Here is a 72,089-nt window from a genome sequence, read left to right on the forward strand (position 1 = left end):
CCCAAATGTAAGACTCTACACTATAAAACTCTTAGAGGAAAACATAGGAAAAACACTCTTTGACATAAACCACAGCAAGATCTTTTTTGACCCACCTCCTAGAGTAATGAAAATAAAAACAAAAAAAAACCAGATGGGACCTAATGAAACTTAAAAGCTTTTGCACAGCAAAGGAAACCATAAACAAGATGAAAAGACAACCCTCAGAATGGAAGAAAATATTTGTAAATGAAGAAACAGACTTCATTTAGGATTAATCCTAAATGGATTAATCTCCAAAACATACAAACAGCTCATGAAGCTCAATATTTAAAAAACAGACAACCCAATAAAAAAATGGGTGGAAGACCTAAATAGACATTTCACCAAAGAAGACATACAGATGGCCAAGAGGCACATGAAAAGATGCTCAGCATCACTAATTATTAGAGAAATGCAAATCAAAACTACAATGAGGTATCACCTCACACTGGTCAGAATGGCCATTATCAAAAAATCTACAAACAATAAATTCTGGAGAGGGTGTGGAGAAAAGTGAACCCTCTTGCACTGTTGGTGAGAATGTAAATTGATACAGCCACTATGGAGAACAGTATGGAGGTTCCTTAAAAAACTAAAAATAGAGCTACCATATGACCCAGCAATCCCACTACTGGGCATATACCCTGAGAAAACCATAATTCAACAAGAGTCATGTACCACAAGGTTCACTGCAGCTCTACTTACAATAGCCAGGACATAGAAACAACCTAAATGTCCAATGACAGATGAATGCATAAAGATGTGGTACATATGTACAATAGAATATTACTCAGCCATAAAAAGGAAATTGGGTCGTTTGTAGAGATGTGGATGGACCTAGAGTCTGTCATACAGAGTGAAGTAAGCCAGAAAGAGAAAAACAAATATCATATATTATCGCATATATGTGGAACCTAGAAAAATGGTACAGATGAACCTGTTTGCAGGGCAGGAATAGAGACGTAGACGTAGAGAACGGACATGTGAACACAGAGGGGGAAGGGGAGGGTGGGACGAACGGGGAGATTAAGATCGACATATATACACTACCATGCGTAAAATTGATAGCTAGTGGGAACATGCTACAAAGCACAGGAAGCTCAGCTCGGTGCTCTGTGATGACCTAGATGGGTGGGATGGGGGGGTGGGAGGGAGGTCCAAGAGTGAGGGGAAATAGGTATACATATAGCTGATTCACCTCACTGTACAGCAGAAACTAACACAACATTGTAAAGCAATTATACTCCAATAAAAAAAAGAAAAAAGAAGCTATTTGGACAAATTTAAAAAAAAAGAAAAGAAATAGGCTTGGGGGGAGGGAGAGGGATGGACTGGGAGTTTGGGGTTGGTTGATACAAACTATTACATTTAGAATGGATAAAAAACAAGGTCCTGCTGTATAGCACAGGGAACGATATCCAATCTCTTGGGATTAACCATAATGGAAAAGAATATAGAAAAAGAATGTCTATATGTGTATAACTGAGTCACTTTGCTGTACAGCAGAGATTGGCACAACATTGTAAATCAACTATACTTCAATTTTTAAAAATCAGGAAAAAAAAGAAACAGTTATTAAGAAATGGGATTAATAAAGGGGACATTGATGGGGCCAAAATCAAGGGATTAAAGCAGCTCTATTGGAGACTGGCTGGACCAATGGGGCCCTCTGCTAGTCCCCCAACATTGAAATGCCCTAAACAAACCCACTCTATTCTCCCTAATTAGAGGAATTTAAAAAGCCAGAAGGCAAAGGTAACAAAGGGAAAACTGATCTTGAGTTGCTGGGGGTGATGGTTTGGCAAATTAATCAGGATGAGGATTGATGAAGAAGCCACAAGGCCCCTTGAGTTGATCCTAGGCCTGGGGATCCAAGGCCATATGCACATGTGTGAGTAAAATGGCCAGGGTAGAAAAGAAACTTTCTGGGACTCCTTGACATGGGAGACCAATGCATAGTTATTCCAAAATCTGTTGGTGAAGTCCTAACCGGGGCTACAGTTAGATTGGGAAGACATAGGGATGCAATAGTTGATAAGATTAAGATGAAAGTTTGGATGAAAATTAAAATGTGTGAATGGACTTTATGTGACGTAGTTGCATCTCCCCTACCTGAATGTATTATTGGGATGATGTCTGACTGGGGAACACTTCTCCTATCTAGTATTGTAAAACAGAAGGTGTGTAAGTTTGCCCTCTGGCCAGTATTTTTTTTTTAACATCTTTATTGGAGTATAATTGCTTTACAATGGTGTGTTAGTTTCTGCTTTATAACAAAGTGAATCAGTTATACATATACATATATCCCCATATCTCTTCCCTCTTGCGTCTCCCTCCCTCCCACCCTCCTTATCCCACCTCTCTAGGTGGTCACGAAGCACCGAGCTGATCTCCCTGTGCTATGCGGCTGCTTCCCACTAGCTATCTCTTTTACATTTGGTAGTGTATATATGTCTATGCCACTCTCTCACTTTGTCCCAGCTTATCCTTCCCCCTCCCCATATCCTCAAGTCCGTTCTCTAGTAGGTCTGTGTCTTTATTCCCGTCTTGCTCCTAGGTTCTTCATGACCATTTTTTTTCTTAGATTCCATATATATGTGTTAGCATACAGTATTTGTTTTTCTCTTTCTGACTTACTTCACTCTGTATGACAGACTCTAGGTCCATCCACCTCCCTACAAATAACTCAATTTCATTTCTTTTTATGGCTGAGTAATATTCCATTGTATATATGTGCCACATCTTCTTTATCCATTCATCTGTTGATGGACACTTAGGTTGCTTCCATGTCCTGGCTATTGTAAATAAAGCTGCAGTGAACACTGTGGTACATGACTCCTTGTGAATTATGGTTTTCTCAGGGTATATGCCTAGTAGTGGGATTGCTGGGTCATATGGTAGCTCTATTTTTAGTTTTTTAAGGAACCTCCATACTGTTCTCCATAGTGGCTGTATGAATTTACATTCCCACCAACAGTGCAAGAGGGTTCCCTTTTCTCCACACCCTCTGCAGCATTTATTGTTTGAAGATTTTTTGATGATGAGGCCAGTATTAATTGAACATGTTAAATGGGAACTTACACGCGTTGTTAATTTGAAACCGTATAGAATACCCGGTGGACAAAAAGACATAGACCAGAGCTTATGGGAAAGGTCCATAAGTGCTACTCAGTGGCGATCACTAGGATTTTGGACCAGAAGATTTCCAGGCATGGCAAGCACAGTAGACACAAGCTGAGAAACAATTACCAGCTTGTTATTAGGCATTAATTGAAACTGTCCCTATGACTGAAGGATTTAAAATAATCTTGCAGTATGAAATGCCCATAATGTCTTGGGTAATGTCAGAGAAACACTCCAAGAAGAAAGGCAGTGCCCAAAACAGTTCCATAATAAAATGAAAATGATTTCTATAGGAACATGCTACCAAAGGAATGCAAGAAATCGTATTCACAAGCAGGCAGACTCTTTTTCTTCGGGCTGACTTTGAAATCACGTGAGGAGCTGCCAAAGCCTATTACCACAAAGGTAGTGTCCTATAAACGGCTCTCTATTGAATATCAGAAAGCTACTTAGTTTACAGATGGCAGTTCCAAAGTGGACAGATAACATCCTGTTTGGAAGGCCACCACACTACAACTGACTCATATAGAAAGTCTAATTGAAGAAGTAGAGAACAAATCAATTCAGTGGTCTGAATTGCATGCTATTTTTCTGGCAATTATGGAAGAATTGAACAAAGAAAAGAGCTGCTATGTTTGAGTTTTTACCGACTAATGAGTTGTCACCAATGGCCTGGCTGTATGGTCAGGCAGAGGAGCAACAGAAATTGGACTATTAAAGGGACCCCCATATGGGGCACAGCCCTATGGAAAGCACTAGGGGAATTTAAATGGTGCTGAAAAGTAGAACATGTTGATGCCCATCAGAAGAACCCCTTTACAGGAGCCAAAGGATTTGGCAAGTGGATATCCTGATATGCTGGTTTGAGGTAGCCACCTGGGTCCATGAAATGAATGGACATGGGAAAGATACAGCAATGAAGGGATGAGCTGATCACTGACATCTTCCTCTAGCACCCACTGAGATACAAAACATGAACCAGGACTGTACTGTCAGGCAAAAGAGGCAGAGACTTCAGATGACTATGGGGCAGATTCCCTGGAGGAAGGTTCCACACATAGCTGGCAACTAGTCTATGTCAGACTTCTGCTGGTAGTTCCAGGAAGTTATAAATGGATCTTTTTTTTTCACTGAGATATAATTGACATATAACACTTACGTAAGTTTAAGGTGAACAGTGTGTTGATTTGATACATGTATATAGTGCAATATGATTACCACTGTAGCATTAGCAACCACGTCTATTGCATCACATAAATGAGTCTTATAAATGAGTCTTGACAGGAATGGACACTCTGTACTAGGTTTTACATACTCGGTGATAGATGCAAATACTCAGAATACTATAAAAGGACAGGAATAGAGGCCAGGACCAGATGGCTTCACAGGTGAATTCTATCAAACATTTAGAGAAGAGCTAACACTGATCCTTCTCAAACTCTTCAGAAAAAATTGCAGAGGAAAGAACACTCCCGAATTCATTCTACGAAGCCACCATCACCTTAATACCAAAACCAGAAAAAGATATCACAAAAAAAGAAAATTATAGACCAATATCACTGATGAACATAGATGCAAAAATCCTCAACAAAATACTAGCAAACAGAATCCAACAACATATTAAAAGGATCATACATCATGATCAAGTAGGATTTATCCCAGGGATGCAAGGATTCTTCAATATATGCAAATCAATCAATGTGATACACCATATCAACAAATTAAGGAATAAAAACCATATGATCATCTCAATAGAGGCAGAAAAAGCTTTTGACAAAATTCAACACCCATTTATAATAAAAACTCTCCAGAAAATGGGCTTAGAGGGAACCTACCTCAACATAATAAAGACCATATATGAAAAACCCACAGCAAACATCATGTTCAATGGTGAAAACTGAAAGTATTTCCAGTAAGATCAGGAACAAGACAAAGATGTCCACTCTCGCCACTCTTATTCAACATAGTTTTGGAAGTCCTAGCCATGGCAATCAAGAAGAAAAAGAAGTAAAAGGAAAACAAATTGGAAAAGAAGAAGTAAAACTGTCACTGTTTGCAGATGACATGATACTATACATAGAAAATCCTAAAGATGCCACCAGAAAACTACTAGAACTAATCAATGAATTTGGTAAGGTTGCAGGATACAAAATTAATGCACAGAAATCTCTTGCATTCCTATATACTAATGATGAAAAATCTGAAAGAGAAATTAAGGAAACACTCCCATTTACCATTGCAACAAAAAGAATAAAATACCTAGGAATAAACCTACCTAGGGAGACAAAAGACCTCTATGCAGAAAACTATAAGACACTGATGAAAGAAATTAAAGACGATAAAAACAGATGGAGTGATATATCATGTTCTTGGATTGGAAGAATCAACACTGTGAAAATGACTCTACTACCCAAAGCAATCTACAGATTCAGTTCAATCCTTATCAAGCTACCAATGGCATTTTTCACAGAACTAGAACAGAAAAATTCACAATGTGTATGGAAACACAAAAGACCCTGAATAGCCAAAGCAATCCTGAGAAAGAAAAATGGAGCTGGAGGAATCAGACTCCCAGACTTCAGACTATACTGCAAAGCTACAGTAATCAAGACAATATGGTACTGGCACAAAAACAGAAATATAGATCAATGGAACAGGATAGAAAGCCCAGAGATAAACCCACACACCTGTGGTCAACTAATCTATGACAAAGGAGGCAAGAACATACAATGGAGAAACGACAGCCTCTTCAATAAGTGGTGCTGGGAAAACTGGACAGCTACATGGAAAAGAATGAAATTAGAACACTACCTAACACCATACACAAAAATAAACTCAAAATGAATTAAAGACCTAAATGTAAGACCAGACACTATAAAACTCTTAGAGGAAAACATAGGAAAAACACTCTTTGACATGAACCTCAGCAAGGGACTTCCCTGATGGCACAGTGGTTAAGAATCTGCTTGCCAATGCAGGGGACACGGGTTCGATCCCTGGTCTGGGAAGATCCCACATGCCATGGAGCAATTAAGCCCATGTGCCACAACTACTGAGCCTTCGCTCTACAGCCCGTGAGCCACAACTACTGAGCTCACATGCCACAACTACTGAAGCCCACTCAGCTAGAGCCTGTGCTCCGCAACAAGAGAAGCCACCACAATGAGAAGCCCACGCACCACAACAAAGATCAGCCCCCGCTCGCCGCAACTAGAGAAAGCCCGCACGCAGTAACGAAGACCCAATGCAGCCAAAAATAAATAAATTAAAATAAATAAATTTTTAAAAAAAGAAAAAGTACTCTTCTTTAAAAAAAAAAAAAGCCACAGCAAGATCTTTTCTGACTTTCTGACCCACCTCCTAGAGTAATGAAAATAAAAAGAAAAATAAACAAATGGGACCTAATTAAAATTAAAAGCTTTTGCACAGCAAAGGAAACCATAAACAAGACAAAAAGACAACTCTCAGAATGGGAGAAAATATTTGCCAGTGAAACAGCGGAAAAAGGTTTAATCTCCAAAATATACAAACAGCTCATGGAGCTCAATATGAAAAAAAAACAACCCAATTAAAAAATGGGCAGAAGACCTAAATAGACATTTCACCAAAGAAGACATACAGATGGCCAAGAGGCACATGAAAAGATGCTCAATATCACTAATTATAAGAAAAATGCAAATCAAAACTACAATGAGGTATCACCTCACACCAGTCAGAATGGCCATCATCAAAAAAAATCTACGAACAATAAATGCTGCAGAGGGTGTGGAGAAAAGGGAACCCTCTTGCACTGTTGGTGGGAATGTAAATTCATACAGCCACTATGGAGAGCAGTATGGAGGTTCCTTAAAAATCTAAAAATAGAACTACCATATCACCCAGCAATCCCACTACTGGGCATATACCCTGAGAAAACCATAATTCAAAAAGAGTCATGTACCAAAATGTTTATTGCTACTCTATTTACAATAGCCAGGACATGGAAGCAACCTAAGTGTCCATCAACAGATGAATGGATAAAGAAGATGTGGCACATGCATACAATGGAATATTACTCAGCCATAAAAAGAAACGAAATTGAGTTATTTGTAGTGAGATGTATGGACCTAGAGTCTGTCATAGAGAGTGAAGTAAGTCAGAAAGAGAAAAACAAATACCGTATGCTAACACATATATATGGAATCTAAGGGAAAAAAATGGTCATGAAGAACCTACGGGCAAGACGGGAATAAAGACACAGACCTACTAGAGAATGGACTTGAGGCTATGGAGAGGGGGAAGGGTAAGCTGCGACAAAGTGAGAGAGTGGCATGGACATATATACACTACCAAACGTAAAACAGATAGCTAGTGGGAAGCAGCCGCATAGCACAGGGAGATCAGCTCGGTGCTTTGTGACCAACTAGAGGGGTGGGATAGGGAGGGTGGGAGGGAGGGAGATGCAAGAGGGAAGAGATATGGGAACATATGTATATGTATAACGGATTCACTTTGTTATAAAGCAGAAACTAACACACCATTGTAAAGCAATTATACTCCAATAAAGATGTTAAAAAAAAAAAGAGTCATGTACCACAATGTTCATTGCAGCTCTATTTACAGTAGCCAGGACATGGAAGCAACCTAAGTGTCCATTGACAGATGAATGGATAAAGAAGATGTGGCACATATATACAATGGAATATTACTCAGCTATGAAAAGAAACGAAATTGAGTTATTTGTAGTGAGGTGGATGGACCTAGAGTCTGTCATACAGAGTGAAGTAAGTCAGAAAGAGAAAAACAAATACCGTATGCTAACATATATATATATATATGGAATCTAAAAAAAAAAAAAAGGTTCTGAAGAACCTAGGGGCAGGACAGGAATAAAGACACAGATGTAGATTATGGACTTGAGGACACAGGGAGTGGAAAGGGTAAGCTCGGATGAAGTGAGAGAGTGGCATGGACATATACACACTACCAAACATAAAATAGATAGCTAGTGGGAAGCAGCTGCATAGCACAGGGAGATCAGCTCGGTGCTTTGTGACGACCTAGAGGGGTGGGATAGGGAGGGTGGGAGGGAGACACAAGAGGGAGGAGATATGGGGATGTATGTATATGTATAACTGATTCACTTTGTTATAAAGCAGAAACTAACACACCATTGTAAAGCAATTATACTCCAATAAAGGTGCATTTTTAAAAAAAAGGACTGGAATAGAAGCTACTGTAGCAATTGGGACCACTGAGTTACATTATTTCAAACCATAGAACACACTTTACAGCTCATAGCGTCCAAAAATGAGCAAAGAGATAGCGCCTTAAATGAATATATAATGTTGCATATATAGCTCAGAGTATTCATTTCATAGAGAATTGGAACAGGTAGATGCCTAAAGTGGGGGAGATAAAGGCATGAAGAACTGGCTTACACCCCTTCATGAATGTATGGTCACATTTAACATGATACAGGCCAAGGGAGAGTCCCTGCTAGATAGATTCCTCCATTTTTCTGTGAGGTCTGAGGCAGAGAGGGTAGGGAAGATGCTGTTACCACTACACAATTCTTTCCCTACAACACCTCAACTTTCTTCTTTCTGACCTGATGCAGTGGTCCTGGGACAGGGGCTACAACTGCAGGTGCCAGAAGCAGGGATGATCTCTAAATGAGAAACTGTAACTCTACCTTTAAACCTTGATGCCAGAATTCTGGGAACTCCCTGGCAGTCCAGTGGTTAGGGCTCTGTGCTTCCACTGCAGGGAGCACAGTTTCGATCCCTGGTCGGGGAACTAAGATCCCACCAGAATTCCTAAGGATCTAATGGGATGGGTTGTGCCTTCACCTGTTATATAGATAGGTCAAAGATGGCCTTTCTGTATTGGCCCTTAGGTTGTTTATTTCTTCACTGCAGGCTGAGACCCAATAGCTCAAAACCTGCTGATGCCAACTTAAATTTGTACACATCCAATTATTTTATAAATAGCCCAAACAAGTAGATTTTTCACCATTTAGAGCCTACCTGTTTTGCATACCCAACGAAACCTCACCCTACATCTGCTGGCAATAGATAAGGTAAGCCCGGGCTGTAAAAGACCCATGTTGCTGCTGCCCTTCAGAGCTCTCTGACCCAGACTCCCCACTTTGCTGCTGAATGACATCACCTAGACACAAAAGCTCCCTCTCTTAACCCCTTAGCCCCCAGCAGTTCCTTTGCCCTCCTCCTCGTACAGGCTCCTGCTGTGAGGCACTTCCGCAGCCTGCAAGCCCAGTAACACTCGTGTGTGCTCCTGCCACCTCGTGGTCATATTTTTTTCTTGATAACCCCCAAATACCTCAAACCCCGTAAGTGGAAATAAGGGGAGAACTTCGGGAGATAATTAGGAAATAGATATGGAGGCCACCCAGTCAGCAGGAAAATCAATTAGCAAAAATCCTGGATGGTCTCAAATGGGTGGGATTCAAAATTTGGAATACCACTGCTTCGGTTTGGCGTGGCACTGCTCTGTACTGTATTACACTCTATATTTTGGGGGGTATCCTCCTGTGCTTCAATAGCCTGGCCAAGTGATAGCATCAGTATTTGAGTGAACACATGCCACTGGAACTAATTTTGGGGGGGGCCAGAGGGGCCCAGCTGCATGCGGTAGGAAGTCAGCCTGCCCACCTGGGTATCCATTAGGCAGGTGGTGGACACTGTAAGACCTGTGGGCCTGAACAGAAAAGGGGGAGGGGTGCACACCTCAGGACTGAGGGGTGGATACCCCTGACCCCATAATGGGCTATAATGGGAGGAGCTCCCTGACAATGGCCAGCGATTCAGGGTTACTCTGTGACGAGAGGACATCCTTGTCGCTGGGGACCACTGTGGCAGCTAAACAAGCCTATAAGGCAGAGGCATCAGGCCAAGGTTAGTCCCCTAAGTGCAGTTGGGGGAGGCGCCTTTGCAAACAGCTAGCCTGACTCTGATGCTGTCGCACTTGGATCTGCTGTTACAGGTGGCATCATTCTAGCCCTTCCCTGGAGGGCTATCTGGACCCCAACTCTTGGGCTGAGGTGGCTAAAGCATTACTTAAAGTGACAAAGACAAGGAAGTTATCTTCCTGCCTCTCCCAGGACTCCTAAACAGGGGGCCATCCTGCTGAATGAGAGAGGCAAGCCAGAACTTCCTCTTGGTGGTTTCTCACCAGGCCACAGCCTGGTGAGGAGGTAGGAGCTTACACTCACGGGAAGACCAGATGGAGGGGAGGGCCCTGGAGAAGAGGACTGGTGCCCTCTAGAGGCCCAGGCAGCACGATGCCAGCATGGTCATGGTGAGGAGAATCTACCCCTCCACCCAGGACCACCCACAAAGTAACAGACAGAAGACACAGGAGGGGAAGGTCAAAAAAAAGGGACAGGTTCTCACTTGGGGGAAGCGACACATCCCCCTTCTCCCTGAGGCCCAGTCCTCCATAAGGACAGAGTCCAGGAACCAAATGAAAAAGGGGCTGCCTGGCTGTATAGAATGTATCAGGCAGAGAGCGAGAATTCCACCTAACAGGGTCTGGAATTAAACAATTGGCGGCCACAGAATGGGATGGAAAAATGGGCCCCTGGTAAGGGATCTTGCACAATTAGTGAGGAAGGGAGGAAGGACCCCCGGAGGCAGCTTTGGACCCTAGTTCACATATACCTTGTTGATATGGATTTTTTTTTATGGCTTGGAGGGCCACCCACCCCACATGAGGCCTCATAATCACCTGGGCAGACTGTCAACGGAAAACACCAGCTGAGGCCAAAGATCTCCTCCATCAGCTAGGGATGCTGGAGTGGGCTTATCAGGTAACAGATGGTGTGCAGCAGGATGACTGGGCAAGTGGGAGGAGGGTGAATAGAGTCCTGAGTCCACAGCGTTGCTTCTCAGAGGGGCTCCTGACAAAGGTAAGTCCTCTTTACTGGCAATGATGGTTAACACGAAAACAGTTCAAAAGTCACAGCTGCCCTTGGATTTAATAGAAACTCCTGAAAGACAAACTCAGATCCAAGTGTTTAGGCCACCTGGCCTAAATCAAAATTACTATCGAGAGTGAAGCCTCCCCCCTCCTAAGTCAAACAAACTTACAGCTTGGCCTCTGCTTAAGCGTGAACTCTGAGAAAACAAGACAGGTTATACATTAGTCAGAATTTTCCAGTGAAGCAGAACCAATAGGATGTATATATAAAAAGAGGGTTTTTTTTCATAAGGAATTGGCTCACAGGGTTATCCTGGCAAGTCCCAAGATCTACAGTCCTCAAGCTGGAGCCCTAGGAGAGACCATGGTATAGTTCCAGTCCAAAGATTTGCTGGCTTGAGGTCTAGGAGGAGACAATGTTTCAATTTGAGTCCCAAAGCAGGAAAAAAAAGTACCAGCTCAAGGGAGTCAGGCAGGAGGAAATTCCCTCTTACTTATGAGAGGGTCACCTTTTTGTTCTATTCAGACCTTCAGCTGATTGGATGAGACCCACCAACACTGGGGAGGGCGATCTGCTTTACTCAGCCCACCAATTCAAATGTTAATCTCATCCAGAACCTCACAGACATGCCCAGAATAATGTTTGACCAAATGTCTTGGCACTTGTGACCCAGTCAAGTTGACACATAAACTTAACCATCACAGGTTAAGGGACAAGAGGGTCCCAAATTGGAGGTTCTCTGATAAATCAGTGCAGCAATAGTACTACTTACTAGGGTTAGATTATGAGCTGCGGCAGGCTTCCCTTTCAGAGGCAGCCTCATCTTTAGTACTTGCCTCTGGTCTCCACCAGTGGCCAGGACAGCCGTCACAGAGGGATCCAGCAGTCACAGATATAGGGCCCCGCCTGGAAGAGAATCGCCCTTGTATCACATTAACTGTAGTTTGGGCTCCAGAACACAAACACATTGGCTGGCTCTGTTGGACACAGGTGCTCAAACCTTCCTAATCCCAGGGAGCATTCATGCTTTAAAGGGAACTCCTCCCCCTCCAAGGAGGTGACTGACTTCAGAGGACAATTAATTAAAAGGAAAATTACCCACTTATCTATTAAAATTGGCCCAGATTTGCTAAAAGATGTTTCTTTCCTGGTTGTTCCCTTGGAGACTATCCCTGTTCCCATTACTGGACCGGCTCAGTCAGCAGCTAACTTCATGGAACAAACCCAAGGCTTTTACTCTATTGGTGGGCGCCAACCAGTGGGAACCAGTTACCATTTCGTTATTGGTGTGGGCGGTAAACACGCCATAGTACAGGATATGACAAGGCACTGAGGGCCAGGCTGTCACAACCCTGAGTGAACACCTCACTGAAAGGGGATGGGCAACTGCCTCCCTCCATAAGGTACAAGGCCCCTACCAGTCTGTTAAATTGGGGGGTTACATTCAGAACTGAGGAGGGCAAATTCTTCCTAATCCAATAAAATAAAAGCTCCTAGTGCTCCAACCTCCCACATCAGCAAGGAGGCCCAACATTTGGTAGAAAAGTTTGGATTCTGGTGCCAACACGTTCCTCACATCTACTATTTGCTAGACCCTATCTACGTATTGAGTCACCTGCAAGTCTTGCATTTTGAGTGAGGACCTGAGCTACAACAGGCACTAGATAAACTAAAGGAGGCTATCACTTCAGCTCTCCCACTCGTGCCCCAAGGATAGGACTTACATTTAGAAGTTTCTGCTCCCACCCCAAAATTTGCTTCCTGGGGCCTCTGGACCAAATGGGCAGGCAAACCTCTACCTGGGCTTTTGCTGTAAGGGGCCCCTAGCCTCAGCCCAGATGTATTTGCCACCGGAGAGGCAATTTCTAGCAGCATACAGGGCACTTATGGAAACTGAGGCCCTTTCTGGGGCAGAGCCAGTTATCCCACAGACCGAGATTCCTCGTATGCCCTACGTAATGGAAGAAAAACTCCCCATAAAATCAGACTGGCCTCAGAGGCCCCGTTATTAAAATGGAAATGCTATCTACAGGGTTGAGCTAAACCCAGCCCTACTGGAGTGTCACAAACTCCATGAGGAAATAACCACATACCTGCCACTGAAGCTCATTCGCCCAAACCCCAGAAATGCCTCTACCCCTTGCTCAACGGGGACGGGAGGGAGGATGGTCAGCACCCTCAAAACAAGCAAAGCAACGGTCTTCCTTTACTAATGGAGTGAGCGCAAGGTGTAAGGGACCAGACAATAGAGAGCCACAGCCTGTCACCCCCAAATCCATACGGGGCACAGACCAAAGTGCCCAGTGGGCTGAGCCGCATATAATAGTCCTAGCAATAGAGTATGCCTTTGACAAACATTTTCCCAAGGTTCATATTTTACTGACTCCTGGTTGGTGTTCATGAGCTAACTACTTGGTCAGGACTTTGGCAAAATCAGGGCTGGAAAATACAAGCCGAGACATTTGGGCTAAAGAGGTATGGGGCCGATTGCCACACTGGCTCCCGCTCTGCCCATCTGGGTGCACCATACCTCGGCTCATACCAAACAAGACACAGAGGAAGTGCTCTACGACTCAAAGCCTGATGAACTAACTGAACCACCAAAGCAGCTAGGGCTCTGGAAGGAGGGGGAGATCTCCAGACCTTTGGGAAGAGCCACCCTCCCCTTCTATCAGGGGGCACACGAGATGTCAGGGCTTTGGGGCATCACAGGGTTATGAAAATGGATTGTTAGTAGAGGAGTGGGCTCAGCAGAGAGACAAAACATTAGTGGCTGTACCAGAAGCCAGAAATCCAGACATTGGGCCTACCTCACTGGAGGGACAATTTACAGAGGAGGAGGGCCACATCAGAGACGGCAAATTGATTTCATTGGGCCTCCCCCTGCAGCGGCAGAAACATATATGTTAACACATGGTTAATAGTGGTGGGTGCCCACACAGGCCTTCCACTGATGGCTCTTGTGGGGCCCCAACCTCTGTTAATGTTACTGAAGTGTTAACACCGCAGCCTCACAGCCCTTGGGAGTGCTGCCAGTTATACAAACAGATCAAGGCTCCCACTGCAAAGCAACGCAACAGCGGGCATTACAAAATCACATTGTGTGAGTTTTCACCTGCTCCGTTGTCCTACAGCAGCAGATGTCACAGAAAGGCATAATGGTATTTTAAAACAAGGGCTCCTGAGAGAACCTGGAGGAAGATGGTCCCTCAAGTTCAAAAGTGCAGACCTAAGACATAACTGCACTGTATTAAAATTCACAACAAATGAAATGACCACCTGTAGAGACGCTGTGACCTCTCCTGGTGGACACATCCACACTGGACACAACCCAATTACCAGTTTTCATGGACATGGGAGCCTTGCATGCTGCCCACAGCAAATGAACATCCACCTGGTACTTCCACCTTTTTCCCTTCTCCCTCATAGAAACTCCGGAGCCTAGCAGCCACTTCTCCCTTGAGCCCAACAGTGACCTGCTGTGGACCACCAACTCTGGGACCACATTCAGCATGCTTCTGCTCCTCATCCAGTGTAAGCTGAGGAGACCACTCACCACTATCTGGAGAGAGAGGCGTCCTCATCTGCTGCCCACACACTCCACTAAATCACCATAGATCAATCTTGGACCAGCTCCCGATACCCAGGAGGTGGAACTAATTACCCCTGGACTGGGTAACACCATTTGGACGATACCCAAGGGACAATCAGAACTCCTACTGCTGCCCACAGATGACCTCTGACTTTCACCCCTATTCTGTTGCTGTGCCCCTTCCATACCTGAGAAGTTCCTCCCTTCACCAGTGTCGACTACACACCCATTGATGGATCACCCTCCCCTGGCAAACTACACCCTACTGTTGACAAGGCCTGGAAATAACATGCCACATGCACAACACGGGAGACACACAACATGGGTCAGGATGGAGACCACGGGAAGCACGCTGCTGGCCATTCAGTTTGGTCAGTCCTACTAACATGACCACAGACACCACCACTGAGGCTAGCACTCCTCCTCCTTCCATCTCTACTGCTACCAGCAACACCCATTCTGGCTAAGCCAGGCTCTAAGATACGGCTTGCGACTCACAGGTGCCTTCTAATTCTGTGGGTCAACTCTAGCTTCAAATATGTGGCCAATCATGGGCTGAGCACATAACCAATTGAGTTGACTCAGGTGCTGAGTATGGGGTGGATAACATGCACATTTACTTGGCTAAAACATTATAAGCTCCTATTAACACCACCTGGAATTGCACTAAGCCGCACAACTTGCCTTCACAGGAACACAGAATATAGGCAACAATGGGAGCCTTGGTGGGCCTGTAAGGGAATCCCTGGTAAAGGGCTTTCCCTATTACAAGCTTCCCCTTGTCCAACACTGGACACTGGGTTTGACTCAAAATTGCAGTAGATTTTTACTCAGCAACAGAACCCCTCAAGGACTTACCCTCACCAACCACACTAGCCACAACTCTCCAACGCCACAATCTTTCCAAATATTCCCCTGATACTAACCACTTTAGGATCACTAATTGGTGAGGGGATGGGCAGTAGGAACAGCGTATGTGCAGGACGCCACACAACAATGAAAAGAAACACAGCCAGTCATGTCCTAGGAGTTATCCACACAAATTAAATAAATTGCCCAAGGACTGGAACTCTTGGCTGAATCTCACCACACTTTAGCAGCCATGGTGTTAGATAACAGCATAGCTCTAGATTACCTATTTCTGGGCCCTTATTAACACATCTTGTTGCATGTTGGTTGTCAAAGAAAAACAAATCAGGACTTAGTAAGGAGAAACTTTTTTTCAGAAGGATTATTGGAAGGGAGGGAAAGGGACTATTGTAATGGGGAGGGCTGGTTGCAATAGGGAGAATGCTATGACCTGAAGGTCTACAAGGGTCTCAAAATCAAGCAGAGAAAGGCTTTTCTTTCACAGGGTAAGGAGGAGGCAAGCAGAGAAAAGCAGAATCTTTCGAGGGAAGTTGGACAAGCAAGGGGAAATGGCCAGTGGGGTCTGACAGGAAAGTATCCTGCTGTTGTCAGCCAATTCTCAGGAGAAGCTGAGAAGGGAGGCAAATTTCACTTTTTTGTGTTTGCTCAGGCTTGGGGGCAAGCAGAGTCCAGGAACCTGTAGGAAGGGAGAAGCCTGACTAAAGTTTGGTCAAGACAAAGCAGAGGGTAAGCAACAGGTAATTGTGAACACTTAGTCGGTCCCCCCTTGTTGTTGAAGTCAGACAAAATCTGTCCTTGAGCACTATTAGGGATGGAATGAGTCATTGGGAAGCTGAGTTAGGTCCAAATAGTTTTCAAGGGGGTGCTGGCCTTCACGTTCCTCTTGTTCCTGAAGAACTGACTACTGTATCATCTGTTGATTGTGCTGTTAGGCTGACAGCTGTTGGAAGGCCTTAGCGATTAGGCATTTAACAAGAGAAATACTCAGGAATAAAATAAAATAATAGTTATTAAAGGTTGAATAAGCGAGTAAAACCAAGATTTGAGGGTCAGAGAGAGCAAGTCGAGAAGATTCCTAGACATTGGGCCTGAAGGGTATTCAGATAGTGGAGTGAAGATGACAATGGAAATCTGAAGAATTTTCTGGAATGTCTGGATGTTTTTGGTGATGGCATATCCATCAGAGAGCTTTCAGGGAACACATGCACAGCAATGGCTTCCGATCATTACAAAAGCGCCCCCCTTGAAGGGCCAGGATGGTGTCCAATGCCAGACAATTATGAAGATCCACTCATTGGAGTTCCTGTAGTTCTCTGGCAATGATGTTAGTGGTTTTAGATGTTAGTGGTAAGATCCACAATCATGGTTATTTTCTGTAGCAGAGCATAGAAGATGCAGGTGGTTGGGAGAACTTCTAAGTGGCCCACACTGCAGCAGCTCTAGGCATGCAGGTTGCCCATAGTTGACTTGTTGCAGCAAGTTTTTTAGATTTACTCCCAGTCTCTTAGCCTCTTGTTCTAAGGCTTCTTAAGAACCTGATGAGACAAGAAGCACAGCCTCCTTCTGGGGCTTGGATTCTGCCTAAGCTTGTAGTTGTAACATGTTTTGTAGACCTCTTGCCTCATCTAGTGTCTGGAAAACTTAAATCAGAGGTAATAGAGTAGTTAAGGTGAGAAAAAAAGGCAATCTGGTTAAGCATAGATGGCCCTTTGTGAAGAGTATTGAGGTTGAAGGAGATTCCTTTTGAAGTCTAGGGGGGAAAAGCTAAAGGGACCCTGAGTGATAGCACAAAGGATGCCCTTAAATATGAGATGGCATAGGAATTTAAGGGAAGCTGGAGGCTTCCGAAGAAGAGGGAGAACATAACCAGCATTCTAAAGTAAGGTTGTGAGACTGTACTATGAGTTGAGTGAAGGAACGCTATAGATTCTGGGGTCCTTGCAGGGATGGCAGAATTGTTAAAGGGGAGAACAGCTTGGGTGAAGGGGAAGAGGAGATAATACAAATGAAGGCTCATTACGGAAAGCTGCAGTTGTAATGGGGGGAGTTATGTGGATAGCAAAGATGATGCTGGAGGGGATAGAGAAAAAGGATGATACTGCAAGAAGAACAGTAAAAACGGTGAGATTAGGAAGTATGTAAAAGAAGCCTACAGGGTCTTGTTTGGCATCTTGGGTAGAAGCTGATCACCTCATGATGTCATCTACTTGGTCCGAAGTTCTTAGGAAAGCAGTCTACCTTGTGGCAACATCTGCTTCTGGGGGCTCTCGAGAGACCCTCAGTTTATTTTTTTTCAAGTTTAAAACATGTATTTAAAATTCAATTTATAAAATGCTTAATCTGCTGACTCAGGAGCCCACAGTGCGGGGTTGGGTAGGGTGGGCAGCTGCCCATTAGACCAGCAGAGCAGGACTGCAGGGGTGCGGCCCTCCCTCCCATGCCCTTCTGTTCAGATACCCAAGGGGCCCATGTGCACCCCTGGGATCACATGGCCGAACACAGGACCCCAGAGGTTTCCAGAGTCTTTGCCTACCAGGGAGGCTGGGGCCGGCCCTGCCGGCCCATCTCTGAGCAGAGCATCCCCAGATGGGGCAGAGCTGCATATGGCTGGGCTAGACAGGGAGGCCTGGGGCAGTGGGCTCTGGAAGGGGCTGCTGGTAGCAGATAGGGTGTTGCCTCCTGCCTGCAGGTGGGGAGCACCCTGACTGAGTGGGTGGCGAAGGGTTGGTCACCAGGCCCAGACCCCCAGCTCCTTTGGTTATAGGCTGACATCACAGTAGTGGCTCATGGGAAGCGGTTAGCTGGAAGGTCTGAGGCCTGGCTCACAGAGTCAGGGAGGAGCTGGAGGAAGCGGACAGTACCGTGAAGGCAGATAAGGGGGCAGCAGCCTCAGGTTTCTGCCCCCCACTCCCCTGGGGTTTTCCAAGCTAAAGCCTGCAGCTTACTTTTTAAAAAAAAATTTTTTTAAAGAAAAGAAAAGCAATTTATAAAAGAAAAAAATTAAAAATCTCCTTATTGTTAAATATTTTAATATGTATTGCTATATGTATTGAATACAATGTGAAAATAAAAAAAAAGAAAAAGCACTTAAGGAAAGTTACAGACAACTGCCTAAAAACAACAACAAAACCGAAAACACCCACAAACACACACACAAAATCCAAACTGTTTTCCCATCTCCCCTCCCACCTCCCCCCAACACCATAGTTTCCTGTTTTCATTTCTTTCTTTTTAAAATTTTGCCTGCCACCTCTCCATCTGAGAAGCCAGGATATGACTGCTGGGGGGTGGTGACAGGCACACAGCAGGCAGAGCCCCATCTTTGGCCAGAGGGAGGTGAGAGCATCAGTCCCTACTACATCCTTGATCCACAGACACCCATCAGCCAGCCTCCCCTTGGCTCCCACTAGAGAAGGGGAGCAAGAACAGGTGGTCCCGACGGCTGAGCAATCAGCACTTCTGGCCTTCCCACCTGGCCCACCTCTGTACCTTCTCCAACTGAAAAGGATAGTTTCATCTTGGGCCAGAAACCACTATTACATGAGGGATGGACACTATCCATTTAGAATGCAGAAACTTGGTCTTGGCAGTAGAACTGTAAAGACAGCAGCAACCTTCTCCCGTCCTCACTCCTGGAGGTCATTTCCCCTCAGAGCAGCCTGTGGACACCATTCAACATCCTGCGGGTTCTTACTGACTGAAGCTTTGTTCCAGCTCTGCTCATGGACAATTTCCTGCCTTCATGTAGTTTTAAGCCTGTGGACTAATTGCTGACTCAACTGACAGCTGAACTTTCCTCCTAAGGGGAAGATGTAGTGGGCCAAGACTTGCACAAATGTCACACCAAACCACTCCTGAGCGAGGAGGCCGTCTGGCTGGCTGAGGGATATAAGATGCAATGCGATGGAAGAGATCAGAAAGCCCGAGAGGGGCCAGATTGTACACACACAGCTGCTCTAGGCAGGGCCCCCTAAGTCTCTTCCACCTCAAAGAACCAAAGCAAATCTCCAGGCTCCAAGGACAGAGGGGAAACTGCCTTCATTCCAGGCCCTTGCTCTGGAAGAAGGGGTGGAGGATAGCCTAGGCCTATGGGGAACCAGTCTGTCATTACCAATCTTTGCAATGCACAGCTTGTCTCTTCCCAGGTGTATTGAGAACGGTCTGCTCCCAAGGTAGTGATTTCACAAGAGAAATGTGCTGGATAGAGTTACGGAGCTGATGCCATCAACAGAGATGGCACTCCACAGACCCTTGAGAGTTCTAAGCCTTGCTGGAGCAGGAAGATCTACCTACCTTCTGACCACACTCGGCAGAAGGCTCGGAGTCCTGGAGTCAAGACTCTCTCCTGGCTTTCCTTGTGCTGACAGCAAAATACTGAGCAAGGCTCGCAGCCCTTACTCTTTTTTTTTTTTTTTTCTACTTTTTGGCCGCACTGCGTGGCATGTGGGATCTTAGTTCCCCAAACAGGGATCCAACCCGCGCCCCCTGCAGTGGAAGTGCGGAGCCTTAACCACTGGACCACCAGGGAAGTTCCTCACAGCCCTTACTCCTAAAGCCCCAAAGTGCAGCCTCACTCCCTGCCCACTTCTAGAAGTAGTAAGCCTGGCTGGTAGGGAACCACTCCTGAGAGGTTTTGGAAGGGGAAGTCTGTTCACTTTCCCTGTCTCCCAAAATACACTAGAGGTGAGGGGTTGGCACCCTCCCCAGGCTCTCTGATTCTATAGAGCTAGCCCAGTCTTCAGGTAGCGCCCAGATGCTCTGGGACTTAGCTGGGGGGAGGGAGGTATAGGCATGGGGTGCTCATCTGTCCTGGGGGCTGCAGAGCCCTGCCCCTTTTCTGGGCTGCAGTAGGAATACAGAAGCTAAGCTCACCAAAATCCTATTGGTTAATGTTTCTAGTGAATTGCCCAGAAACATTTTTAAGTAGACTACCAAACTACTCTTTCTCAATTAAAAACTCATTAAACTGCTAAAACCCCTCCCATGCACTTTTACTTTTGCAAATCAAATATTGTATAAACAAACAAAAATAGGAAGCAAAGAAACAAAAAGGATATTTTCAGATGGAACTTGCTTTTAAGTGATGAAAACATGCACTTGAGGGTGGGTGGATGGGAGTTCTCATTTGTGTTTTGACATCCCAAATTAATGAGCATGATAAACTGTTACTGCTGGCACTGGCTTCACCCCAAGTGGCCAAGTGGCACTGTCTGACTCTCTGAGTCCTTGGTGGGTCCCCCCCAACCCTCCTCTAACCCCCACCCTTTCCCTTTCCATTGACTTGGGACAGCCCTTCTAGCCATGCCAATCACAGTGGGGGGAGGGACGTCACAGTGCATGGGGTTCAAGGTCACAGTGGGCGGAGCAAAGGGAATCACATTGCAAGTAAGTCAGGTTGTTCCCTCTGCTCAAGTCCAGCTGTCTGCCACGGCAGTGCGACCCACAGCGGACGACCCAAGAAGTGGTGACGGAGGCAGTGGCGGTGGCATCCTTTCCTGCCCGCATGTATCTGTGCTGTTCGAAGCCTTGTAACCCATCAGGACCCAACAGCTGTCTGATCACATTGTTGGGCTGCCTGCTGTCTTCAGGTTGGGAGATCCTGGTTGGCCCGTCGAGGATGGGTTTCTCTTGCTCCTCCTCTGGGCTGGCGCTGCCCGGGATCCACTTCCAGGCCTCCACGTACTCTGCCTCGCGCTGCACTAGGGACTTGACGGGAAGGGCTGGCCTGCTGGTGGAGTTGGGGCTGCTGACCACACCAATGCTGGTGGGCCTCTTGAGGATGCGGCTCTGTGGAGGGGCCCCGTGGGAAGGCTGTCGTCCTGAATCACAATGGGCACTTTGGGAGGAGATTTGGATTTCCCCGCTGTCTGCCGCCTTCCAGCTCTCAGGGACTTCCTCATCTTCCATCTTACTCACCGCTTTCGGAGACCCTCAGTTTAGAGTCTGCAGTTGGGATGGACTTCCATTTAGAGCAGATTTCAATATCTTTTCAGTTGAGAAACACCAATCCAGGGTTTGACCCCCCGGGGTTTGGCAGCAGTGTTAGTGATGTAAAGAGGATGATGCAAGGGCCCTTTTAATAGGGCTCAAGATTAGTTTTCTGGTTGCCTTGAGAGAACTAACTCTCCAGTTTCTAGGTTATATAGTGGTTTGCATAGGAGAAATGGAGGAAAAGCAGCTTCCACCTGTTGAAAGGTGCAGAACAGAAGATATATTGCATGTATTTTTTGTGTATGGTAAAGGAAAATACATGAAAATAATAAGATCACTCACACATATTTATAACACACACCTACACACCTGGATGAGGTTAAATGTATAAAGAAAAGAGTCTGGAAGGATCATCCCCAAACTACATAATACTAGTTATGCCAGGGAAGAAGGCAGAAGTTAGATTACAGAGATATTTCCACTTCCTAATTTTTTTACTTTGCTATATTGTTTACATTCTTTGCCCCACATTGCATTGCCCTCGCAAGGAGAAAAAAATAATAAAGACTAAAAATGGAAGAGCAAAGGAGATGGCCTTGAGTTAGAGCATGACCCCACAAACTGAGATGACAGCAAAGGAGCCATGGAAAACCAGGAAACCACTCACACTCCAAGGCTCTGCCAGAAATTTTTAACTAAAAACAGCCTCTTTGGAACAACTACTGATGATACCACACAGAGCTGAAAACGACTGGCCCTTAGGAAAACTCAACAATAAAATTTCTTAGGCTAAAGGCCCAGAAATTTTGACTTGCTTAGGAGCTGCAGTGATGAACTGATTTCTCTTGATGGAGAGCACAAATCATCTAACTGATCATGTTTGCCCTTTTCACTGTGGCTGCCATGAAGCTCACAGCTAAAATGTTCAGCTCAGTTTATCTGAACTAAGGCCAGATGATCTGTGTCTCTTCACAGCAACTTTACCTGCTTCTTGATCTTCTATTCCCTCTAAATTTCTCTAATTCTTATTTTCAACTAATTGCCCTTTCCCATTTTGCTGTGGGAAAACCAAGTGGGAAACAAACAACCTATCTGAGACTCAATCATTTTCTTTTCCTCTTTGGAAAGCTACTGGGGGTGGGGTGGGTACAGAAGAGTCTTCAGAGACCAAGTTGGGTTAGCCACTCTGCAATGGCTGGATGTGAAATGTGTTGTTTGTTCATTCATTGATAACGTGTTTCTCATCTGACCAGCAATTCCATTTCTATAACTTTGTCCTAAGGTAAGAATCATGGATGTGTGCAGAGATTTAACTGCAGGAACCTTCATCACAGCTTTGCCTTTAAAACCATAATATTGAAAATAACCTAAATGCCCAATCACTGAGAACTGAGAGAATAAGTTATGGAACCTCCAAAGGATGGAAAGGCAGGCAACCATTAAAAGTAACACTATAGACGATTAAGAGGCTAAAGAGACACAGCAACCAAATTTGAAGTATGAACCTTGTCTGGAATCTTAATTTGAACAGACAAAAAATCTTGGAGATAATCATTAAAGTTTGAGCCCCGACTAGATATTTGATATTAAGGAATTTAACCACTAATGATCTGAAGATCTTATTGTTAATTATTTTACCTTGAATAATGGTATGGACCTTTAAGTCCTTATCGTTTACAGATACATAATGGAGTATTTATGGATAAAACAATAAGTCTGGGACTTGTTTCAAATAATAACAGACATGTAAAAATTTATTGAGCTGTACACTTAATATTTGTGCATTTTATTTTATACCTCAATTAAAAACAAATTAAAAAACAATCTGGGAGGAAGAAATGAATGGGTAGTCTAGGTTAGGGGTTGGCAAACTTTTTCTGTAAAGAGCCAGATAGCAAATATTTCAGAATTGTGAAGCCTATGGTTTCTGCAGCAACTACTCAGCTTTGCCATTGCAGGTTGAGAGCAGGCACAGACAATACACAAAACAATTATGCTCCTTGACTGTGTTCCAATAATATTTCATTTATGGGCACTGATTTGAATTTTGTATCATTTTCACATATCACAAAATATTGTTCTTCTTTTGACTTTTTTTCCAACCATTAAAAAAATGTGAAAACCATTCTTAAGCTTATGGCTGTATAAAAGCATGCCAGATTTGGCCCACTGCCTGCAGTTTTCCATCTCCTGGTCTAGATGAAATAAGACTGGCCAAGAGTTGATGATTGATGAGACTGGGTGATGTGCATAATGGGGTTTCATTATACAGTTCTCAATGTTTGAAAACTTCCACAGAAATAAACTAAATTTGGAAATAAACTACTATGGAAATAAAGTTAATGGCATGGAAGGATAGCTGTGAAGTGAAGAAGAGGCAGGCCACAAGATCATGCTCCCAATTGTTTAATAACAAACAAACATCTGTCCCCCAAGATATTACAATAGTTTGCGGCCCTCCAAGGCTCAACTCTACCTGACACAATCTTATTCCTTGGTATTTAATTTCTTTAACTGGATTTTCTTGGGTATCACAGGAGCAGCTCTGACATAGAGTTCATGGAAGATCCATTAAATATATACATGATCGGTGCTACAAAACCATGGGGAATGGATAATAATCATGTATTAACTCACTTAATTATCATCCCAAGCCTCACAGGATAGGCCCTGCTATCATCCTCATTTCCTAGAGAGGATACTGAGGCCTAGACAGGAAAAGTGACTTGTCTGAGATCACACAACCAGTGATTAGAGGGTGAGGTGGTGAGAAAATGAAAAGCAGAGAACTCTTCCCTAGCTGTTGTGGCACCACGGTTTTCAGAGATGCAACCCTCAGTCTGCTTCTGGATGCCCTAAAAAATTAATTCTCCTTCTAAACCACAGAGAACGTTGTTTGGTTTTTAACTCAAGAATAACAAAATGTTAAATTTACATTGTGCTTTACAGTTTAACTTAAAATCTTAATATTCAAAGCCACAATAAGGAAAAGAGAAACCAAAAATTAAGGAGATAGTTGCAAAACACATATCACCAATAAAAGAGTGGTATCCGAATATATGAAAACAATTCCTACAAATCAGTAAGGAAAAGGCAGACAATGCAACATAAAAATGAGCAAAAGATCTGAACAGGCACCTCACAAAACAGGATCTCCAAGTGATCAATACATATATGAAAAGGTAGTCATCAGGGAATATAAATCAAAACCTCAATGTCTGAATCCTCCATTAGAATGTTGAAACCACAAGGGCTGGGATTTTTGTTTATTCATGGATGTATTGTTGATCTCAAAGAGCCACCAATCATGGACCCCAAAGAATCCCAACATGACCCTTCACATTCCCATTCCTGTCTCCATGGACCCTTGTCACTCATCCTATAGACCTCCTATTGTCCACTTCACAGATCCCCCATCACTCACCCAACAGACCCTCCATCACTCACCCCAGACCCCCTTCACTCACTCTATAGACCCCCTTTACTCACCCCCTTGAAATCCCATCATTCACCCTACAGGCAGCATTGCTCACCTCACAGATCCCCCATCGCTCACCCCCATAAACTCCCCATCGCATATCCCACACACCTGATCCTCCAGACTCCCCTATCACTGTTGTTCACATCATTCAGTCCAAAGGACCCCTCATTAGAGCTTCCACATGTCCCCATCACTGACCAGACAGACTCCCATCACTCAGCCAGGCCCCTCACCCTGGCTCTGCTCTCAGGACCCAAAAGCTCCTTCTCAAGCCAGGCTTGGCTCCCCGCTTGCACAAATGGGCTCAACGTCCCTCGAAAATCCCTTCCCCTTCCAGCCCTCCTCGGTGGGTCTGGATGGCGCATTAGCTTATCTTTCGCCCGATCAGAACCAGCCACCGAGCCCAGCTCTGCCAGTAACAAAAATGGCGTCATTCGCTCTGCGCCAGCAACTCGGTCGCCGGCCGGGAAATGGCTAGTGCCTCCCACGGCTTCTGGGTGCTGCCATTCCAGCCAGAAGATATATGCGTTTTGGAGCTCGGGGAGTCCCCGTGATATTTCTGAGGCAGGGTACTCGAAAGCAGTGTGAAGCTCGGAAGCGCCGCGACTGTCCCGGGGTGGGGGAGATTCCAGGCCCGGGGGGGAGATTCCAGGCCCTGAGCAGAGGCACCGCCTGAGCAAAGGCGTGGCGATGCGACTGGTTGGGGTGTTCGGTGGGAACAGGGGGGCGAGGCGGGGAGTGGAAGCACCACCTGAAAGACTGTTCTGTGGAAGCCTCATTTCTAAAGCGTCTGGAGAAAGTGAAGAGTACCTTGACATAATGTTTGTATTCACTTGGGGGCTCAGACCACACTCCCCGCGCACTCCTCCGAGCCTAGCATCACCGCCCTCCCGCCCTCCTATTGCTCCTTCCTCAGGTCAGGGCCCGCCCCCTCCTGTCACTCACAGCCTGGACTTTCTACCCGCGTCATTTAAATTGGGCAGAAGCGACCTTTTGCAGCCCATATCAAAGCTCAGAGAGTTGAGTCAGAGGTTCAAGGTAAAACCTAAGGGGCACTGGTTTTAGAAAACTTAACAAAGGGCTAGATTGCAGTCAGCCCAGAACGGGATTAAATAGTTAACAAAGGCGTAGGTTCTATATCTACAAAATAGAGGATCTCTGATGGTGCAGTATTTAAGAATGTCCTAGGATTCAAGATCTCTACCAAGGTGTATGGATGGAGAAAACTTAACAAAAACCTTGCTTTCAAGGTCAAATTAGGAGGGCCCTGATAGTGGAATGGTGGCCCAGTTCCAAAGTCATTCAGAGAGGCTTTGAAAATGGAAATGTTAACTTAGACCCAAATCTGAAATAGACCAGAGAAGCATTAATAGTGGTATAATTAACAATGGCCCACAACTCACAACCTATACCAAAGGGGCAATGATGGTGGAAGAGTTAACAAAGACCTGACTTCAAGGTCACACGTAATGGGCACTCATGATACAAGCATTAACTGAGGGCTGGGGTTGATGCACATAGGAGAAGAGGCACTAACAATGGAAGAGTTAGCAGATGTTTGATTTTCCATACACACCAAAGGAGCATAGATGGGGAGGATTTAACTGAGACCTGTAGTCAATGTACAGACCCTGGGGAGCAACAATAGGGAAAGAGTTAACAGGCTTGAGAAAATATTCACGCATAAATTGCCCTGATAGTGAAAAAGTGAACAGACCTCCAAGTGCAACACACAGACACAAGGGACTGTTAACTATCTACCCTCAAAAGCCTAGATTCTATATCTAGATAAGAACCCATTAATGGTGGAATAGATAACAGTTGCCTGAGTTCAAGGTAAAATCAGAGATTGATTTAGGTTGGAAAAGTTAACAGAGGCCCAGGTTGGGAGGACATAGATAAGGGATTCTTATGGTGGAATGACTAACAGTGGCTGGGATTTGAGATCACACAGAGGGCATGGATGGTGGAAGAGTTAACAAGGACATAGTTTGAATATTGACCAGATGGGCATCAATGGTGGAATATTTCAAAGACACCTGTATTTGTTTGCTGCTCTAACAAATGACCACAAACTTGTGTTGGCTTAAACCAACACAAGTTTATTACTTTACAGTTCTGGAAGTCAGAAGTCCAAAATGGGTTTCACTGGGCTGAAGTCAAGGGGTTGGCAAGGCTGTACTCCCTCTGGAGGTTCTAGGGAGAATTCATTTCCTTGCCTTTTCCAGCTTCCTTGGCTAATGACCCCTTCTTCCATCTTCAAAGCAAACAATGTAGCATCTTCAACTCTCTCTTTGACTGTGACCTTCTGTTTCCACCATCACATCTCCTTCTCAGACTCTGACCCTCCTCCCTCCCTCCCTCTCTCTTATGAGGAGCCTTGTGATTACATTAGACCCATCTGGATAATCCACAATAATCTTCCCATCTCAAGATTCTTTTTCTTTTTCTTTTTCTTTTTGGCTGCACCGCACAGCATGAGGGATCTCAGTTTCGCAACCGTGCCCCTGGCAGTGGAAGCCAGGAGACTTAACCACTGGACCACCAGGGAAGTCCCAAAATTCTTAAGTTAATCACATCTACCATGTCCCTATTGCCATGTAAGAAACAGATTTACAGATTCCAAGGATTGGGACGTGGATATATTTAGGAGACCATTATTCTGTCTACCATAATGCCCAATTTTGAGGTCAAACCAGAGGCTCAATGGTGGTGGAAAATCTGATTGAGACACAGTGTATTAATAGGGGAAGACAACTGATGGTAGATCAGGTTTGAATTCAAACCAGATGGGCATCAATGAGGGGCTTGAGCTCTTATGTCAGAATTGTTTCAAAGGCCCAGGTTCAAGATCAGAACAAAGGAAATTGATAGAAACCTCAATAGAGACTCTGGACCAAGGTCACAGAAGCACTGATGGTGGACACATTAACAGAGGCCTAGGTTTAAGATCTAAAACATAGGCACACTGATGGTGGAATACTTAGCAGAGCCCTGGGTTTGAGATTAAAACTGAAGGTCACTGATGATTAAAGATTTAACAGATAGATTCATGGTCAGAAAAGAGGGGCATTGGTAGTAAAATCTACAACTGTGATCTGGGTTTAATATACAGATCAGAGAGGGGAACTAATGGTGTTAAGAAACTTGGATTTGATTGACAGATCAGAAGAGGCATTGATGAAGGAAGAAATAAAAATAGAACTCAGGTTTGGGTTTCCTGCCAGACTGAATTGATGATGAGATAGTTACTTAACAGAGACCTAAGTTAGATGTCCCGACAAGTGGCACATTAGTGGCAGAAGTATTAACAGAAGGCTGTGTAGAGAAAAAATTGAACAGAGAACCAGGTGCAAGTCAGACCTGAGAGGAAGAGTTAACAGAGGACCAGGATCAAGGTTCAGATCTGAGGGACATAGATGGTAGAAGTCTGACCCAAGACCCAGATTCAATGTGGACAACAGGGGACACATAATCTTCTGTGTGGTCCTTACTAAAGCCACAATCATGTCTTGACTTCAGTAGTGTTATACAGTAGTGGCTATGGACTGAATTGAGGGCCCCCCCCCCAACATGTTGATGTCCTAATCCCCATGTGACTGTATTGGACATAGGGCCTTTAAGGAGGTGATTAAGGCTGAGGTTATGAGGGTAGAGCCCCGATCTGATAGAACTGGTGTCCTTAGAAAAGAGCCAGAGTCACCAGAGACATCTGTGAGACACCATGTGAGGACACAGAGAGGAGATAGCCATCTGCAAGCCAGGAAGAGAGCTCTCACCAGAAGCCAAATCCTGCCAGAACCTTGATCTTGGACTTTCTGGCCTCCAGAATTGTGAAAAAACAAACTTCTGTTGTTTGAGCCACCCACTCTATGGTATTTTGTTATGACAGCCCAAGCAGAATAATACAAAGCTATGTACATGTTTAAGAGTTGTCTCAATTATGTGGGAAACTAGGTATGACAGGACCCCTGGAAATTAAGAATTTTCATGAAGTTAAGATCAAAGCTCTGGGGGAGACCTTCAAGATGGTGGAGGAGTAAGATGTGGAGATCACCTTCCTCCCCACAAATACATCAGAAATGCATCTACATGTGGAACAACTCCTACAGAACACCTACTGAATGCTGGCAGAAGACCTCAGACCTCCCAAAAGGCAAGAAACTCCCCAAGTACCTGGTAGGGCAAAAGAAAAAAGAAGAAACAGGGACAAAAGAATAGGGACGGGACCTGCATCAGTGGGAGGGAGCTGTGAAGGAGGAAAGGTTTCCACACACTAGGAAGCCCCTTCACGGGCAGAGACTGCAGGTGGCGGAGGGGGGAGCTTTGGAGCCACAGAGGAGAGCGCAGCCACAGGGGTGCGGAGGGCAAAGCGGAGAGATTCCTGCACAGAGGCTCGGCGCCGAGCAGCACTCACCAGCCTGAGAGGCTTGTCTGCTCACCCGCTGGGGCGGGCGGGGGCTGGGAGCTGAGGCTCGGGCTTCGGAGGTCGGGTCCCAGGAAGAGAATTGGGGTTGGTGGCGTGAACACAGCCTGAAGGGGTTAGTGCACCACAGTTAGCCGGGAGGGAGTCCGGGAAAAGGTCTGGAACTGCCAAAGAGGCAAGAGACTTTTTCTTCCCTCTTTGTTTCCTGGTGCACGAGGAGAGGGCATTCAGAGCGTCGCCTAAACGAGCTCCAGAGACGAGCGCGAGCCGCGGCTATCAGTGCGGACCCCAGAGAGGAGTGCGAGCCGCGGTTATCAGTGTGGACCCCAGAGAGGAGTGCGAGCCGCGGTTATCAGCGCGGACCCCAGAGATGGGCATGAGACGCTAAGGCTGCTGCCGCTGCCACCAAGAAGCCTGTGTGCGAGCGCAGGTCACTCTCCACACCGCCCCTCCCGGGAGCCTGTGCAGCCCGCCACTGCCAGGGTCCCGTGATCCAGGGACAACTTCCCCGGGAGAACGCACGGCGCACCTCAGGCTGCTGCAATGTCATGCCAGCCTCTGCCACCGCAGGCTCGCCCCGCATTCATACCCCTCCCTCCCCTGGCCTGAGTGAGCCAGAGCCCCCGAATCAGCTGCTCCTTTAACCCCGTCCTGTCTGAGCAAATTACAGATGCCCTCAGGCGACCTACACGCAGAGGCAGGGCCAATCCAAAGCTGAACCCCAGGGGCTGTGCGAACAAAGAAGAGAAAGGGAAATTTCTCCCAGCAGCCTCAGGAGCAGAGGATTAAATCTCCACAATCAACTTGATGTACCCTGCATCTGTGGAATACCTAAATAGACAACGAATCATCCCAAAATTGAGGCCGTGGACTTCGGGAGCAACTGTAGACTTGGGGTTTGCTTTCTGCATCTAATTTGTTTCTGGTTTTATGTTTATCTTATCTTAGTTTAGTATTTAGCGTTTATTATCATTGGTAGATCTATTTATTAATTTGGTTGCTCGCCTCCTTTTTTTAATATATATATAGATTTTTTTAATTCCTTTTTCTCTTTTTCTGAATGTGTATGTGTATCCTTCTTTGTGTGATTTTGTCTGTATAGCTTTGCTTTTACCATTTGTCCTAGGGTTCTCTCTGAATGTTTTTTTGTCTTGTTTTGTTTTCAGTATAGTTTTTAGCGCTTGTTATTATTGGTGGATCTGTTTATTAGTTTGGTTGCTCCCTTCTTTCTTTCTTTTTTTTAATGACTTTTTAATGTTTTTTATTTTTAATAATTTTTTTAATTTTAATAACTTTATTTTATTTTATTATTTTTTTCTTTATTTATTTCTCCCTTTTCTTCTGAGCCACGTGGCTGACAGGGTCTTGGTGCTCCGGCTGGGTGTCAGGTCTGTGCCTCTGAGGTGGGAGAGCCGAGTTCAGGATATTGGTTCACCAGAGACTTCCCGGCTCCACATAATATCAAACGGCGATAGCTCTCCCAGAGATCACCATCTCAATGCTAAGACCCAGCTCCACTCAACGACCAGCAAGCTACAGTGCTGGACACCCCATCCAAACAACTAGCAAGATAGGAACACAACCCCACCCATTAGCAGAGAGCCTGCCTAAAATCATAATAAGGTCACAGTTACCCCAAAACACAACACTGGACACGGTCCTGCCCACCAGAAAGACAAGATCCAGCCTCATCCACCAGAACACAGGCACCAGTCCCCTCCACCAGGAAGCCTGCACAACCCACTGAACCAACCTTAGCCACTGGGGGCAGACACCAAAAACAACGGGAACTACGAACCTGCAGCCTGTGAAAAGGAGACCCCAAAAACAGTAAGTTAAGCAAAATGAGAAAACAGAGAAACACACAGCAGATGAAGGAGCAAGGTAAAAACCCAACAGACCAAACAAATGACGAGGAAATAAGCAGTCTACCTGAAAAAGAATTCAGAGTAATGATAGTAAAGATGATCCAAAATCTTGGAAATAGAATGGAGAAAATACAAGAAACGTTTAACAAGGACCTAGAAGAACTAAAGAGCAAACAAGCAATGATGAACAACACAGTAAATGAAATTAAAACTTCTCTAGAAGGAATCCATAGCAGAATAACTGAGGCAGAAGAACAGATAAGTGACCTGGAAGATAAAAGAGTGGAAATAACTACCAAACAGCAGAATAAAGAAAAAAGAATGAAAAGAACTGAGGACAGTCTCAGAGACCTCTGGGACAACATTAAACGCACCAACATTCGAATTATAGGGGTCCCAGAAGAAGAAGAGAAAAAGAAAGGGACTGAGAAAATATTTGAAGAGATTATAGTTGAAAACTTCCCTAATATGGGAAAGGAAATAGTCGATCAAGCCCAGGAAGCACAGAGAGTCCCATACAGGATAAATCCAAGGAGAAACATGCTGACACATATTAATCAAACTATCAAAAATTAAATACAAAGAAAAAATATTAAAAGCAGCAAGGGAAAAACAACAAATAACATACAAGGGAATCCTCGTAAGGTTAACAGCTGATCGTTCAGCAGAAACTCTGCAAGCCAGAAGGGAGTGGCAAGACATATTTAACGTGATGAAAAGGAAGAACCTACAGCCAAGATTACTCTACCCAGCAAGGATCTCATTCAGATTCGACAGAGAAATTAAAACCTTTACAGACAAACAAAAGCTAAGAGAATTCAGCACCACCAAACCAGCTTTACAACAAATGCTAAAGGAACTTCTCTAGGCAAGAAAAACAAGAGAAGGAAAAGACCTACAATAACAAACCCAAAACAATTAAGAAAATGGTAATAGGAACACACATATCAATAACTACCTTAAATGTAAATGGATTAAATGCTCCAACCAAAAGACATAGACTGGCTGAATGGATACAAAACAAGAACCATATATATGCTGTGTACAAGAGACCCACTTCAGACCTAGGGACACATACAGACTGAAAGTGAGGGGATGGAAAAAGATATTCCATGCAAATGGAAATCAAAAGAAAGCTGGAGTAGTAATTCTCATATCAGACAAAATAGACTTTAAAATAAAGACTATTACAAGAGACAAAGAAGGACACTACATAATGATCAAGGGATCAATCCAAGAAGAAGATAAAACAATTGTAAATATTTATGCACCCAACATAGGAGCACCTCAATACACAAGGCAAATGCTAACAGCCATAAAAGGGGAAATCAATAGTAACACAATCATAGTAGGGGACTTTAACACCCCACTTTCACCAATGGACAGATCATCCAAAATGAAAATAAATAAAGAAACACAAGCTTTAAATGACACATTACACAAGATGGACTTAATTGATATTTATAGGACATTTCATCCAAAAACAACAGAATACACTTTCTTCTCAAGTGCTCATGGAACATTCTCTGGGATAGATCATATCTTGGGTCAGAAATCAAGCATTGGTAAATTTAAGAAAATTGAAATCATATCAAGTATCTTTTCCAACTGCAACGCTATGAGACTAGATATCAATTACAGGAAAAAATCTGTAAAAAATACAAACACATGGAAGCTAAACAATACACTACTTAATAACCAAGAAATCACTGAAGAAATCAAAGAGGAAATCAAAAAATACCCAGAGGGGCTTCCCTGGTGGCGCAGTGGTTGAGAATCTGCCTGCCAATTCAGGGGACACGGGTTCGAGCCCTGGTCTGGGAAGATCCCACATGCCACGGAGCAACTAGGCCCGTGAGCCACAATTACTGAGCCTGCGCGTCTGGAGCCTGTGCTCTGCAACAAGAGAGGCCACGATAGTGAGAGGCCCGCACACCGCGATGAAGAGTGGCCCCCACTTGCTGCAACTAGAGAAAGCCCTCGCACAGAAACGAAGACCCAACACAAGCCATAAATAAATAAACAAATAAATAAAAATTAAAAAAAAAAGAAAGGTCTTTTAAAAAAAAAAAATACCCAGAAACAAATGACAATGAACACAATGATGACCCAAAACCTATGGGATGCAGCAAAAGCAGTTCTAAGAGGGAAGTTTATAGCAATACAATCCTACCTCAAGAAACAAGAAACATCTCAAATAAACAACCTAACCTTACATCTAAAGCAATTAGAGAAAGAAGAACAAAAAAACCCCAAAGTTAGCAAAAAAAAAAAAAAACCAAAAAAACCCCAGAAGGAAAGAAATCATAAAGATCAGATCAGAAATAAATGAAAAAGAAGTGAAGGAAACAATAGCAAAAATCAAATAAAACCAAACGCTGGTTCTTTGAGAAGATAAAGAAAACTGATAAACCATTAGCCAGACTCATCAAGAAAAAAAGGGAGAAGACTCAAATCAATAGAATTAGAAATGAAAAAGAAGAAGTAACAACTGACACTGCAGAAATACAAAGGATCATGAGAGATTACTACAAGCATCTATATGCCAATAAAATGGACAACCTGGAAGAAATGGACAAATTCTTAGAAAAGCACAACCTTCCAAGACTGAACCAGGAAGAAATAGAAAATATAAACAAATCAATCACCAGCACTGAAATTGAGACTGCGATTAAAAATCTTCCAACAAACAAAAGCCCAGGACCAGATGGCTTCAAAGGCGAATTCTATCAAACATTTAGAGAAGACCTAACACCTATCCTTCTCAAGCTCTTCCAAAATATAGCAGAGGGAGGAACACTCCCAAACTCATTCTACAAGGCCACCATCACCCTGATACCAAAACCAGACAAAGATGTCACAAAGAAAGAAAACTATAGGCCAATATCACTGATGAACATAGATGCAAAAATCCTCAACAAAATACTAGCAAACAGAATCCAACAGCACATTAAAAGGATCATACACCATGATCAAGTGGGGTTTATCCCAGGAACGCAAGGATTCTTCAATATATGCAAATCAATCAATGTGATAAACCATATTAACAAATTGAAGGAGAAAAACCATATGATCATCTCAATAGATGTAGAAAAACCTTTCGACAAAATTCAACACCCATTTATGATAAAAACTCCTCAGAAAGTAGGCATAGAGGAAACTTGCCTCAACATAATAAAGGCCATATATGACAAACCCACAGCCAACATCGTTTTCAATTGTGAAAAATTGAAACCATTTCCTCTAAATCAGGAACAAGACAAGGTTGTCCACACTCACCACTATTATTCAACATAGTTTTGGAAGTTTTAGCCACAGCAGTCAGAGAAGAAAAAGAAAAGAAATCCAAATCAGAAAGAAGAAGGAAAGCTGTCACTGTTTGCAGATGGCATGATACTATACATAGAGAATCCTAAAGATGCTACCAGAAAACTACTAGAGCTAATCAATGAATTTGGTAAAGTAACAGGATACAAAATTAATGCACAGAAATCTAACATTCCTATACACTAATGATGAAAAATCTGAAAGAGAAATTAAGGAAACACTCCCATTTACCATTGCAACAAAAAGAATAAAATACCTAGGAATAAACCTACCTAAGGAGACAAAAGACCTCTATGCAGAAAACTATAAGACACTGATGAAAGAAATTAAAGATGATACAAACAGATGGAGAGATATACCATGTTCTTGGATTAGAAGAATCAACATTGTAAAAATGACTATACTACCCAAAGCAATCTACAGATTCAATGCAATCCCTATCAAACTACCAATGGCATTTTTCACAGAACTAGAACAAAAAATTTCACAATTCGTATGGAAACACAAAAGACCCTGAATAGCCAAAGCAATCTTGAGAAAGAAAAACAGAGCTGGAGGAATCAGACTCCCGGACTTCAGACTATACTACAAGGCTACAGTAATCAAGACAGTATGGTACTGGCTCAAAAAAAGAAATATAGATCAATGGAACAGGACTGAAAGCTCAGAGATAAACCCTCGCACCTATGGTCACCTTATATTTGATAAAGGAGGCAAGAATATACAATGGAGAAAAGAGAGCCTCTTCAATAAGTGGTGCTGGGAAAACTGGACAGCTACATGGAAAAGAATGAAATTAGAACACTCCCTAACACCATACACAAAAATAAACTCAAAATGGTTTAAAGACCTAAATATAAGGCCAGACACGATAAACTCTTAGAGGAAAACATAGGCAGAACACTCTATGACATAAATCACAGCAAGATCCTTTTTGACCCACCTCCTAGAGGAATGGAAATAAAAACAAAAATAAACAAATGGAAACTAATGAAACTTAAAAGCTTTTGCACAGCAAAGGTAATCATAAACAATACGAAAAGGCAACCCTCAGAATGGGAAAAAATATTTGCAAATGAAGCAACTGACAAAGGATTAATCTCCAAAATTTACAAGCAGCTCATGCAGCTCAATATCAAAAAAACAAACAACCCAATCCAAAAATGGGCAGAAGACCTAAATAGACATTTCTCCAAAGAAGATATACAGACTGCCAACAAACACAGGAAAGGATGCTCAACATCACTAATCATTAGAGAAATGCAAATCAAAACTACAATGAGGTATCATCTCACACTGGTCAGAATGGCCATCATCAAAAAATCTAGAAACAATAAATGCTGGAGAGGGTGTGGAGAAAAGGGGACCCTCTTGCACTGTTGGTGGGAATGTAAATTGATACAGCCACTATGGAGAACAGCATGGAGGTTCCTTAAAAAACTAAAAATAGAACTACCATATTACCCAGCAATCCCACTACTGAGCATATACCCTGAGAAAACCATAATTCCAAAAGAGTCATGTACCACAATGTTCATTGCAGTTCTATTTACAGTAGCCAGGACATGGAAGAACCTAAGTGTCCACTGACAGTTGAATGGATAAAGAAGATGTGGCACATATATACAATGGAATATTACTCAGCCATAAAAAGAAACGAAATTGAACTATTTGTAGTGAGGTGGATGGACCTAGAGTCTGTCATACAGAGTGAAGTAAGTCAGAAAGGGAAAAACGATTACCATATGCTAACACATATATATATGTAATCTTAAAAAAAAAACGGTTCTGAAGAACCTAGGGGCAGGACAGGAATAAAGACGCAAACATAGAGAATGGACTTGAGGAGACGGGGAGGGGAAAGGGTAAGCTGGGACGAAGTGAGAGAGTGGCATGGACATATATACACTACCAAATGTAAAATAGATAGCTAGTGGGAAGCAGCCGCATAGCACAGGGAGATCAGCTCGGTGCTTTGTGACCACCTAGAGGGGTGGGATAGGGAGGGTGGGAGGGAGGGAGATGCAAGAGGGAAGATATATGGGGACATATGTATATGTATAACTGATTCACTTTGTTATAAAGCAGAAACTAACACACCATTGTAACACAATTATACTCCAATAAAGATGTTAAAAAAAATCGAAGCTCTTCTCAAGAATTTTTTGACACAGTGAGTAATACCCTTCATGCATATTCCTGGGCCCTAGACCCAGATTTTCTGATCCAGTCGGTAAGGTTGAGGTCCAATAATCTGCATTTATTTTAACTTTTTATTTGGAAATGATTTCAGGCTTACAGAAAATGTTGCAAGAATAGTAATTATATTTTTCCTGAAACATTTGAAAGTAAATGTCCCTAAATACTAGTGTATTTTTCCTAAAAAGCTAGACATTATTTTGTATAACTACAGTATAAAAACAAAGCCAGGAAGTTAACATCATTTCAACACTATTATCTAATCTGCAAATCTTTTTCAAAATGTGCCAATAGTCCCAATAATGCCCTTACTAGCAAAAGAAAACATTTTTTTCTGTTCCCAGATCCAGTCCAGGATAGTGTGTTGCATTTACTTGTCATATCTTTCAGTCATTTTTTTTTCAGTCTTTTTGATATCTAGCCTTTCTTCATCTTTTATGATATAGACATTTTTGTCGAACATAGGCAGGTTGTTTTGTAGACTGTCCCTTGGATTCATTCTTATATCTCTGATTCCAATCCAAGACCTCAGGTTTATTGTAACCTTATCCCTTTCCCATATTTGAAATGCTTTTCTCTGACAATGGAAAACATGACTCTTGTTATCTGTGATATATTTGTTTGCTCAGATCTTCATATAAGGTAGTTTCAGAATTCTTAAACATACCCCTGTTTAAAAACAAATTTACTAACTAAAGTACAACATTTGTGTACAGTTCTTTTTGCTTTCAGCCTATAGTATCTGGTCAAAATAACTATTGTTTCCCAAAGCTACTTAGGTTAGTTATTTTCTCCCCCATGCCCTTCAGTGTGGTTATATTATTCATTTTTAATACAGTTAGGTTCCATTATTTCTGTTTACATCCCATTTGGGGTTCCCCTCTCATCCTAGTTTATTTTAATTTATTTATTTTGCAACCACTTTCTTAATTTCCTTATTTTTTTTCTGGAGTCTGTGAAACGTGACTATTGTTCTAAGACTCAAAGCTCTGCAAAAAGGTATACTCAGAGAAATATTGCTTCCTGCTCCATCCTAGTCCCCATCCCCTCCTTCTTTCCACCACGTTCCCACCCCACTCCCTTTGGATTACAAATTTCCTTCATTACCTCATGTGCAGGCTCAGAGTGAAGTGTTGGGCCCTGGGAGAGGGGTTCCCTGTGAGTCTATGCTCCAGTTCCTTTCTGCAGTAAATGTCTCTAGAGGCCTGATTGCAAATATCCCTGCCTACTTGATTCCCTGGATATGGTGTGTTGAAGGTTGAGAGGATTCATCTGAGCTCTTAGTTATGGGCTTATTCAGCCTAAGGACTGAGGAGTTTCACTATTTTATTTAACTTAGGTTTAATGAAAGGTAAAATTTGTCCTGTATGCCAGTGTGGCCAATATTTAGTTATTATCTCTAGAGTACTTGCTACAATAATAGGAAATAAAAGGCTACAGAAAATTATTTTTCTAAGAAACATGAATTAAAATTCTCCTCTAAATAAAATCTAGTTAATTATGCAAAATTAACTTAAAATTTTTGGTTTTGCAAAAGCAGAAAGGTTATCAATATCAGGAAAGAAAAAAACTTCATTGCAAAACCCTGCAGCATGGGGAGTGGGGAGGGCTGAGCAGATGGGCCCTTTCCAGTTCAGGAGCCTGGTCCAAAGTGGAAAGATGATGCTGAGAGTTCTTCATCCCTCTCTGCCTCCCAGGTGGTTGATGTCACATCTCCAGGGGTGGTTTGCAGTGAGTTGTTTCATTCGAGGCTGGAAGTAGATGACACACTGGTGACCTCAGCAGGGTGTCCAGGTCCTGCTGGGGTCCCAAGATATGACAACAACTAAAAGGCTACGTCACTGCCCTGGTTTGTGATTGTATTAGGGTTTGGACATTGGCTATAGATGCTGCCACAAACACCTTTAGACAAGAGGTAAAGAGGAGAGAGAAACAGAAGAGGGAGAGTGTGAGGGAGGAAGAGAGGAATCTGAGAGGCTGTGAGAGAGAAAGAGTCAGAAAGAGATAAGCAGATAAAAGACAGAGTGTGCAACTTGGTGAGGCAGGGATGGAGGAGGGTCTTCTGCCCAAGGAATGTGCACTCAACTCACAGGCAAAACTGGAGGGGAATCTATGAGAATCTAAGTCAGGGATTGGCCTGGCCTCTACCCTGAAGAAGCCCTTGCCCTTTCATCTGTCCCACTGAGTCCCTACTATTGCCCCTCCAGAATAAATTCACATGTCCAGCGAAACCTATGGAGAACACTCCCAAGGAAAAGGATCAGAATGTGGGCTGATGCCTTCCTCCCACTGGACAGGCCTGGGGAGGGGGTTGGGAGGGACTAAGGGAAGCAGAAAAACTGTCTCTCTGCCCAGGAGCAGCTGGGGTATCCTCAGGGCAGGAGTGAGGGACCCACATCTGACACCCTTGGAACCGGGTTACAGAAAGTGTCTCCTCTCTGTGCTGTCTATGCCCCAGTAGGTGATTTTGTCCAAACCCCTGCCTCCTGGTAGCCAGGTACCAGGACACACCAGCCGCACCAGCAGATTCAAAAGCCTAAGGGGAGAACTGTGTGTCCCAGGTTTCTTGGCAGATGGCCTAAGCTGCTTTGCTTTGCAGCTCTGCAGATTGAAAGGAATGAGGGTACAAGGGCCAATGGGGCCATGGGAACTTCTGGGACAGAGGAAGAACACCTGGTGAATTATTCAGGATTTGATGACCAGCATCTGGATTTTGCTACCCAGAGGCAGTGTGAATCTCAACATCCACCTGGAAGGGATGCTGAGCCTGGGCATCACCGCAACCCTTCAAGGGTACTGGGTTTGGTGATCCAGCTGGCTTCGGCTGCTGTTGTAGGGACCAAGGTTACACAGCCCCATTAACACATCTGTTTCACTGCTGAGAAGCAGTGAAATAAAATTGCCATGCAAATCTCGTGCAAGTCTTCATAGCGACATATATTTTCTTTTCTCCTGGGTGAAAATCTAGAAGTGGAATAGCTGTTAAACCCTCCAACTTTGTTTTTATGGTAAGTGCATTGTTAGATTTTAAAGAAACTACCAAACTGTTTTCCAGATTGGTCGTACCAGTGTATACCAGTCCACAGGGCACAGTAGATACTCCAGACAAAAACCCACACATGTATATAGACAACTGATTTTTTTAAGGTACAGAGGCATTGTGGTGGAGAAAGGATAGCCTTTTCAACAAATGGTGCTGGAGCAATTGGATATTCATTGCAAAAGAATGTACTTGGATCCATACCTTGCAATATATGCAAAAATTAACTCAAAATGGATCATAGACCTACATGTATAACCTAAAAGTATACAACTTCTAGAAGAAATCACAGGAAAAGATTTTGACATTGTTAGGCAAATATTTCTTTGTTTTGACAGCAAAAGCACGATTCATTAAAGAACAAACTGATAAATTAGATTTCACCAAAGCTGAAAAATCCATTCTTTAAAGGACACAGTTAAGATCATTAAAAAACAAGCCACAGGGCTTCCCTGGTGGTGCAGTGGTTAAGAATCCGCCTGCCAGTGCAGGGGACACGGGTTCAAGCCCTGGTCCGGGAGGATCCCACATGCCGCGAAGCAACTAAGCCCATGTGCCACAACTACTGAGCCTGCGCTCTAGAGCCTGTGAGCCACAACTACTGAGCCTGAGTGCCACAACTACTGAAGCCCGAGTGCCTGGAGCCCATGCTCCGCGACAAGAGAAGCCACTGCAATGAGAAGCCCACACCACAATGAAGAGTAGCCCCCCCCCCCCGCTTACTGCAACTAGAGAAAGCCCGTGCACAGCAACGACGACCCGATGCAGCCAAAAATAAATTAATTAATTAAATAAAGTACTCAAGAAATTGTTATAGTTAAAGCAAAACAAAAAACAAAAAACAAGCCACAGTCTAGGGAAAGTCTTTGCAAAAACATGTATCTAAGTATAAAAAAGACTCACAAAACTCATCAATATGAAAATAGCCCAGTAAAAAATGGGCAAAAGATTTGAGCAGAAGATATACAAACGACAAATACATGCAAAGGTGCTCAGCACCATTGTCATTAGGGGAATACAAATTTAAAGCATAAAGACATACCACTACACACTTACTAAAATGGCTAAAATTAAAATGACTGCCCATAGCAGGTGTTGGCATAGATGTGGAAGAGCTGGACTGCCCATACACTGCTGATGGGAATGTAAAATGGTACAACCAATTTGGAAAACAGTTTGGTAGTTTCTTTAAAATCTAACAATGCACCTACCATAAAAACAAAGTTGGAGGGTTTAACAGCTATTCCACTGCTAGGTTTTCACCCAGGAGAAAAGAAAATATATGTCCCTATGAAGACTTGTACAAGATTTGCATGGCAATTTTATTTGTAATAGTCAAAAACGGAAAACAATTTAATGTCCATCAACAGGTGAATGAGGGACTTCCCTGGTGGTGCAGTGGATAAGACTCTGCGCTCCCAATGCAGGGGGCCTGGGTTTGATCCCTGGTCAGGGAACCAGATCCCACATGCATGCTGCAACTAAGAGTTCGCATGCCACAACTAAGGAGCCGGCGAGCCACGACAAAGGAGCCCACCTGCCGCAACTAAGACCCAGCACAACCAAATAAATAAATGTTTTAAAAAACAGGTGACTGAATAAACAAATTGGAGTCCATATAACACAACATGGATAAATCTCAAAATAATTATACTGAGTGAAGGAAGCCAGACAACCGGGGTACGTAGAGTATGTTTCTATTTACATGAAACCTTACAAAATGCAAATTAATCTTCAGTGACAGAGAGCAAATCAGTGCTTGCTTAGGTGTATGCAAGTGGGGATGAGAGAGTGATGAATGTGTTTACTAACTTGATTACGGTGAATATATTTATATATAATATAAACTTATCAAATTGTGTATTTTTAATATGTACAATTTACTGTGTGCCAATTATACCTCAATTAAGCTGTTTTTAAAAAACATCATAAGGGCTTCCCTGGTGGCGCAGTGGTTGGGAATCTGCCTGCTAATGCAGGGGACACAGGTTCGAGCCCTGGTCTGGGAAGATCCCACATGCCGCGGAGCAACTAGGCCCATGAGCCACAATTACTGAGCCTGCGCGTCTGGAGCCTGTGCTCTGCAACAGGAGAGGCCACGATAGTGAGAGGCCCGCGCACCGCGATGAAGAGTGGCCCCCGCTTGCCGCAACTAGAGAAAGCCCTCGCACAGAAACGAAGACCCAACATAGCAATCAATCAATCAATCAATAAATTAAAAAATCTTTAAAATGTTCACCTCCTTACTTTATTAAAAAAAAACATCATAGATGGCAACAATCTGTATGATCAGTCATGCCAGAAATACATGCAAGAAAGTCTAAGATGTTGAGATATAAAACTGGCAGATATATTTTTCTGATCTCATACCCAGCAGCAATGATTTATCTTTAACACCAACTCTCAGATTCTGAGTTCCCCTGCTTCTCTCAAGTGATATAGTTATGGTTTGTGCAAAATTCCATCTTTATGTTATACTTCAATATAAAGTTTACTCTTTTAAAAGAGAAGTGGAAATATACTATAGAGCAAAAGAATCTTCAGCTCAATGAACAATATTCTAGACAATATGGGAAACTCCCACAGCCACATAATGCTGGCCTTTTCATTCATCCATCCTGGAGTCAGAAGGTCCACAGCATCCTGGGTCCTGGTGCAGGCCTTGCCCTCATACAGGGGTCTGTCACCACCACCAGCACAGAGAGTCTCTCCTGTTCCCTTGGTGGAAAAGTGCTGAGCACAGAGACTTCCACCATCCTGGTTTCTCACACTATAGTCTGTAGCCCTGACAGTCGGCAAGTCCCTCCACACAACTGGCCACAGGCTTTCCTGCTTGTAGATGTATTCATCATTTACACGTGCTCTCTGCAGGTGCTGGGGTTTACAATCTCCTCATGGGGTGGAGACTAGCATTGTGGTGAAGGATTAGCCAAACATGGTCTTCATTCCTCCCTCTACTATTTGTTGACTGTCTGACCTTAGGCAAATTCTGGCCTCTTGAATCTACATCTGTGACATCTATATCACATGCTCCTGGGAGCGTTTGGGTTTCTTGTGAACCCAAAACAGAGTAAGCACAGAATACATGCATGGTATTATTATCACCATGTTCATCAGTTAATAATAACAACAGTTAATGTTCGTAGATTACTCACTATGTGCCTAGCCCTATGCTAAGTGCTTTACAAGCACAAGTTACAACAGCCCTGTGAGGGAGGTGCAGTTATTACCTCATTTCACAGAGGAGGAAATGGAAAGTCAGGGAGGTTGAGTGACTTGCCCAAGGTCACTCAGTCATCAGGTGTTGGGGCAGGGAAGTGAACTCAGGTCTGTCTGCCTACAGAGCTCACATCCCTCCCACCAGGCTGCACTGTCTTCCACCCCATTTGGCCTCAAAGAGCTCCAGTCACTCCTTTCCAAACCCAGTGACCCCAGAACTTCAGAACAAGGTATCTGACTTACTCCTTGCAGTAGGCAGAATAATGGCCCCCAAAGATATTAGGTCATAGTCCCTGGACACTGTAAATATTACCTTACTTGGAAAATGGTTCTTTGTAAATATGATTAAGTTAAGGCTGTTGAGATGTGGAGATTATCCTGGATTATCTGGGTGGGTCCTAAATGCAATTACGTGTATCCTCATAAGAGATGCATAAGAGATGCCCAGAGTCCAGGAGAGAGAGGAGGTAAAGGAGTGGGAGGGAGAAGCAGAGAGAAGCAGCCAAGAATTGGAGCCAGACCAGGGGCTGGAGCCAGAATTGGAGTCGAAGCTGCTTTTGCTAAAGCAGCAGCAACTAAAGAAGTTGAAAAGATGCTGGTTATCTTAGGACTACTCACCTCCCTCCTTTCTTTCCTGTATGTGATAGCTCTGTCCATTAGGAAGTTCTTTGCTGGTGGGATTTGGAGAACAAATGTGCAGCTTCCCAGGAAGATAGTGGTGATCACCGGAGCCAACATGGGCATCAGTAAGGAGACGGCCAGAGAGCTCGCTAGCAGAGGAGTATGCATTGCCTGCTGAGATGTACGGAAGTGGGAATCTGCTGCTAGTGAAATCTGAGCTAATACAAAGAACTCCCAGGTGCTGGTGTGGAAACTGGACCTATCCAATACCAAATCCATCTGAGCTTTTGCTGAAAGCCTTCTGGCAGTGCAAAAGCAGCTCCATATTCTGATCAACACTACAGGAATGATGATGTGTCCATATTCCAAGACAACTTACAGCTTTGAAACCCACCTGGGAATCAACTGCCTGGGCCACTTCCTTCTCACTTGCTCTCTCCTGGAGCAGCTGAAGGAGTCTGCTCCTGCACAGATGGTGAACCTGTCATCGGTGGCTCACCATGCTGGCAAGATTCGCTTCCAGGACCTTGAGAGTGAGAAGCGCTATAGCTGGGGTTTTGCATATTGCCACAGCAAGATGGCCAACATACTTTTTACTTGGGAGCTGGCCAAGAGGCTCCAACGGATGGGGGCCACCCTCTGTGCAGGGCACCCAGGCATGGTCCACTCTGAGCTTGTTCAATACTCATTCCTGCTGTGCCTGCTCTGGTAGCTCTTCTCCCTCTTTGTCAAATTGGTGTGGGAGAAGGGAGCACAGACCAGACTGCACTGTGCCATAACCGAGGGCCTGGAGCCCCTGAGTGCCAAGTACTTCAATGACCGCAAGAGGACCTGGGTATCTCCAAGGGCCTGAAGTAACAAAATGGCTGAGTGCCTGTGGAACGTCAGCTGTGAGCTTCTAGAAATCCAGTGGGAGTAGAGCTGGTAGAAGAGCCACAGCCTTATCAGGCCAAGTCCACGCCATAATGAAAGGGGACCAAGGAGAAGGACCATCCTGAAGGATTTTCCTTCTGGTTTACTGCTGTTGCAAAGCCTGCCCTGTTCTGATTCTCCTGACCCTTACGGAAACCTTGGCACACCCAACGCTCTTGTGAAGCTGGCTCACAGCATGAGATGCTCACAACTGCAGAGGATTCTTCTCCAAGAATTTCATGAATAGAGTGCTCTCTTGGGGCAGGAGGACTGGGCAGATCCCAGGTGGGCATGGGGAAGGCAGAAGAGCCTGGGAAACTGGGGGCAGTTTCTTCATCAATACCAGAAATGCCAGCCAACATTTTCAGCTGAGGCGACAGGAGCATCAGGGTTACATATTTCCAGGGACTGTAAGACTCAAACTTTTGACTGATCTCTTTTCTCTTTGGAATACTAGTCGCATCTCTTGAGTCTAGACAACTCAGGAAAATCTTGGCTAACTTTGGCCAACTTTAGTTCCTTCCTCTGAGCATCCTGAAGCCACTGTATGAAGCTGGACCTTCCCATTTTCTTTTTCCAGTTATTTTTTTAAGGTTAAAAAAAATTGCCAGCCTTATTGAGATATAATTGACATATAACACTGTGTAAGTTAGGACCTCCATTTTCAATCATGCAGATTGTTTCTTTTTCTAAAGAGTTCCCTTTACCTCAGTTTTTAGAGAAAATAAAAACTGAACATGGAAGGAAAGAAGGGAGGGAGGGAGGAAGGGAGGGAGGAAGGAAGGAAGGGAAGGAAGGAAGGAAGAAAGGTAGAGAGAGATTTGAAGAGATACACAGAGGAGAAGGCAATGTGAAGATGGAATAGAGAGAGATCTGAGGATGCTGGCCTTCAAGATTGGAGTAATGCCGCCTGAAGCCAAGGAATGATGTGAGCAATCAGAAGCTGAAAGAGGCAAAAAATGGATTCTCCCTAGAACCTGTAGATAGAGTACAGCCCTTCTGACACCCTTAATTTAGGCCAGTGATGCTGATTTCAGGTTTATGACCTCCAGACTGTGAGAAAATAAAGCTCTATTGTTTTATGTCACCAAGTTTGTGGTCACTTGTTACAGCAGCCACAAGAAACTAATACCTGATTTTGCTACCTAAAAGTGGAATGCTGCTGTAACAAATACCTAAAGATATGAAAGTGGCTTTGGAATTGGCTAATGGGTAGAAGCTAGAAGAATGCTGAGAAGCTTGATAGAAATGTCCTAGATTGAATTGAAAAGACTGTCAGTAGAAATAACAACTTTGAAGGTGATTCTGGTGAGATCTCAGAAGGAAGTGAGGAGCATGGAAGAGAAAACCTACATCATCTTAGAGAATACATATATTGTCATAAGCAAAATCGTAGAAATATGAACATTAAAGGTGCTGTTGATAAGGGCTCAGAAGCAAATGAGGAACATGTTATTGGAAACTTAAGGAAAGACAATCCTTGTTACACTGGCAGAAAACTTAGTGAATTGTGTCCTACAGTTGTGTGGAAATCAGAGCTTGTAAGCAATGAACTTGGATATTTAGCTGAGGAGATTTCCAAGCAAAGTGTTGAAGGTGTGGTCTGATTTATTCTTGCTGCATATAGTAAAATGTCAAAGGAATTAGGTAAATTGAGGGGAAAATGGTTAAGCAAAAGGGATCTAGGATTTGATAATTTGGGGAATTCTCAGTCTATCGAGATTGCAAAAGACATTAAATTAAGAGATTCATTCTCAGAAAGGTGTGCTCTGGAGAGAAAGTCAAGAGTGTGGCTGTGTTTGCTAGTACTGCAGAGATTAGATGTGTGACTCGTGAATCTCTTCAACCATCTCAGCCATACCCAGGAATAGAGCTAGGATAATCTAGGAAAGATATGTGGAGGACCATCTGGTCTAATGGTGTGAATCTCTGGACGTACGTGGGAGACCCACACAATTTTTGATGTTATATCTTCAGAAACATGGACAGATTGAACTGAACGAAACAGAGGCAAGAAAAAATGAAGGAAAGACTGCCAGACTCCCAAAATTCTACAGGCATCAAAAAGGCTGATAAAACTACTCAATTACAAACATATGCCACACTTCAAGAGAAAGGAAGAATGACTCTGAGGGCAGAGCTGTAGGCCCATAGGACAGAGCCTCAAGTCACAGAGGATTATTCCCAGACCTTGAAACCCAATGGAATTTTCCCTGCTAGATTTAAAAATTGCTTAGGGCCAATGACTCCTTCTTTCTTCCATTTTCTCCTATTTGAAATGATAATGTCTATAGCTACTATTCTATGCCTGTCCCACCACTGTATTTTAGGAACAGTTAATTTGTTTTCTGGTGTTCAAGTCCAAAGAGGAATTTTGCCCCAGGATGGATCATACCCAGAGTACCACCCATACCTATTTTAGAAGATGAGATTTGGTACTCTTGAGCTGATGATATTTAGATGAGATTTTAGACTTGAGCTGATACTGTGATGGATTGAGAATTTGAGGACTTGGGGATGGAGTGCATGTATTTTGCATGTGGGATGGACATGAATCCTTGGGGACCAGAGAGGAGACTTAATAACAGCCCCCCCCCCAAAGATAGCCACATCCTAATTCCTGGAACCTATGAGTATTACCTTTCAACAACAATAGAAAAGACTTTGCAGATGTGATTAACGATCTTGAGATAGGGAGATTATCCTGGATTATCTGGGTGGGCCCTAAATGTATCATAAGTGTCCTTATCAGGGGAAAGCAGAGGGAGATTTGGCACAGACCGAGGGAAGAAGGCAATATAACCATGGAGGCAGAGATTAGAATGATGCAGCCACAAGCCAAAGAATGCTGGCAGCCACCAGAAGCTGGAAGAGGCAACAAGAAGATTCTTTCCTAGAGCCTCTGAAAGGAGTGCAGCCCTGCTGACTCCTTGATTTCAGCCCAGAGGAACTAATTTCAGACTTCTGGCCTCCAGAACTGTGAGAAATAAAGGTCAGAATATTTCACTGAAACATTCAAAAACATACATACATGGAAGCAACCTAAGTGTCCATCAACAGATGAATGGATAAAGAAGATGTGGCACATATATACAATGGAATATTACTCAGCCATTGACGAAATTGAGTTATCTGTAGTGAGGTGGATGGACCTAGAGCCTGTCATACAGAGTGAAGTAAGTCAGAAAGAGAAAAACAAATACCGTATGCTAACAGATATATATGGAATCTAAAAAATAAAAAAAAATGGTCATGAAGAACCTAGGGGCAGGAAGGGAATAAAGACACAGACCTACTAGAGAATGGACTTGAGGACACGGGGAGGGGGAAGGGTAAGCTGGGACAAAGTGAGAGAGTGGCATGGATTTACATATATTACCAAATGTAAAATAGATAGCTAGTGGGAAGCAGCCGCATAGCACAGGGAGATCAGCTCGGTGCTTTGTGACCAACTAGAGGGGTGGGATAGGGAGGGTGGGAGGGAGACTCAAGAGGGAGGGAATATGGGGATATATGCATACATATAGCTAATTCACTTTGTTATACAGCAGAAATTAGCACAACATTGTAAAGCAATTATACTCCGATAAAGATGTTTAAAAAAACCAAAAAAAAATACATACATACATTTCTATTGTTTTATGCCACAAGGTTTCTGATAATTTGTTACAGCAGCCACATAAAATTATGTGTGATTATAGAAGATTAAGTAAATTATGTTAAAGGTCCTTTGTAATTTCAAGATTCATTCACTCATTCATTCATTCAACCAACCAACAAATATTTGAGGCAATATAGAAGAGTAAGTAAAAGCACAGACTTTGGACTCAATTCAACTTGGGGGTGAACTCCAGTTCTGCTACCTACTGATCCTGTGACCTTGATTGACCAGGTTGCTTAAGTCTCAGCACCTCAGTCTCAGCATCTGCACACAGGGGATGATAACAGTACTTAACTTAAGGAGCAGTTGTGAAAATTAAATGGGATGATGCACATAAATGGCTTTGTGCTTGGCACATGGGTCATTGCCCTGTCCTCCTTGCCCTAAGAAGGAGGAGGAACTTAGATCAGGGCTGCGATGGAAAGCCCAGGGGGTATTGGGGACCTCTTGGGGGCACTACTGGGGACCTATTGGGGGTGGGTATAGGAAAGACTTCCTAGAAAAAAGTGACTTCTGGGCCCCCTGAGGGACACAGCAAGCCCCAATTACATGGGTATTCTTTTTAATACTATTATTGTAAATAATAGTATTAAGGGATAAAGCATGTTTCTGGTTATCGGGTCTTCCAGAAAAAGCACATATCGAAAACGCACATATCGAAAACAGGTTTTTTTTCTTTAAGTTTAAAATTTTTAAGTTATTAGAGAGGTCCTAGGAGGCCCTAGGAAAGACCCCACATCTGAGGAAATCGGAGACTGACGGGAAGGATTTGAGATGGCGACCTGCCTCAGATATACCATTTATTAAAATTAAACAGCAAAAACACACAGCAGAGGGTAGAAAAATGTAAGCTGAAGGCAAAGGTAACATCTGAGCATGCATGCTAATGGGCCTACGGAAGCTGGAGTGGCCAATTCTGGTGGGAAGCAATCTTGCTTCAAGCGGGAAACTCGAAATCTCCGCTGACTTCGAAAAGGCGCGGACTCTGGACTGACAAATCCCACTACTGCCTCACTTGCCCCACCTACTCTCCTGACCTCCGATTGGCCAGATCAAGTTAATTAACTGTTCTGATTAGTTGATTGTTCTTGGGCAGTTGAATTCTGGGATTTCATCTCATTGTCGAGCAATGCTTCACTGCCGCTTCACCTCTGAGGTAAGTTCTCTCTGAGGGCCACCCTAGACAGGGTAAGGGGGGGAGCAAGTAGAAAAACCAAGAGCTCCTGCTGGTAATTAAAGTGGTTGGGTATTTTCTGTACCTGCCAACATCCTCAAGATCGTTAGGACTGAGAGACGACTTAAAGCCTTTTGGGGTGATCCCCGTCAGGCAGACATAAAACTAAAACTATCTTCAGTCTGTGAGACTCCCTAATTGCTCTTCCTGAGGGAAGCAAAACACCCCTCAGCCCCAGAAACCCCCAAATCAGCCAGATGCCCCTACATTTCCTCAACCAGAGATAATAGCCTTTGCCTAAGGGACTCTTTTATCGCCTCCTCTGGGATAAAGAAGCAATGTTCTTAGCCTAAGACCCTCCCCCCCCCCGAGAGACTCCCAATGCCATCAGTTTGGGGTGCGCCAGATTGCTTCATCGAAACTTCCTACCTTCTCAGCCTGAGTAATACGTGGTCCTACAATCTCAGAGATTCCAGCTCTCTTCACTCTAATAATTTTCAAATAACGTAGTAATAGCCGTTTTAAAATCAAGGTATAGGGCTTCCCTGGTGGCGCAGTGGTTGAGAATCTGCCTGCCAATGCAGGGGACACGGGTTCGAGCCCTGGTCTGGGAGGATCCCACATGCCGCGGAGCAAATAGGCCCGTGAGCCACAATTACTGAGCCTGCGCTCCGCAACAAGAGAGGCCGCGATAATGAGAGGCCTGCGCACCGCGATGAAGAGTGGCCCCCGCTTGCCGCAATTAGAGAAAGCCCTCGCACAGAAACGAAGACCCAACACAGCCATAAATAAATAAATAAATAAAATTAAAAATTAAAAAAAATATATGGATTTGCAGAACAGATTTAAAAAAAAAAATCAAGATATAGTTGATTTACAATATTATATTAATTTCAGGCATATAACATAATGATTCAATATTTTAATTGATTATACTCCATTTAAAGTTGTTACAAAATATTGACTATATCCCCTGTGTTGTACAATATATCCTTATTGCTTATTTATTTTATACATAGCAGTTTTTATCTCTTAATCTCCTACCCCTGTTTTTCCCCTCCCCTCTTCCCTCTCCTCACTGGTAACCACTAGTTTGTTCTCTATATCTGTGAGTCTGTTTCTTTTTTGTTATATTCATTTGTTTTATTTTTTTTAATTCTGCATATAAGTGATAACATACAGTGTTTGTCTTCATCTGTCTGACTTATTTCACTAAGTATAGTACACTCCAGGTCCATACATGTTGTTGCAAATGACAAAATTTTATTCTTTTTTATGGCTGAGTAGTATTCCATTGTATATATATACCACAGCTTTATCCATTTTCTGTTGATGGACACTTAGATTGCTTTCCATATCCTGGCTAGTGTAAATAATGCTGCTATGCATATTGGGGTGCATGTGTCTTTTCAAATTAAAGTTTTTGGGGTTTTTTTTTTTGGATATATGCCCAGGAGTGGAATTGCTGGGTCATATTGTAGTCCTATTTTTAGTTTTTTGATGTACCTCCATACTGTTTCCCACAGTGGCTGTACCAATTTACATTCCCACCACCCATGTACAAGGGTACCCTTTTCTCCACATGCTCCCCAATGTTTATTGTTTGTGGTCTTTTTTTTTTTTTTTTAATTTTTATTTATTTATTTATTTATTTTTGGCTGTGTTGGGTCTTCGTTTCTGTGCGAGGGCTTTCTCTAGTTGTGGCAAGCAGGGACCACTCCTCATCACGGTGCACGGGCCTCTCACTATCGCGGCCTCTCCTGCTGCGGAGCACAGGCTCCAGACGCGCAGGCTCAGTAGTTGTGGCTCACGGGCCCAGTTGCCCCGCGGCATGTGGGATCTTCCCAGGCCAGGGCTCGAACCCGTGTCCCCTGCATTGGCAGGCAGACTCTCGACCACTGCGCCACCAGGGAAGCCCCTGTTTGTGGTCTTTTTGATGATAGTCATTCTGGCAGGTGTGAGGCGATATCTCTTTGTGGTTTTGATTTGTATTTCTCCGATGATTAGCGATATTGAGCATCTTTTCATGGGCTTGTTGGCCATCTGTATGTCTTCTTCAGAAAAATGTCTATTCAGTTCTTCTGCCCATTTTTAAATAGGATTGTTTGGGTTTTTTTAATATATTGAGTTGTATAAGCTCTTTATATAATTTGGATATTAACCCATTATCAGTCATATCATTTGCAAATATTTTCTCTCTTTCAGTAGGTTGCCTTTTTGTTTTGTCAGTGGTTTCCTTTGCTGCTCAAAAGCTTTTAAGTTTAACTAGGTCCCATTTTTTTAAATAAATTTATTTAGTTTTTTTTTTAATTTTTTTTAATTTTTGGCTGCTTTGGGTCTTCGTTGCTGCATGTGGGCTTTCTCTAGTTGAGGCGAGCAGGGGCTTTTCATTGCGTTGGCTTCTCTTTGTTGTGGGCCACGGGCTCTAGGTGCGCAGGCTTCAGTAGTTGTGGCACGCGGGCTCAGTAGTTGTGGTCGCGGACTCTAGAGCATGGGCTCAGTAGCTGTGGCACACAGGCTTAGTTACTCCACGGCATGTGGGATCTTCCTGGACCAGGGCTCGAACCCATGTCCCCTGCATTGGCAGGCGGATTCTTAACCACTGCGCCATCAGGGAAGTCCTAGGTCCCATTTTTTAATTTTTGTTTTTGTTTCCTTTGCTGTAGGAGACAGGTCCAAATAAATATTGCTACAATTTATGTCATAGTGTTTTCTTCTATGAGTTTTATGGTTTCTGGTCTTACATTTAGGTCTTTAATCCATTTTGAGTTTATTTTTTTATATGGTGTGAGAAAATGTTCTAATTTCATTCTTTTACATGTAGCTTTCCAATTTTCCTAGCACCACTTATTGAAGAGACTGTCTTTCCCCCTTGTATATTTTTATCTCCTTTGTCATAGATTAATTGACCATATGTGCGTGGGTTTATTTATGGGCTTTCTATTCTGTTCCATTGATCTATGTGTCTGTTTTTGTGCCAGTACCATACTGTTTTGATTACTTTAACTTTGTAGTATAGTCTGAAGATACCTCCAGCTACTAGTTTGGGAGTGTGACACCTCCAGCTTTGTTCTTCTTTCTCAAGAATGTTTTGGCTATTTGGGGTCTTTTGGGTTTCCATACAAAATTTTAAATTATTTGTTCTAAGGACTTCCCTGGTGGTCCAGTGGTTAAGATTTTGTGCTTTCACTGCAGGGGGTGTAGGCTCAATCCCTGGTCAGGGAACTGAGATCCTGCATGTCGTGTGGTGCAGCAAAAATAAATAAATAAATGATTAATTAATTAATTTGTTTGAGTTCTTTGAAAAATGCCATTGGTATTTTGATAGGAATTGCATCAGATCCGTAGATTGCCTTTGGTAGTATGGTCATTTTAACAATATTAATTCTTCCAATACGAGATTCTTTCCATCTGTTTGTGAAGTCTTCAGTTTCTTTCATCAGTGTCTTATAGTTTTCCAAGTACAAGTATTCTACCTGTTTAGTTAGATTTGTTCCTAGGTATTTTATCCTTTCTGATGCAAAGGTAAATGGTATTATTTCCTTAATTTCTCTTTCTTTCATTGTTTTTTTTTTAATTTTTATTTATTTATTTATTTTTGGCTGTGTTGGGTCTTAGTTGCGGCACATGGGATTTTTCGTTGTGGCACGTGGGCTCTTTGTTGCGGCGCACATGCTTCTCCCTAGTTGTGGTGTGCAGGCTCCAGAGCATGTGGGCGCAGTAGTTGCAGTGTGCCAGCTCTCTAGTTGGGGCACATGGGCTCAGTAGTTGTGGCGCACGGGATTCTCTAGTTGTGGCATGCAGGCTCCAGGGCACACGGGCTCAGTAGTTGCAATGTGCGGGCTCTCTAGTTGTGAGCCCATGGGCTCTGTAGTTGTGGAGCGCAGACTCCAGAGCATGTGGGCTCTGTAGTTGCAGCACAAGGCTCTCTTGTTGTGGCACGCAGGCTCAGTAGTTGTGGCACACGGGTTTAGTTGCCCTGCGGTATGTGGGATCTTAGTTCCCTGACCAGGGATCAAACCCACACCCCCTGCATTGGAAGGTGGACACTTAACCACAGGACCACCAGGGAAGTCCCCACTGATAGTTCATTGTTATTGTATAGAAATGCAACAAATTTCTGTATATTGATTTTGTGGCCTTCAACTTAATGAATTCATTGATGAGCTCTAGTAGTTTGTTTGGTGGCATCTTTAGGATTTTCTATGTGTAGTATCATGTCATCTGCAAATAGTGACAGTTTTACTTATTTCTTTCTGATTTGGATTACTTTTATTTCTTTTTCTTATCTTATTGCTGTGGCTAGGACTTCAAATACCGTGTTGAATAAAAGTAGCAAGAGTGGGCATCCTTGTCACATTCCTGATCTTAGAGGAAATGCTTTCAGCTTTTCACTGTTTTTTAAAATTTTTCTTGAGTATAGTTGATTTACAATGTTGTGTTACTTTCTGCTGTACATCGAAGTGTATGTGTATATACATATACATATATCAACTCTGTTTTTAGAGTGTTTTCCCATATAGATCATTACAGAGTATTGAGTAGAGTTCCCTGTGCTATACAGTAGGTCTTTATTAGTTATCTATTTTACATAGAGTAGTGTGTTTATGTCAATCTCAGTCTCCCAATTTATCCCTCCCCACTTTCTCCCTGGTAACCATAAAATTGTTTTTTACATCTGTGACTATTTCTGTTTTGTATATAAATCCCTTTGTACCATTTTTTTAGATTCCACATATAAGCGATATCATACAATATTTGTCCTTCTCTGTCTGACTTACTTCACTCAGTATGACAGTCTCTAGTTCCATCCATGTTGCTGCAAATGTCATATTTTGTTCTTTTTTATGGCTGAGTAATATTCCATTGTATATATGTACCACATCTTCTTTATCCATTCCTCTGTCGATGGACATTTAGGTTGCTTCCATGTCTTGGCTATTGTAAATAGTGCTGCTATGAACATCGGGGTGCGTGTATCTTTTCGAACTATGGTTTTCTCCAGGTATATGCTCAGGAGTGGGATTGCTGGATCATATGGCAACTCTATTTTTAGGTTTTTAAGGAGCCTCCATACTGTTCTCCATAGTAGCTGTACCAATTTACATTCCCACCAACATTCCCTTTTCTCCACACCCTCTCCAGCATTTATTGTTTGTAGATTTTTTGATGATGGCCATTCTGACCTGTGTGAGGTGATACCTCATTGTGGTTTTGATTTGCATTTCTCTAATAATTAATGATGTTGAGCATCTTTTCATGTGCTTTTTGGCCATCTGTATGTCTTCTTTGGAGAAATGTCTAGCTTTTCACTGTTGAGTATGATGTTAGCTATGGGCTTATTATATATGGTCTTTATTATGTTGAGGTATGTTCCCTCTATACCCACTTCGTGGAGAGTTTTTATAATAATTGGATGTTGAATTTTGTTAAAAGCTTTTTCTGCATCAATCTATTGAGATGATCTTATGATTTTTATTTTTCAATTTGTTAATGTGGTGTATCACATGGATTGATTTTCAGATATTGAACCATTCTTGCATCCCTGGGATAAATCCCACTTGGTTATGATGTATGATCCTTTTAATGTATTGTTGGATTCGGTTTGCTAATATTTTGTTGAGCATTTTTGCATCTATAGTAATCACTGATATTGGCCTCTAATTTTCTTTTTTTGTGATATCTTTCTCTAGTTTTGGTATCACGGTGATGCTGGCCTCATAGGATGAGTTCAGAAGTGTTCCTTCCTCTACAATTTTTTGGAATAGTTTGAGAAGGATAGATGTTAATTCTTCTCTAAATGTTTGGTGGAATTCATGTGTGAAGCCATCTGGCCCTGGACTTTTGTCTGTTGGGAGTTTTTAATTACTGATTCAATTTCATTACTGGTATTTGGTCTGTTCATATTTTCTATTTCTTCCTGGTTCCACCTTGGGAGATTGTACATTTCTAGGAATTTGTCTATTTCTTCTAGGTTGTCCATTTTATTGGTGTATAGTTTTTATAGTAATCTCTTATGATCCTTTGTATTTCTGTGGTGTTGGTTGTAACTTCTCCTTTTTCATTTCTGACTTTATTGATTTGGGCCTAGTAATAGCCTTTAAATTCACTCATATTAGTGATCTTCATTTCTTTTCAACAGAGCAAAACCCCACATCCCTCTGCCTGAAAACTGAAACCCTTCAGTCAGAGACACCATATGGTCTCTGGGACTTACCTCCCCTGCTTTGCCTCAAAGCATCCCCCCTCAATAAAACTATACATTCACTTCACTGCTTCCCCAACAAGGGTCTTCATATCTTTCCTTCAGGATAAGCCAAACTCCAGGAAAACGACTAACAACAGTAACCCCCCTCAAAGACTCAATGCTGCTTTGATCATGCCCACAGAAAACATGTCATCCCTAATCAGTCCTTCTCCCAAAGACCTCCAGCCCCCTATTCTCATCTTATTTCCCCACCCCCACGTCCTTACTCAGGGACAGATAAGCCAAGGATGGAGAAAAGTAGAACCTTAATTACAGGTGACTAACTGAGTGTGGCCTTCCCTCAGCACTTTCTCTCCCAACAGAACTTTTGGCCTTGTGGCTGGACAGATCCAGGATGTGTTCCTTCTAGATCAGACCAGTCCCAGCACCATGAACAGAGGCAGCTCCTTTGCAAAAAGCCCCAGGGAATGTAGCCACAAATCAGAGAACTCCAAGGTGGGGTGATCTGGAGGGGGCAGAGCAGTGGACCAGGGGACAGTGTAGGGTGGCTAGATTTCTGAGGAGGGGAGGTCAGAGGCACTGGGAACAAGGAGCAGCATGTCACGAGGACATCCAGAGCTTCCCACCCTCACTCTGTCCTTGCCTAGCATCCCTGGGTACAAGATCAGTGACCTTTACTGGATTGGTTGACTCTCAGTCAATTCCAGAAGGTGAGAGGAGAGGATGCCACCAGCCTTAAGCACCTACTGCATGCCAGGTGAGAACCTAGGCAATGTTACCCATGTTCTGTCAGTTAGCCATGACATCAACCAGGAAGGATTATTATCTCCAGTTTACAGATCTAACTTGGAGGTCCTGCAGCCAAGGAAGAGTTCCTGGCTGAATGTCAGACATGTTTAGCTGAGTCATTGCTAGGATTTATTCTTCTTTCTTTTCTAGGCTTTCAAGGATATTTCCAAATAATTCCCTAAGAAAGAGTGGGCAGATCTGGGTTACTCAGAGAAAATCACCTATGTGTATATGAAGAGAAACTATGACATCATGACTGATCTAGGTAACAGGAAGTTCTGGGTCCAGACAAGGCTGGGAACAAATGACCATCCCTCTTTACATGCCATGGCTTCTTCTTAGGCTGTGGCAGTTGTCCCACATTTGTCCTTTTGTGTGGGAAGAAATCCCAGGGAAGCTTGCAGGCATTCTGCTCTTTTACTGATATGTCCTGTGCAAGGCTGTGGACTGGGAGTGGCCACAGAGATACTCTGTCCTGGATCCTGTGCATTTCTCTCCCACTGGCCCTGGTTCAGAACCCCCCTCCCCCAGCTGATTAGCTTTACTGGTGCTGTGTCCCAGCATTCTACCCTCCTCTCAGGTTGCCTGTTAAGAAACAAATATTTTGCATCATTCTAGGTCTCAAGGCTACCCTACCAACTTTCATGCGTCCTAAAAAACGAGCCACAGGGCTTCCCTGGTGGCGCAGTCGTTGAGAATCTGCCTGCCAATGCAGGGGACACGGGTTCGAGCCCTGGTCTGGGAAGATCCCACATGCCACGGAGCAACTGGGCCCGTGAGCCACAATTACTGAGCCTGCGCGTCTGGAGCCTGTGCTCCGCAACAAGAGAGGCCGCGATGGTGAGAGGCCCGCGCACCGCGATGAAGAGTGGTCCCCACTTGCCGCAACTAGAGAAAGCCCTCGCACAGAAACGAAGACTCAACACAGTCATAAATAAATAAATAAATAAATAAATAAAAGAACGTGAATTTCTAAAAAAAAAAAAAAAAACGAGCCACAAAATCCAACGGGCATGATTCTAAAGGTCGGAACCCCGGGAATCAGCGTAAGTGACAGGAAAGGGTCTCCTGAAGCCTGTCTACTTTGGGGTCTGGATGGGGAAAGATTCTCAGGAGTTTGTTCCCTCAAAAGCATCATGGTTGAGTGAAAAAAGTTGGATGCAGAAGGTTAAGCACAGTCAGAGGCCATTCATATAAAATCCTAAAACATGCAAAACAAGAATATATATATTGTAAGGATAGTAAGTACATGGTAAACGTATAAAAACCTGAATGAGAATAAAACCCATCAAATTCTGGAGTGAAGAACTGGAGAAGGAGGGAGGGCAAGGATCAGTGAGGGCTGCACAGATGGCTTCAGCTGTGACTTGTTCATAATGCCTTGTTATATTTTTAATAAAGAGCTCAGAGTGATCTGAAGTAGTTGTGAGGTAATGTTGAAATGCAGCTAGACTCGGTAGTAGATGCACACATTTCAAATATTATTCTCCATAATTTTCTGTATGCTTGAAACATTTCTTTTTTAAAGGAGCTAGTTCTTGCTAAATACCATTAATGAATCACAGGATGATTAAGAAAAATTTAAAGTGTAAATCTACCCCAAACTTCTAAAATAATAGAGCATAGGTATTGGATAACTATCTTAAGAGAGAAAGTGATTAACACATTATGTAATGACATATGGCTATTTCTCTGTGTTTTACCAAAACCAAATAGTTGTCTCACTCCTAATTGAACCTGATTCTATGTGTTGAGTTTGGGAGAGAGTTTGAGAGAGCAGTCCTCCACACATTGACCTTTCCTACTTGTCAGTGAGCAGAGGCAACGTAGGGTTAAAAAAGTGACAGATTCTAGATATCTTTGTGAATTTCAGCAGTGTATGTACTCACTTAAAAAGGGGATAGGATGCGTTCACTTGCTCTTTTGCTCTGACAGCACAGTTTTAAGAAGACAGGGTCAGAATTTTCAAAGTGTCTCCAATAGACCTTTGACTCTCCGGCTAAACAGGGCAGATTCCACAAGCTCCCAAAATTACTGCGAGAGGACTGAAAACCCAGTGCTTGAGTATCTACAAAGTTTTTGACATTAAAGAGGTGTTCTTATACTGGAAACATTCCAGAACAGCTGGATTAAATCATCCATGGTTCATCATACACTTAACAGTTTCATTGAGGCATACTATAAAATTCACCATTTTAAGTATACAGTGATTTTTGGTTAAAGACCAGTCAATTTAATTCTTTGGGGAAACAAATAAGAAATATGTAATGAATAGGATTAGGCAGTGATGGGGTTTAGTTCACTTTTTATAAACCATCAGAAGGAAAATTATGAATTGATGCTGCAAATAAATGCATAAACTGTTATAATTCAGAGGCTTGTCTCAAAGTAACTCCTTGACAGTGAGTGGACTCATAAACCTCTGCTGCAGAATACCAATACTACAGGAGTCTCTCTGCAGTTTGGGAATATTTACCAACAAAGAAAAATTCTGATTTGTCGCCTTCTTTTAGACGAACCTGCTCAGGAGGCTTCCAACATGCAAGAGAGAAAACACCTGAAGGTGAGTGCCTCCCAAATCCAGAGGACCAGAGACCGTTTATCTCTCCATGGATGTGAATATTGGTAAAAGTGGGAAAATATTGAAAATGGCCTGTGCTAACAAAAGATCAAGATGAAAAAAAATTAATTACATGGGACTGAGTGAACTGATGAGGATGAGTATAATTTTTGTGACTTTCTGTTTGAATTATTAAAAAAAAATCCCACAAGGACTCAGAGGCAAAGAATATACAAATCAGTTTTCACTGCAAAGTAAAGGAGCTGTTACAGTGGAGGATTACTGGACTGAATGTCAATATTATGACATAGTATGAGTGTGTTTCATGTTTGGTAATTGTAATCATTGTTGCTTTTGTTGTGGTCATCCACTTACAATGCTTGGTGTCAGTCTATTTATCTCTTGTAAAAATAAAATACAGTGTGTGTGTGTGTGTGTGTGTGTGTGAAAAAAAAAATGGCCTGGCCCTCACTGCCTCCCTTTCCTGATCTCTTTATCACAATGCCTGATGTAGTATTGAGAGCTTAATAGTAATTAACAACAATTGTGGTAGCTGATACTTCTTTTGTTTTCATAGTGATGCCAGATTTATTTTAGGCAATTCACATGGATTAATTTATTTAGTCCCTAAGAAAACCTCTATGACATTGCTACTATTATTATCCCCAAATAATAATGAGGATATTATTATTACTAAATAATAATAATAAACATGCGGATATTGTGGTACAGAGATGTTAAATAATTTGCTGGAGACCACAGTGGCAGTGGCAGTAGTCTAACCCAAAGCCCCAAACCATTTCCAAATTCGTGAATTTTTCATATGTTTCTGAAGCTCAGGCGTTTCCCCTAGGGCTAAACTCGCAGATGCTGCTGATGCTTCTGTTTAGATGCCCACTCTCACAACAGGAAGTACCAGCTCCCCTCTGCTCAGTCAAAGGGCCCCTTTCACATTGCTTGGGAATCGCCTGGACTGTTGGCCCCTCCCTTCTGTGAGCTCCTTCGGGGACTTGTCTGCACCTGAGGCATCTCTGAAGCCTCAGTCCCAGCCCAGGGGGACCCTTAGAGGGTTCTTGAATAAGTTCTTCCACAATTGCAGATTAAACTCTAGTTTAGAGGGTAAAGGGATCTGGCGGGTGGGTTGCCAGTGTGGACACGGTTGAGGAGAGAACTCAAAGAAGGATCATAAAAGAAAGTATTCATTTTCATTATTACCACGTTTAAACAGCATTTGTAAGCTCAGAAAGTTCTTTCACTTAGCTTGTTTTACAGTCATTGTTCACTGATTCATAAATGAGGGAGCTGGTTACACTGTTATTGCTCACTGTTTCATAAACAAAGGAGCTGAATGAAGGTTAGCTTAAGGTTGTTGGTCAGTGACACACCCTGACACCAGTAGAATTGGTAGAGGAACCACCTCGCTTAATTCCACCTGAAATGTTCTTGCCAGGGTAGGACAGGATGTCACATCTGGCACCACCTTCTTGGCTGCCTACATGAATTTCCACGAACCACTCCTTTCTTCTCCCTTCCCTATATTCATCCCCCCACACCATTTGCCAGCAGTGTTTTGTCCCTTCTGTACATTGTTCCATTTACTCTCCCAGCAGCTGTCTACTAGCTTATATTCGATCCCTTATATTTTATAGAAGCCCCTCCTCACTTTCACAGACCTCGTGAATTGTTAGTGTGCTCTGCTTCCCCAAATCTTCCGTGTACCACACTCCTGCTCACATGGAGACTTCTCTTGGCGAGAGTGTCAGTCTGGAAAGAGTGTGAAGACAAGCGTTCTAGTCCTGGAAACACCCTTCATGTAGACCATTCCTTTTCCTTCTAACTTCCCAGGTTCCTCGTAGTTTAGGTACAGGTAATATAATGATCTCCCAGACTTGTTGAGAACTTTAATTAAGGTACTGCGCACAAAGACACTTTGTAAGCTCTAAAGCACTCGAGAAATGCCATTGATACTCTTTGTATGTGACCTTCACATTAAAAAGGTGATGCCCAAGAAGCCCGAAAAGAAAAAAAATCCTTCGAAGTTAGTACCAGCAACATCAGGCTCAGAGCAGGCTCAGAAACAGCTGCGCTCCCCGGAAAAAGCAGATACCTCTGGTCAGCAGAGTAAGAAAACATCAGGTAAGAGGAAACTCTTTGGGAACAACTCCTCTGGCTTCCCTGGCCATGTTCAAGTGCATGGGCTAGGTGTGGGAGATGGATCCTGGACAGGCCTGGGGCCAGGCTGGGCTGAGGAGCTCACCCAGCTCCAGCTGAAACATTAGAACTGACTTCCAGGGAATTTCCTGGTGGTTCAGTGGTTAGGACTTGGCGCTTTCACTGCCGGGACCCGGGTTCGATCCCTGGTCGGGGAACTAAGATCCCACAAGCCGCATGGCACAGCCAAAAATTTAAAAAAAACAAAACAAGACAAAAAAAAAACTGACTTCCAGCGTCACAGACTTGAGTTTCATCGATATGAAAGCTGTGTAACTTGGGGCAAGCCTTCCAAATTCTCTGAGCTCCAGTTCCTAGTCCATAAAACGGAAATAAAGAATCAGAGTTCACAGGTTATTCAAAGGTGTTCAATTCAAGGGACTTCCCTGGCGGCCCAGTGGTTAAGACTCCGCGCTTCCACTGCAGGGGGCACGGTTTCCATCCCTGGTGGAGATCCTGCATGCCACGCACAGAGCAACCAAAAAAAGAAGTGTTCGATTCAGTCTACAAGCCCTGACGCCATGAAAGGTGCTCAGGTCATTATTCCGTCTGTGATAACCTGGGAACATATCTTACTTGGAGTTTTATCCCCACCTTCAGCTCAATGCCTGGCACACAATATGCCCTTAACAAATACATGCTGAATGAAAGAAGGTCGGAATAAATGTTCTGGTGAGTAAAGAGGTTGGGAATCTAAACCTGACAATGGAAGGAGCCAGAAGCTAAAACTCTAACTGGCGTTTGGTGTGTATTGGTGCGGGTTTAGTATCTCAGCCTCTCTGAGCCAGAAGGTGTGGAAAAAAGACTATGTAAAAGGCCTGTGGTCACTTGGGAGGGAGGAGGCATCTCCTTATCTGACAAAACAGGGCCCAACACTCCCTAACCCACCCAACCCCCATTTACCAACTCTTCTCCACCACAGGACCCAAGGGAAGGAAGATTAATGTCTGGACCCACAGACTGCAGGAAAGAAAGAACGTGGTGATCTATGAAGAGATCAGTGACCCCGAGGAAGACGACTAACTCTGTAAGTGACCTTTCAGTCCATCCCCACGTCCCCGCAAAATGCACTGTTCTCTTATGGTACTTGTATCCCATCTTGTTGCTTGTTCCCAAATCATTCCTTTCTCCCTGTCCCTTGGGGTGCAGCTCTGAGGCTAAATGAGGAGGTTTCCCTTGCTTTTTCTACTCCCTGCTCTGTATATCCAGAGATCTTCCCTCCCCAGGATGCTGTGGGCTCCCAAACCCCAGGTCAGCTACTGGCGTGTAGGCCACACCTTCCTCTAGCCTAGAAACTCATAGGACAGATGAGGGAGTCGCTGTAGCCTGTGCAGAAGTTTGGTCTTTAGGAGCAGCGGGAGAAGCGCATAGACCACAAGGCAAGGTGGAATCGGAGTGCACAGGGCTATGTAGGTCAGAGTTAAGTAGTGATTTTTCAGTCAATGGGAGCTCACCGCCACTTACTTGCCTTCCTTTTCCGTGCCTCAGCCTCGGGGATGTGACAAGTGCCCATGATAAGAAGCAGAACCTGGTGGCCTTTCATGAACATGCGCATGGCTGTGAACTCCTAGCCATCAGCTGTATAGCAAGTGAAAGAAAGAGTTCACAACAGTGAAAAGTTAAACATGATTTTTCTTACTATGTGCCAAACGTTGCTAGATATTAGAGTTGCGCTGATGAGCAAGACATATACCTAATGTGTATTTCTCTCTGTGTATCCATGCATCTACCTTAAAAAAACAAGTATTGTCAAGTATTCTTTGTACAAAACGACACTAACCTCCCTCTGTCCAGATGCAACTACTGAGAGCAGTTCTGAGTGTTTGATTCCAGATGTTTTTCTCTGCATTTACACACAAACACACACACACACACACACACACACACACACAGGGTACCACTATGAGCATCTCTGACCTGCTTTTCCCCACTAGCAGCGTGTCCTGGACAAGTCTGTCTCACTCTGTTTCCTGTTCAGTATGTGCTCCATGCTACAAACCTCCATTATTCATTTACCCTGCATCAATCACTGACAATTAATAAACATTTACAAGTTTTTCCCAGTTGTTTGCTCCTCCCGTTCTTGTGCACACAACCCTGTGCACCTGTGTGAGTGTTTCTTTAGGACACGTTCTTAGAAGTGGAATTGCTGTGTCAAAGGGTTCATTCATCCAACACCTAATGGGTTTGCACTGTGTACTAAGGGCCATTCTAGGTGCTGGAGAGATGTCTGGGAACAAGATAAACAACTGTCCCTGCCCATGTGGAGGTGACAGTCTAGTGGGGGATGTTGCTAGTTTTTATTCTGATGGATGCTGTACACCCCAGTCCTGGGGCAGGATTCTGCAGGTGGTTGGACACCTTGGCCTTTGCTCTTTCTAAGATCTTCAGGGTCATGGGGCTGGGACGATCCATTTGGGAGTATGTGGGAGGAGACAGAGATGAAACTGTCAACTGGGGAACATGGAGGAATAGGGAAGGAGAGGTCCATTGTGAGGACCATGGTGGACAGGAATGGAAGAGTCCACTTAGTCATGATTCAGGGGAGCAACAGATGGAAAAGTCCACTGGACAAAGGCATGAAATTGCCCATCTCACAACCAAGGGCTTGGGAGCTGGGATAGGGGTCAAGTGCTGAGAATGGGATAGTCCTGTCCCAAACGAACCGTTGCAGGCCACAGAGCTGGAACAGTCGGCTCTGGGGAAGGGAAGAGAGGAGTCTATTTTAGAACAAACCATTGTGTGTGTTGGGGGACATTAAGGCTACCAACGGAGATCCAAGGTGACTTACATGGGACATCAAACACCAGCCCCAGATGGAGGCAGTGTTGCACCATTTTGACCATCCACTGCCCATCACCTCAGCCTCCTGGCTCTCATCCAGCCTTGGAAGGTCTCCACTCTCCTGCTGAGGCCTCCGTCTCCCCTACCTCCGCCTTCATCCCACCACTGGACCCATCCCCTCACCCCAACAGATTTGAATCAAAGGCGGGAGGAACCGTAAGCCAGCAGATAATGGGCTCCTGGAGAAGGGCAAGAATCAAGTCTCTCCTTGGACTCTGGTCACTGTGACTCAGGTTGGAGCCATGGTTGCTGGGCCAGAATTGGGTCTACCCCCTCCCACAAACACTCTATGATAGCTGCAGGGTCGCAGGTTGCTGTCCACACAGCAGCCCTGGGGCCGGGCCTGGGTCTGGGTCTCCTAAAGACCTCAGGGATGGGGGACCCTGCCCGAGAGGACCTTGCTCTGGGAGACTGAGAAGATCCTCAGAGAATCACCACTCTGTGGAGCTCTAGACCTGGGAGTTGGCATCGACTGTGACAGACGGGTGGGAAAGGAGGCGTGGCCAGGGGTATGGACAGATGTGGACACCCACATAAACCCTCCCTGACCACCATGTTCTGAGGCACAGCCTTCCTCACAGGGGTGACCCTCCCCGCAGAGCCAGCTCCTGGGGGCTGCATGGTGAGGGCATTCCAGTTTACCTGAGTCCCCACCTACTCCTCCAAGAATAATAATGTCTTGCCACTCAGGATCATACCTTTGCATAAGATGGGTCCCAGGCCCAGGAGTCTGCATCCCAGGCCAGGAACAACATCTGCAGGAATGAGGGAGGTGTGGTCCACTGGGGTCTCCCCCTCTCAGCCCACCTTCCATAATAACCATAGAAAGTACAATTAATAATCATCTTATGTTTGCAAAGTGCCTGGGCTGATGCTAAGCATCTCGTATGGATTCTCCTGTTTATCTCCACAACCAACCTCTGAGCACAGACACTATCATCATTATGATACTATAGATGTTACATATAGCTAGAGAGAGAGATTGTAATGAGAGATGGAGACACAGACAGACGTCCAGCTTCTTGCCAGAGTTCCTACAGCTGGCATGTGCAGGAAGAGCTGAGTTTGGAACTCACCGTGACTTCAGAGACACTAAGGAAGATAGGTATGTATTTGGGGGGTGGAGAGGCTTGAATGAGCTCTGAGTTCTGCCCCAAATCTCAGGGTGAAGAAGGTGGAGTCATTTTTCCAAGACAAGGAACCCTAGAGGTGGAGCGTGTCCAGAGGGAGAGGCAGGTTTGGTGGTAGTGAGGGCAGGGGAGGACAGAGATACACAGGGTGGGTGGAAGAGGGGCTGGCAGAGAGGCAAGGGAGACCCAGGGCCAAGTGTGGGTTATCACAGCCTTCGGCGGGAGAGGGTGCCAGGAAGGAGGGCATGAGGGGTCAGCTGGCTGGGGTCAGAGGTTCCCCAGAACTGTGAGGACACCCTGCCTGGTGCTGCAGGGAGAGGTGGGTGCTGCCCAGGTCAGTGAGGTCATTCTACCTGTGCCTCAGAGGAAACAAATTCTATTTTACCCCAGTACTGTTCTTCTTTACTCAAATTTAATATTCTGCTAATAGACATTGCATACCTTATTCTCTGTGCAAATACGGAAGAGGACATCCAAAAGAGATACAGAAGGATTTGATTTTTCTTTCTCCCAAGGAAGATGGGATCCACGAGCTGGATTCCTCAGCGCAGGAGACGGGTACAGGGAAGGATGGCTTGAAAACACTCTGGGGTCATGACAGGGAGCATTTTCCCTTAGGTTCCCTAGGTAGATACAGCTCCTTCATTCCTCCCTTCCTTCCTCCCTCCCCTTTTCCCTTCCTCTCCTCCTCCCCCCCCTCCTCCTCCCCCTCCTCCTCCTCCTCCTCCATGTGACAGATCCAAATTTTGAGATGCAGGGAGACTATGGTTTTGCCCAACCCTAGAAGTCAGCCTGTATGTGGCCCCCAAGTACACCCCCAATCAGCCTCCTCCCCACATCAAGCCTGGGGCCCAGTGTGGACACACGTGCTCTTATGATGAGGGTCCAAAATGACTTTTTTAATTAAATTTCCAGTCTCTGTTTTGTTTCTCTTTCAATAATTTTTAAAACTGGTTCTAAAGCAAAATCCTGGGAATTCCCTGACGGTCCAGTGGTTAGGACTCTGCGCTTTCACTGCTGAGGGCCCAGGTTCAATCCCTGGTTGGGGAACTAAGATCCCACAAGCCGCACAGCGCAGCCAAACAAAAAATCCTATTCATAGTAGAGAACTGGGAAAATGCAAGGACATGTGAGAGAGAACAGTACATCCATCACAAGAAAACAGTTCTGAGCTTTATTCACCAAGACCCACAGTAAAGAACACATTTTACAAGTGACTCTAAAACAAATGCTTCACAGAACAATACTGACCCTTAATATGTGATACTCTCCAATATTTTCTATTCTGTTTTATGATGTGCTATGTTATTTCATTCTAATTCATTTAAAATGTGCAATTCTGGGCTTCCTTGGTGGCGCAGTGGTTAAGAATCCGCCTGCCAATGCAGGGGACACGGGTTCGAGCCCTGGTCCGGGAAGATCCCACATGCCTCGGAGCAACTAAGCCCGTGCACCACAACTACTGAGCCTGCGCTCTAGAGCCCGCAAGCCAAACTACTGAGCCTGCGCACCACAACTACTGAAGCCTGTGCAACTAGAGCCCGTGCTCTGCAACAAGAGAAGCCACCACAGTGAGAAGCCCGCGCACCACAATGAAGAGTAGCCCCTGCTCGCCGCAACTAGAGAAAGCCTGTGCACAGCAACGAAGACCCAACACAGCCAAAAATAAATAAATAAGTAAATAAAATGTGCAATTCTATTCAGGATCCATAAAATATTTTCTTGACCATGAGTCACAACCTTTGGAAAGTCTTTCTCCAGGGTCCCAGTGTGTGTCCACCAGGTGACTTGCTGCTCCGGGTCCTGCAGGGAAGGTTCAAGGAAGCCTCATGATGTCCCTCTAATCCAGGGTCCCCTGAAAGGTGCTGACCTGGAGGCTTCCTGCTCCCCTGGCACAGGTCTGACCGGGGGAGGGGTGTATGGAGGGGTAGGCCATCCCAGATGTCTGGGAAAAACACTCCTATGTCTCTTTTTTACTCTCACAGTACTACCACACCCACAACACTTCTGGGACGTGTGGGGGTTTTCCCCATACCAAAGCAATTCTCTGTGTCATCAGCTGGGTGTCCTACAATTCAATTCAATCCTGACACTAATGGGAGTTAGCACAGACCCAACAGGTTAAGAGCTCAGTCCCACAAGACTGCCCCTTCCAGCTCAGATGCCAACTGATAGTCCCAGGTTGTCACCTGTACTTCTGACCAACCAGCTACACATCAGAGGTTCCCATGACCCCCTTCTCGAATTCAGTCATTTGCTAGAATAGCTCACAGAACTCAGGGAAACACTTACTTACATTTACTGGTTTATTATATAATAAAGGACATGATAAAGGATACAGATGAACAGCCAGGTGAAGAAATACCTGGGGCGAGGTCCGGAAGGGTTCGGGGCACAACAGCTTCTGTCCCTGTGGCATTGGGGTGCCCAGTCTCCCAGCATGGATGTGTTCACCAACCTGGAAGCTCCTGGAACTCCATGCTATTGGGATTTTATGGAGGCTTCCTCACATAGGCATGATCAATTATTAACTCCATTTCCAGCCCTTTCCCTTCTCTGGAGGATGGGGGCCTGGGCTGAAAATTCCAAGCTTGAAATCATAGCTTGGTCTTTCTGGTGACCAGGAGCCCACCCAGAGTCGCCTCATGAGGACAAAAGGTGCTGCTAGTGCTCTTATCACATAGGAAATTATGTGGGTTTTAGGGGCTCTGTGCCAGGAACCAGGGGCAGAGACCAATATATATTTTTTCTGTTATTTCAAAGCAGGCATCATCCTTTTGGTGGGGAGGGATACCAGCTCAGAGTAGATTGGGTTATAAAGAAATGACAGGGCTTCCCTGTTGGCGCAATGGTTGAGAATCTGCCTGCCAATGCAGGGGATACGGGTTCGAGCCCTGGTCCAGGAAGATCCCACATGCCGCGGAGCAACTGGGCCTGTGAGCCACAACTACTGAGCCTGCGCGTCTGGAGCCTGTGCTCTGCAACGGGAGGGGCCGCGATAGTGAGAGGCCCGCGCACCGCGATGAAGAGTGGCCCCCGCTTGCCGCAACCAGAGAAAGCCCTCGCACAGAAACGAAGACCCAACACAACCAAAAATAAATAAATAAATAAAACTTAAAAAAAAAAAAGAAAAGAAATGACAGACAATCAGAGTTTATTTCTCACTCATGCTGCCTGCCCACCGCAGGTAGACTGGGGCTCTTCTCCACATTATCAACACCCTCATGCTAGGTCCCAGGGACACAGAGAAGCCACGTGGGTGGCCCGGCAGAGACAAGAGAGTGGCTAAGCATGAACTGTCTCATCAAATGGTCAAGTCTGACCCTCAAAGGGGTGAGAGAGTGCGGTCCTCTGGGAGCAGAGAGAGCTAGGATATTTGTGAACATTCTAAAGTCAGCCACAAGGAGGGTGTGACATCATAAAAGAGTGTGGTGTGGGAGAACTGCCTAACCCAGTGGTTCTCAATGGGGGAGAGCGGGTGTGGATCTTGTCCCCTAGGGGACATTCGACAATGTCTGGAAACAGTTTTGGTTGTCATAACTTGATGGGGGGAAGGTTACTGGCATCTAGTGGGTAGAGGTCAAGGATGCTGCTAAACATCTTACAATGCAGAGGACAGTGTCGTCCCCCACCCCAAGAAAAATTATCCAGCCCCAAATGTCAATGGTGCCAAGGTTGAAACCCCTGGCTAAAGGAATGCTATTTAAACGGAAAGATTTCAGGCATTAGACAGAGGCGATCTCTCAGCGAGGGTAGGCAAGAACGAGAATGGTACAGTTTTTCTCAGTCAGTCAATTTATCACAAGGCACTTATTAGGCCTTGACTGTGTACAGAACTCTGTGGGAAAGGCTGACAAGGTAAGAGACGGGTTCCTGTCGTCATCTTAAGGGAGAAAGTTGATGGTGAATGTGTCCTCTTGTTCCCACTGCTCTGAGGGCCATCTCAGCTTAATGTCAAGGGTGTCTGCTTATGGATCTGTTTCTCAGCTCTCTTTTCTGTCCCGCAGTCAATCTGTTGATCCTTGTGCCAGCACCGCCCTATGTCAGGGACCGTAGCCCCACAATATTACTGGCTGTTCAGAAGGCAAGTCCTTCCTCTTTGTCCTTCTTTAGGTCCTTTGCACATACAGGTACATTTTAGAATCTGCCGGTCAAGTTCCAGGATTGAAAAAAAGGGTCCCTGTTGGGATTCTGACTGGAATTTCACTGAATTTTTCGATCAACTTGGGGGTTAATGACATCTTTACGCCATTGAGTCTTCCTACCTAAGAACCTGGGTTTTGTCTCCATTTTTAAGAACTTTCTTAAGTCTTCCATAAAGTTTTATAATTTATTGCATCCACAGTTCGCACATTTTTTGTTAGATTTATTTTCTGTCATTGTCTCTATTCAGAGAAGTGGCCAGACCCCACTCTCCAGTTCACAACTGAAGGAACTGTAAAAGAGGACAGATTTATTCTTCCATTAGAGACAGAGGGCTTGGGGTGCGCTGCTGGGGGCAGATGCCATTTGCACTGAAAGTCAGCCGACCAACCACACTGTAGAAGAAATTCTATGGGAACCACAGTAATCATATTTCTGCTTTCAATGCAACACTAGACTTTAGAAATCTGGAAGGTACTGGGTGGGGGACAGAGGCAGAAAGGAGACTGAGAGACAATGAGAAAACTACACTGGCTTCATAATATTACTTTGGATTTAGTCCAGTTCACTTTATTTTGTTGACTTAATAAATTAAGATTTATTCTCCCTTAGGGAGACACATGGTCTTGTAGGAACACAGTTTTTGAGCCCATGACATAGGCCAATGATGCTTTGGACAAAATTTTATGTGTTTTACAGTTTTATCTGAATATTATATTCATAAAATGCATGGATCAAGGTATCACCCGTTCAGACTCTTCATAAGTGGGTGGGACATCTGAGTATCCTGTTGGCTTTGGGGTGATTAGCCATGGAACAAACAGGCTGGAAGCAGTCCCCTCTCTACAAATGTGTTTCTCTCTTTCATTATTACTGTGGAGGCGAAGGTACCTCAGGCTCTAATTTGCTTCTTTCTCAGCATTCCCCACACCTATCCTCGGGGCCCTTCCCAGGTAGCAGGTAGGGATTTCACTGTCATTAGAAGTCATTAAAGTGCCGTCCACCCCGTGTAAGGGTGTCGAGGACCCAACTAGCCCTGTAGTTCTGGGGGTAGTTCTTGCTCTTTCTATCCGTTTACCCTCCACCTACAGTTTCTCTGGATATACTCTTAACCTTCTTAGTTATTTCTGCCCGCTCCTTTTGGCTTCTGGTTCTCTTCACCCTTGTAAATCTTATCTGAACTGCTTTCTCTTTTTAGGAATTCTTCACAATTTCTGGTTCCTGGATGGCACCTTTCTTCTTTTCCAGTACTTTAAGAAATTTTTCCATCATTTCAGTGGAGCAGTGGGGAGGTAGACAAGTTTGCTTGAACAGCCATCTTCAGATAGTCTTTAAGGGTGTTTTTTAAAGTTCCTAGAGCAAAAGTGGGTTTCGTTTTATTACATTGTGTTCAGAGAATGTCCCTTGTATTCTTCTACATTTTGCCAGGAGTGGTGCTGGTGGTGGTGGAATTTATCAAGATTGTATTTATGGCCTATTATGGGTATTATACAGAAGGTTGGGCAGATTTTTCACTTTCTTTAATGAGCAATTCTTGGAGTTTCATCTTAGAGACGAAAGTGATTGATACCAGCCAATCTGTGAGGTGTGGGAGGGGAGTCTACAAATGAACCTTTAAATTAACTTAACCTGATTATTCTAAGGCCCACTCCTGCTGTTTCTCCCTTTTGATTCTAAGTTTGGAGTTTTTCAGAGGCTTGGTTACAAAGCACAGCTCTTGCCTCTGGTGATTTGAGTTGCGATATCATCTCCTCAGATTTCTCTACAAGTCTGATCCCACCTTCTTTCTATCTCCCAGGAGTGCCTCAGTATTTCTGGTGCCCACAAGCACCGTTTCCTGTTTTCCTGGACTGTTAAGAATTTATCCTTAAAAACACTTTTCCTCCCAAATCAATGGGATGTTGGATGGGATGTGAGGTGGGCATATGAGCTGTGTCTGTCACCTTGCTCCAATTGTCTCTTTTTAGGTGTGTTGTGTCACTATATGAATGTAATTTTTCTCCATTTTATTTTCTAAATGGTTATTATTATTATTATTATTATTATCACCTATAACAAGAAACATTTGATTTGCTCAGGATCCTGTGGGTCAGCTATTTGGGCTGGGCCAGGTGGTTTTTCTGCTGGTCTTGCCTGGGATCACTGATATAACTACAGTCAGCTGGCAGGTGGGTTGAGGCCTCAGCTAGGATGAGTCCTTGCTTCTTGTGGTCTTATCCTCCAACAGGCCAGCCTGGGCTTCTTCACGTAGCAGGCTTAGGTCCTCTGAGACCTGCTGCTTCCCCAGGCTCTGCTCTGCAGGTTCCCTTGCACCAAGTTTGGTGCAGGACTCAATCTGTTTTATTCTCCAAAAAAAATTCATTTCACAAGGCAATGGTTACAGAAGGATACTTTATTGAAGATTTCATAGGGAAGACTGGTAGAAGTGAAGGAAGTATATATTTTACAAAGCTAAGCAGTTCACTGCAAAAATCACCTGAACTTCCTTTTTGTCCAAAAATATCACCCTTAGTTATTCTACAACTGGGTTCTTCTATTGCTTTCCTCTATCCCCAATCCTCAAAATGTCCATTTTCTTATTGGGACAATTTTACTCTCTCCAGACCTGGGTCCTCCACACTCAACACTTAACACTGTCTTAAATGCTCTTGTTTTAGCTCAGGTTCCCAAGGAAACAGCCTTTGGGCCATATAGGACATCTCCAGACAGACTATACATAGAAACCCTGCTTGGAACAGTGCGTGAGAGGGAGGAAGAAAGGAGAATTTAACTGCCTGGCTCACTCCCAGTTTCTTTTCTTATAGATCAAAATGTACCC

The 72,089-nt window shown here is 43.9% G+C and overlaps 1 protein-coding gene and 2 pseudogenes across 1 annotated transcript; 2 read left to right on the forward strand and 1 right to left on the reverse strand.

Annotated features, from left to right (window-relative positions):
* Nucleotides 1-20,832: 20,832 nt before the first annotated feature.
* Nucleotides 20,833-25,243, reverse strand: LOC132357441 (SUZ domain-containing protein 1-like; annotated as a pseudogene).
* Nucleotides 25,244-43,610: 18,367 nt separating this feature from the next.
* LOC132357723 (retinol dehydrogenase 12-like) lies at nucleotides 43,611-44,558 on the forward strand (annotated as a pseudogene).
* An 11,465-nt stretch (nucleotides 44,559-56,023) lies between these two features.
* Nucleotides 56,024-62,177, forward strand: LOC132357062 (putative protein SSX9). The gene is given in 5 exon segments (XM_059910377.1): nucleotides 56,024-56,089; nucleotides 56,534-56,648; nucleotides 58,897-58,946; nucleotides 60,941-61,079; nucleotides 62,077-62,177. Coding segments are annotated over 5 exon segments (471 nt in total).
* Nucleotides 62,178-72,089: the final 9,912 nt, after the last annotated feature.

This window comes from Balaenoptera ricei, chromosome X (assembly GCF_028023285.1).
Source record: "Balaenoptera ricei isolate mBalRic1 chromosome X, mBalRic1.hap2, whole genome shotgun sequence".
Classification (NCBI taxonomy): domain Eukaryota; kingdom Metazoa; phylum Chordata; class Mammalia; order Artiodactyla; family Balaenopteridae; genus Balaenoptera; species Balaenoptera ricei.